Raw genomic sequence first — 72,089 nt, forward strand, 5'->3', positions numbered from 1 at the left:
AAAATTGTTTTTAAAAAAAGTTTAAAGTAGTAATATTGTATTATTTATTATAAATGATGTATCCACTTTTGATCTTTAATCAAAATAACTTCCACTCCCTCTTGCAAGGACATCTCTTTTCTGATGACGTGTTTACTGGTGTGAGGGCGGGGCAACCTGTCACTCACATGACATCACAGCAATAGCAAACCACAACCGTCCAATCAATCACAATGGACAAAATCAAGTCCCGCCCAACATTTTTTTCTTGCTTGAGAAGCCTTCACTCGAAACTTCCGTTTCCGGAGAAGCCTTCACTCGAAACTTCCGTTTCCGCCGGGCGGCGCGAATGACGCGAATTGGGCGACGCGTTTGCCGCGAAAGCTCGATAATCGCCTCAATCGCGTCTTCCGCGCAAGTTGAAAAATTTCAACTCGAGCAGAAAATTCGCGTGAAGACGGTGACATTCACCGAGTTGAGTGCGCCTCTGGATGGTGCTGTGAACCCATGCAGGCACGTCGGCGTTTGGCTTTCCTCAGTATTTGGGACTTCCACAACAAGTACAGAGCAGCAATATCATTTATTTCAGACATGACGGAAAAATTATGGCAGAAATAAATTGTGTTGTTGATGATGATGACACACTCCTTTTCGCGGGATGTTTTTATTCGCGAGTGACGCGAAAAACAAGAAAAACATCCCGCGAGTAGCCTAATCTAGAGCGAGTAACGCGATGCGACACTTCGCGTTTGGTTTGAGGGGAGTGGTTAAGCGTTTTGAACCCAAGCCGTCAAACTGACGTCATCAGAAAATGAACGCCATTCCAGACCGGAAGTAACTTTTCAGATTTCGGTTAAAGATTACCACGGCAAACAATTTGTTTCTGTGTATTAACTTGCACGGATTAATTGTTCACCACAAGACTATGCGCTAACAAAGTAAATAGGGTCAATTTGGATTTCATGTCGACTTTAATAGTAATGTTTAAGAATAAACGATTTTCTTACTAAATTTAGTGCAAGAAAATGTCATTGGGTCATTATTTGTTTGGTCCTCCATATCGGAATACAGAATATGTTACAAGAAATACGAAATGTTCTCTCCCAGTCTTTACTACGAGATTTCTTCTTTCGCTCACTTTCCACCCCCATCTCATAATCAAAGGTCCCGACTGCATTCGTTGTGAGAGGTGGGTTGAACATGTGCAGCCCTGAAGAAGACCCTCAGTCGTCATGTTTCAGTTCTACAGACGTCATGGGGGCGTGACCAGGACCTCACCTCCAGCGCTGGCCAATCAGAGCGCAGCCGGCTTCTCTTGAAAGCCTCTCGTGCTGCGGATATAAAACCTCCTCGGCGGGCTGATGCAATACTGGAAGATACTGAAAGAAGCGTCAGTGACGGAAAACCAAATAAAGAAAGCTGCTCGCGTAGACCAGAAAAACACGTTTTTTTTGCCAAATCTCTGAATCTTATTTGTCAATAGGTGAGTGAATTCTTTTACTGAAATCTATTGCGTTTTGCTTTTAAAATGATTGAAATTAGAACCTTATATGTAAGGCTTGACTAGAAAGATAAAATGCATTGGCCATTGTTTATTTTACACTATCTGTTGAATCGCTTTTACCTTTCAATGCAATTACTTTGTCTTTGATCTCTGCAAATATCTTATATGTGATTGTAGTAGGCCTATAATGAAGCTCAAGAGGTGATTGTCCTCTATGTCTTTATTCATCATCTCATCGCAAGACTCCCCTTTAGCTAGTGTTTGACAAAATACGATTGTTCATGTGAAACAGAATATCCAAATCCTGATGTGCTCGTTATTTTAAGATGTTCATTCATAGGGTGTCGTCGTCGTGAGTTTGCTCACGTTCTTCACGCACAGAGCCGCTAGTCTGTGTTAGATAACAGCGAGTTGTTTAGCAACAGACAACCAATCATGAACTTCCTCAGTGCTTATTTCTTGAAATATTCACGCGCAGAGTAGTCTCCATGTCTGAGTGAAACGGATAAAAATGTCGAAACAGAAACAGTGAGTTATGAAGTGAGCGTATTATATTGGCTGTATGATATGTGAATACTTAAAGAGACCAGAGCGGGTCTACGTGGCGACTTTTGGGTACAGATGGGCAAGCATTTATTAATACGAGCCGCGTGCTGTATTAGCCTAATAAATATGCAAACAAGAACTCCAATACGGGGTTTACAATCTCTAAGCATGTCTACCAAGGATTTATTACTAACCCAGGATAAAGTATTAACAGTGTGAACATGTAACAAGACAACCCAGAATTGCGTTCCAGGGTTGACTGGAAAAGCCAGTCTAAACAAGTCTTTTACAACCTAAACTGATCTAAATTCCCTGAAGGCTGACTGACCTTTCCGTTCAAGATCAAACCGGCTCGGATTGTGTGTCATGAATGATATTGTTCGGCAAAACGGGGAACACGAGCAGAACTTGGCACAATGAAGTCTTTAGAGGTTGAATTGAAGGATGTGTTCGGCATCTTGCCCCCCGTTTTCGGCGTGGTGCCAGAGCAGCGCTCGCGCACAGGTCTTGCGTGCTGATTGGCTGCCGCCGAAGGCGGGGCCCTATAAATACGCTCAAATTACATTCTTCGTTCCTTTAGTTCTTTTCACATTTGCAAGGTAAGAAATTCGACGATGACAACTTGGAAATGTACTGTTTTCTAAAGTTTACTGTATGAATTTTTAAAAGGATGAACTTTGAGATGCATTACACTAGGGTTCATTAAATTTTGTTTGGATACCGGTGTATTTTGCGTGGGTAAATCGGCTATTCTCAGCCTCATGTGATTAAGTTGGAAAAAGCTCTGAAGTAAGAAACATATGTTCAATGTTTGACCCGAAATGTTAATACAAATATAGCACACGCTTTTATATTTAGATGTCCAGTATCTACCAAACCTGAATGACTTGCTTCTATGGAACAAGAAAGAAAGAAGTTAGGCAAAATGACAGTTACCTTTCACTTCCATTGTATGGAGGGGGGGAAAATGCACTGAAAGTGAATGGTGACTGAGGCTGTCATCATTGTTCCACAGAAGAAAGAAAGTCATTCAGGTTTGGAAGGACACGATGGTGAGCAAATGATGACCGTTCACGTTTTAGGGTGAACTATTCTTTTAATACTCATTCATTTGGTTATGTGATGTCTCAACGCCTGTCTATCCTCTTGTTTTTGCAGGTAACCGAGTATGCCAGTCTTCAGAGCCCTTAGTAAGGTGGCAAAGCAGGCCCTGCTGACCCCTGCGTGTGGATGTCAGTCTCTGACTGTGGCGATACGCAACATCAGCTTTTCCCCACGTCAGGTCACCTCTGGATCTGATGCCAGCTTTCATTCTGTGTCCTTCTCTGAGACGGACCACCCCAAAGTTCTTATCACAGGTATAAAAACGACTAGATTAATGCATTTTTTTTATTTAAAAAGTTGGGACTTGTGTAATTCTCACATGTTGATCTCCATGTTTTAGCTTATTTTTAAGAAAGGTGGTTCCTGACTCCCCTACTGTGTTTTTTGCATAATATTTGATTATTAAAAAAAAAATTCTCTCCGTCAGGTGGCCTCGGGCAACTAGGGGTTGGGCTTGCTAAACTCTTAAGGTATGTGTGTTACAGTACATGGGGAAATGTGTTCAGTTTTGCATTATAGATGCATTTGTAAGTGTAACACTTAATTTTAAGTTTTACATGAAAAAACTTATATAAAACAATTATTCCTGTTTCATAGGAAGCGATTTGGAAAAAACAATGTGATCCTCTCAGATATCAGGAAACCACCAAGCAACGTATTTCACAGTGGTACGTCTTTTGTTCATCTCAAATGAAAGGCTGTGATTTCTTAATATATAATTTAATTAGACTAGAGAAGTAATTGTGTTTGTACTCTATTAGTGGGTTCTGTCTTATTATTATTATTACATTACATAAACCATATTCATTTAAACCAGATGTTTGCCAAATGTAGTTTAGAGTTGTTGTAAGATTTCATTTATAATTTCCATGTTAAGGTAATTTAAATCAGTAAAGAAATGCTCATTAAGTTAATTGTGGTGTTAATGACCTGTTCTGTACAATCTCTTATAATTAGTAGCTTAGAGAATTGATTTGCATTCCTAGCATTTATTTTAATAGTTTATTAACGTGAATAAAGTTTTTCCCTTATCAGTCCGTTAAACTTTTTAAATAAACAATACTCATAGCATAGAGCTTAACAAATCACGCAAGTGCTGATGTGTCGATTAACAGTTCTCAACCTCTTCCACACAGGACCCTTTATCTACTCTGACATTCTGGACTATAAGAACTTGCGAGAGATTGTAGTAAATAACAGGATCACCTGGTTAGTGCATTACAGTGCTCTTCTAAGTGCTGTCGGGGAAGCTAATGTGGCACTGGCACGAGCAGTCAACATCACAGGTAAGACTTTAGAAAACTTGAACTCAATGTAGTGCCTTACCATGTTTTGTTAGTGGCTGATAGTCATTTAGTCCCCCCTCCCCCCTCTGCTATCAAACAGAAATGTATTCTCAACTACTTTGATCTTACTATTACAATAGCTTAACTTTTGATTCCTTTTGGGCAGAAAATGTAAATCATCTTCTTTTTTTTTCTGTAGGACTACACAACATCCTCGACATTGCAGCAGAACACGGGCTTAGGCTCTTTGTGCCCAGCACCATTGGTGCCTTTGGACCAACTTCACCTCGAAACCCCACTCCTGACCTCTGTGTGCAGAGACCACGTACCATATATGGCGTCTCTAAAGTCCACGCGGAGCTTATGGGAGAGGTAAGACACAGGTCATCCTTATTTCAGTATTTTCAGTACTGTTCTGGGCCTTATGTCACTCAGAATGTTATTTTCTGCAGTACTACCACCACCGCTATGGCCTCGACTTCCGCTGTCTGAGGTACCCCGGTATCATCTCTGCAGACTCGCAGCCCGGCGGTGGCACAACAGGTACACTCTGCTCCATCTGTGTTTTTGCCACATGACCTTGCTCGTGTTCGTAATTGAAGTTATGCAATGGGCACATGCTCAGAACGGGGGTGTTGCCCACTTTGAGTATTTTTAGATATACTGATAGCCTGCACCAATGCCAGCCAGCCATTTGAACCACACCTCCTGCTGCCTAAAGTCACATGTTAAATCCTGAAAAGTTGTTTTACAGCTGTTACTGTTTTACTGTTACAGCTAGCTGCGACTGCTGGCCAAAAAAAAAAAAAAGCAAAGAGTCATGAAAGTCTGTTTCTTTTGGCTTTTCCAGACTATGCCGTGCAGATTTTCCACGACGCCATCAAGAACGGCAAGTTTGAGTGCAACCTAAAGCCAGATACACGGCTTCCCATGATGTACATTGATGACTGTTTGCGGGCCACGCTGGAGGTGATGGAGGCGCCAACGGAAACGCTCAGTATGCGCACCTACAACATCAACGCCATGAGCTTCACTCCAGAGGAACTCGCAAATGAGGTCCAGAAACAGCTTCCTGACCTTCAGGTCACATATGAGATTGACTCTGTACGACAGGCTATAGGTATGAGCCAATAAATCTACTCTCAGACGCATCATCAAACATTTTTAAATGTAATGTAATGTAAAATAAATGGTGCAAAATATCGTGTGATCTTGTTTTTGTCTACATAGCTGACAGCTGGCCCATGAACTTTGATGACTCCAACGCCCGCAATGACTGGGGCTGGAAGCACGACTACGACCTGCCAGAGTTGGTCCAGACGATGCTCAACTTCATCGGCTCAGACTCCCGCATCGCTCAGGCCAACTGAGTCTGCTCACGGACAATGAAAATATGTACATATTATAAAGATTTATAGTGATGCAGAAGAGAGATCCATGGTCTGTAAATAGTCATATTCCTGTTCTCTTTTGTGTCATCTGTATAGACTAGCACAGGCTATGTATGTGTAATTGCAGATTATACAAAGAGGTCAGGTCTCTTTTCTAGTCAGAGGGGAAAACCATCAGAGACGCAAAGGTATTTTAAAAGCTAAATGTTGGGAAAGGAATGGGTTTAAACCCGACGTGTCCTTAAGTGCTTTGCATTTAGTGAGAACGGATCAATTATGTCTCCTGGCAAAATAAACCAAACAGACATGAAAATCCAAAAATGAATGTTGCAGCTCCTAAAACATAGCTTTGTTCAGAGTAATGGGAATAAAAGGAATAGGAATTGTAACTACAGTTGCAGCCCATTCTAAAATAAACAGACAAAGATTCTGTGGTTTTAACAGGGTGGGACTCAAATGAAGGTCCTCAGGGAAAGTGGGGGTTGTCTTGATAAATGATGTTATCATTGCCCTCTTGGTTGCTTTCCCTCTCTTGTGCACTATCTATTTATTCAGACTGCTCACAAGGAAATTGCAAGTTTCGGTCTTGCTCCACTCTAATAAAGTTGCTTTTTGTTAAATGCAATTTCTCTCATATCTTGCATTTGCTCATAATTGTTTTCCCACAGCGAATATATTATCCCGTAAGAAGGGGAGAATGGGAAACGAAATTAAATTATTATTTTTTAGTAAAGCTTTGCATCCACATTTTTTGTTCTTATGATCACAAAACTTGTGTCAATAAAGCTTTTTTATCTTTAACGTTGTCTTTCATGAGTTGTGTATAATTTTTTTTTCATTTTCCTGGAGTTCATCTGTGCTTGTTAAGTATTACTCGGCTGACTATCCTGCCAGTCATATTAAACATTTTATTTATAACTTTGTGGGAAATATGATCCAACTTTTTGATGGCATGTCTCTCGCAGCGATACTGACTGCACAAGACGAGACCTGTACATTAATGCACATCCGCATTGCATGTCTTGTCACTTCTGATCAAGGTGATTAGCACATAATGCATTGACTTAAGACTATAATCTCCCTAAGTTATCTCTGAACCATTTGAGTTATGTTCCTTATCCGCGGCCTGTTGCCTTTGCATGTTTTGATTGAGTCGTGCCACATAAATATTTTAGTGCCTTTAGACTAAGTCTCCTTTCTATTTAGATTGCAAGTGCACACTTTGAAAGCAAGTTATGTAATGTCTGTTTGTACAGTATATGCAGTAACAAAAGATTTACCATTCTTTCATAAAGTGGGGCAATAATAGGGCGGTAGTTATATGATAAACAGGGTTATGTAAGTACTTGTCAATGTTGACTGTCAAAAGATTATTTTAAGTTTGTCTCTAGCATGAACACTGCAAAAATGTAAAAAAAAAAAAGATTGCATTGTGTCGTTTTGTGGCGAGTTGCTTGGCAAAGAACTTTGCCGTCTGTAATATGAGAGTTATGCTCTAGCTGAGTTTCAGTTGAGGACCATTTTAACTGTCAGCAGTTCTTCCAAATGAAATTGTATCTCATGTAAAGTATGATCATGTGAAATGTTAACACATAATGTTGTTTGTCTGCACTGTTGCACAATGTGAGCGATGGTGTGACATAAAGTAATGTCCACAGACAGGTTTACACTTACACTGATTTAATTTCTAATCATGTTGTAACAAAAGTAGGCTATTAATTTACTGTAAGTGGTTGCAACAGGTTTATTTGACTTCTTTCTGTATCTGATAGAATTATAAATCCTTTGTTCAATAACAATGTTGCAAAATGTTGTTTATACGTATTTCCATCATTTCATAACTTTCCATAATTTCATAACATTGTAGAATGTAGAGGTTGTCACACATCACATTGTCTGGAATCCTCACTGGTATGAGGTATGTCTTAAAACAAATATGACCTCTACTTGACCACCAAACTGGGGAAATGCAAAGCCCAGCCAATGGAAAAAGTGAAAATGTAGTTGTTACATTTAAGATAACTGATATAGTTATAACTGATAGTTACTTTTGTTGTTTTCAAACATAAGATAATAAATGTATAAAGTTAAAAACATAATACATTTAGCTTATATTAAGCTGTAAAACTGGATATAGTTTAGGAACAAGTAAATTCAAATCTCATTTGATCTTTTTTCTTAATTTTGTCTTACAATAATTTGGGTAACAGAATTAAATGTCTGAGCTCGATAAATGCAGCCAAGAGACAAATTGTGTAGCAATGTCTAGCCTATTACATTTTTTTTATAAATAAATAATTCTAATAAACAATAAAACATTTTATAACAAGGCGCTTTTAATTCTAAGTTATGTGCATTTATTTTAAATAATGTAATTTAAATAAGTCATCAATCCTTCTTCCAAAATATGTCCGGGTGGTTTTCGCGGGAAATTGCGTACGTTACCAAATAAATTGTCTCTGACGTGGCGAGTCTCGTCATATCCGTAAAAAGGGAAAAGTTTTTATTGCTCAACAGGTTATTTATTGAACAGATCAATTGTCATCTAGCTATGACAGAATGTCACAATCATGTGCTCAGTCACGCAGAGCAGTAGCACAACCTGAACAATGTTATTCCGCAAAATGCAGTTAGGCATGATGTAAGACTTTTTTACAGGCAGTTTCTTGGAATGGGTTTGCACTGTATAACCTTCCGACTTTCACATCCTATTATTGCTGTAAACATCCAGCTATCCATTTCATTTTAGATTATTAACAGCAGTGTTTAATCTAAATGTCATGCAAACATCACATAACACTCATTTGCATGGCACCATATGACAGCATAAGCTCCTCCCACTCGTTCTCTCAGGTATTCTGGCACACCTAATTCAAGAAACCCTCGTCGTGTTTCCCAGAACTGAGCAATGAAATTAAAATGTCTGGTGGAGGAAGAGCACAGTCAGAGATGTTAAAGAGTTAGTCAATTCTGTCAGTAATTACACGCCCTCATGTTGTTCCAACCCCATAAGACTTTCGTTCATCTTCAAAACACAAATTAAGATATTTTTGATTAAATCTGAGAGCTGTCTCACTCCTCCAGGCTTATGGAGGCTTCTATTTTAGACATTTAAACAATGTTTAAAATAGTCCAAGTGACTACAGTGGCTCAACCATAAGTTTATCAAGCGACGAGAATACTTTTTATACTTTTTTTGTGTGTGTGTGTGTGTGTGTGTCCTGAAGATGAACGAAAGTATTATGGGGTTGGAACAACATGAGGGTGAGTAATTACTGACATAATTTTCATTTTTGGGTGAACTAACCCTTTAATGTGTGTCATGTTGTGTAACCATTGATCGTGTCGACACACCTCCTCATGTCTCCTGTCAACCAATGCGAGAGTCTGTCAACATGCTGGATGAATATTGAATATCAGAGCTGGCAATCTGTCAGTGCTAAATGAAGATCAGTATATAAACATTCCTGGTTGGTTCCTTAAACAGGGGAGTGCCAAAAAACTCTGTCACAGGGTAACCGGTTGCTATGGAAACGGACAACAACCATATAAGGACTTCCTGTGGTCTGATGAATGAAAAAACAAACTGGTCAACAAAATGTTTTACTGGTCTTCACTGACACTTTCCACGAATAGGGGATTGTTGCTAAACCTTGTCAAACATCCAAAATTAAATAGACAAAATGTAAAAATTGACTTCCAGTCAAGTTACAATCTGTGTAAAAATGTAAAAAATGGAAGATTATTAACTAAGATACTAATATAGATTATTTACTTGATTATTTTTTTTTTAAATAAATAATTGTTAAAAAATAGCTACTTTTAATAATAGGTTAATTGTATGTTAGATAATATTTTATCTAACTAGTTAGATAAAAAAAAAAAAAAAAACATGATTTGTGCCACTAATTTTAAAAAGTATTTTCAGATGAATATTGAAATATTCTCCAGTACATCCATTTTTGCCACAGTTCTGAGTGATTACTGATGGCAATTCGATCTGTGACTTGCACCTCTGCGGTTGTGCAGTGTACCGAGATGGGAATTCAATAAGACATCAGCAGTAGCAGGTTACATTAATCACCCAGACTCTTCTTCTTTCACTGTATATCACCACAGACAGCGGATGAACTCTTCAACCTCAAGATAAAGATCACCTCCCTAATCACATGCTTCCCATTGCAGGGAAATTACCGTTTGTGTTGTCCTAAATGGATCAAGAAATTTCAGCCTTGTAAGGATGTATTTGTTTAAAGAGTTTTACCTTTAACAGCTATGATTTCCTTACTATATCCAACTATATTTCAATCTGTCATTAAATGAATAATTTCAGAAACAATGCCCATCTGCAGTCATTCTTGTCTTTTTCTTTCTGAAAACAGACAAAAGGATTATCTGGTAGTTATTATATCTTGTGTCTAAAACTGAAACAAACCCAATAGAGACCACAACCACAATACATTTGGAGGTAATTACAGGCTCATGACATTATATTTATGGCGGATTATATATTGTATCTCTAACAAATAGATAATGTATAAAAAGTCTAGTTATGCAAAGCACAAATAATTGGGGTCTTGCCCAGAAACAGCAACTGGACTCTGATTTTCATCACTGTGAAACAGAAAAACACTTTTAGCACCAGAGTGGAGAAAAACAAAGACATTACGGATCTTGGACCGTTTTAGTTTTAATGAATAAACATTCTTTAAATTCATTTTTTATTTTGATTAAATTTGACTAAACAGCTCATAAAGCAGCTCCTTCTATATACAATGTTAAAAAAATGAAAAGTTATGACAACACATGTTGTTACGTTACGATCCTTTAACTCATCAAAATTAGTTATAGCCTACAAAGTTATACAAGATTGCAGTTATTTTTTTAAAAGTCAGTTTAATGTAATTTAAGTTGAAATTACTTAAACATCCAAGCTGATTGTACAAGGCAGCATTTTTTTTTTTTTTTTTACAGCGAAGAACCTTTTTGGCAAGGGTTCTTTAAAATTAAGCCAAGATAAACCCATTGAACATTTTTATGCTATCTTTAAGTGGCCTTTTATGTAATATTATCCTATCTCCACATTTTTATCTTAAGTACAGGTAAAAAAAAAAAAAAAACTTTTTAAGATATGGAGTACAAGTGCAAGATACTTTGCTAACATTGCACATACATTTGATTTAGTTTTTAAATCTGATCTTTGGGACTGATTGTCCACAGTGTAATTCTGTAAGTAACGAAATTTTATCTGTTTGTTATTCAGACAGTGTCCTCAAAATCTGATATACCTGCATTGGCTGCTATGGTAATCACTTAATCTTCAGCTCAATGCTTAGAGACATTAGAGAGTGACAGTCATTGTGGGAAAGCTCAGTAAAAAACATTTAGGACCACATTAACACAGTACATGCTGTATATGGGGATTTTCATTTATAGGCTCTTACTTAATTTTACATTGATATTACTGTCATAATCATAATTAGCTTTAAAAACAGCATATCATCTAAGCAACTTTGACCAGGCCTTGCAATGATGTACCAGTGAGTTTACCAGGTGCAGTTACTACAGTAAAAATGTTTATTTTAAGATCTTGACATTAGCTACCATTGTTATAAAAATACACTATCATCAAAGAAACGCAAATAAATGAGTAAAAGCTCAAATGAGTTCCTTAAGCAGTTACTGTAATTAAATGTTTTTTAAGCAGAGCAGTTAACCCACTTACGCCATCTACTGTTACAAAAGTGTTAAAATGCGATGATATGAAGGCAACTAATTTCGTAAATAATCTAAATGCACGTGCATGATATAGTTTGTTGTGTTTTTTTGAATAATTATACATCATATAATAATATTGTAATGTTTGAGACGACAGATTATGAGCTTTTTTAAATCAGGCACAAATAGGGCAACCTGCCTGTTCCTCCATGTGTTCAAGGACCCCTCAAGATGTCCATGCTTGCCGAACGTGAGTTTACAATTTGGAATGTATTTTAGGATAGTTGTATGTGTTTTTGAAAATATTAGCTGTCGGTTTTGTAAAATTGAATTAGGGATGTGCTTTTGATTTGGATGAATATCGTATATTAAAGTCATTCTTGCATTCTTCCACGTTGTTCGGTATGTTTGCTAGCAGGCTAGCCACCTTGGCCCTATAATATCACAGGGCGAATCATGAGTTGTCAAAAATAATTCCGCTTTATACTGTAGGCCTACCTCATAGACACAAAACCCTTTGACATTCTTAAAAAAAAAAGATTGAAACATTAACATATTTCTGATAGAACATGAAACGAAATCTGCTATTATTGTAGTCGCTTATTTTTTGTACACTTATATCATAATTTTTGTATTTTATTAGCACGTCGTAAACAGAAATGGGCAGCGGACCCCCAAAACACCACTTGGAGCAACGATGAGTCTAAATTTGGACAGAAGATGCTGGAACGTATGGGCTGGGCCAAAGGAAAGGTATAAATTATGGGCTGAACTTAACTAACACACTAATACAACCATACGTCAAATGTCTGTAATGAACATTAAGTTTAACTTAAAAATATTTCTAAACTCAAAATCGAAAGGTGTAAGAACGCCGCAGAGAGTTTGGGCCAATTGACTTCTCTGTCACTCAATGACTGCTGCCACAACCACATTGTCTACGTCTTAAATTGACTTATTAAACTTGTTACTTATATTATATTTTTAGATGTGTAGGTCTATATCAATAAAAACATACTTTTAAAACACAATAAACATACAAACTTTTGTTCCGGTAATTTCAAAAATGTGAGGAATGCCTTCCATCCCTTAATGTAAGAACATTTAAGGCCATAATCATTTTATATTAATCAACCCACAAATCCTACATGTGTTATGACTACTTGTGTTCTTGAACACCTTTCAATTTTGTATACAAACATGTTGCTTGCCATGGCAACATTATCTAGCTCGCTGACATAGATGAAGAGTTACATTTCCACAGAAATGTATGATAGTCTTTAAAGTACCAAATAAACTAATAAAAAAGTTAAATTTGAATTATTCATTTATTTATATTTGTGATGGGGCCAGTGAAAGCATTGTGGGCTGGCATTGTATAAAATATAGTATTAAAAAAAAAATTAATTCACACTATAAAGACAATTGCTTAATGTGTTTTAAATGTAAATTTTAATCCAGATTTGTTAAATTGTTTCAAAGTATAACTTTTCCCTTTTTACACTAATAAAAATAAATAGTAAATAGAATAAAATAACGGTAGAAATAGTAACTATGCACATCCAGGGAGAGAACGTGTGGCCTAATTAAATTCCATCTGAAATAAACTCAAGCAACTTTCATTGAAGTCATTATTTTGAAAATGAACATGCATCTATCAAAGAAAATAACTCAACCAGGGGTGCATTTGGCACACACTAACAAAACTATGGGTGCTCCAGTGGAGGAACAAAATATCAAAAATAGTAGGTGGGGTCCTGTTGTAGAACAAGAAAATCCACATTCAGGCACTTGCATAGTTAGACAGGTAAAAAGTGTTTATTGTAAGACAGGGCTACATCTTAAAAACCACCAACACGTATCAGCCCAAACAGGCCTTTTTTTTTTCTTTTTTTTTGCAGTAGGTGTATCAAAGTGCTTGCATGCTTCTGATTATAATTTTGTGAAGGCCACATTTGTGTAAAACCTTATAGAGATGGGTCCATTTCAGCATCTAAACTTAAAATCATTGTTTTTGGTTTATTTCTACTTTATCTTAAAAGGGTGGTTGATTATGATTTCACTTTTCTAACTTTAGTTAGTCTGTAATGTTGCTGATTGAGCATAAACAACATCTGCAAATTTACGATGCTCAAAGTTCAAAGCAAAGGGAAATATTTTATTTTAAAGAAATCGCTTTTTAAGGATTACAACAAGCGGCTGGTAGGGACTACACGACATTCCTTCGGGATTAGTGACATCACAGACCCTCAAATTTACATAAACTCCGCCCCCCGGAACATGATTTATAGATTATCAAGACAGAATATGCTAATCAATGACTAGACGATAACTACACATAAGCTACATAAATTCATCAACAAACCATTCAGAAATGTTGTCACTTCTTCTCGAGCCTCTCCATCTTTGTCTGACTCCGGTTTGAAAATAAAAGGCTAAAAGTTTTTGAAATTTTCAGTGCAGAGGTAAAAGGACACAAGTTGTTGTAGCTCCGCCCCCTGTGCCGGGAGCAGCAGCTCATTTGCATTTAAAGGGACCGACAAAAAAACGGTGCGTTTTTGCTCACCCTCTAAAAGTGGCAACTTTAACATGCTATATAAAAATATCTGTGGGGTATTTTGAGCTAAACCTTAACATACACTCAGATATTTTACATCTTGTGAAAAGGGCCTTATACCACCCCTTTAAAGTACCCCCCCCACACACACATTTCCATTTCAGAATGGAATGTGATCAGCTGAAATGACTTTGCTCTTGTTTTACTTGTGGAGATTGTTGGATGAGCTGGAATTCATGGAGAAAATCAGTGAACAGAAAAAAAAGAAGAAAAAAAAACTCCATCGCTGCGTCAGAATATGCCTATTTCCATTCTATATAATAGGTGTAAAATAGTATGTGAGATGAGTAGTATGTCTGTATTCATAAAAAGGTACCCGGATCACTTACTACTTGCGGCAAGATTCTGAAGTGCGCATCTAATGGTGACTTTTCTATACCTGAAGCCATGGGAGAGGATTTGTGAATGGCAGTACTTAGCCGTAGGCCACATGACAATGACAACATTTTAGTATTTACAGATGTAGTAAGTCCGAATTTCATTCATACACGCGTTCATACTATATAGGACATACTTTATAGAACATACTTTTTTTAATGGTTGTGAAGTAAGTTTCAAACCAAATGTAGTACCTACTGTATAGTATGTGATTTCAGATACAACGCATGTCTTGCTTGTGTGGAAATGGAAATGTAATGGTTCTTCTAACAGTCTCTTATTTGTGTGTGCTCACGGTTTTCCTGGTTTGTTTGCATGGCAGGGTCTTGGCAGGAGTGAACAGGGGTCTACAGAAAACATTAAGGTTAAAGCCAAGAACAACAAACTGGGCCTGGGCACTTCTGTAAACAACGAGGTGAGAAACCATTCCTATTTCTTTCTCTTTGAGCTACTGTATTTTGCGTTGTGTTTTTTTTTTTTTTTTTTTAGTCACATCAATCTTCCTTTGTGTTGTTAGGACAACTGGATTGCCCACCAGGACGATTTTAATCAACTCCTTGCTGAGCTTAACAACTGCCATGGACAGAACCACACTGACAGTAAGCAGAATTTTGAACATCAAAGACAAAACACCACTTGTGTAAAAGTAGTTTTGAAATGCTTTAATTCTCCTTAACGTCCAATAGGTGGTGCTATTGTGATGTTGAAATGACCTGGACTATGTTATATGGTTTTCATGTGTTACATTTTAGTTGCGTGAATCAGTCTTATGTTAAAAACATTGTGTGATGCAATTTTTATTTTATTTGAACCTTTCTGTGTACTTTCAGATCCCACACAGGAGCAAGGATTTAGTTTGGAAGAGAAATCAAAGACCTCAAAGAAAAGGGTCCATTACATGAAATTCACTAAAGGTGAGCCATTCAGTGTCGTCTTGCAAATCTGACATTATGCAACAGGACTTTATTTTGAGCGAACTTTGCTCTACAACAGTGGTTCTCAACCTTTTTGACTCCAAGGCCAATTATCCACAGCAATATTCAAAGGCCCCATTACTTTTCCAGTTACTTTGTGATGTTCTGATTTTTTTAAGAATAATAATAATAATAATAATAAAAAATAATTGAAAGTTTTTTTTAAGCATGTAAGCATTACAGGATTTTTCAGGGATAAAAAAAATCACACTTAAATGTTGGTTTCCTTATATAACCAGGGTATCAAGTAGGGCTGCACGATATTTAAGAAAAATGCGAAATGCGATGATAATGCTTAAAGTGTGTAAAATAAACTTAAATTATCTTTAAAATATATTTAAAATGATATAACCTACATGTGTTTCACATTCTTTTTGACAAGAAAACATCCCTACAACTTCTGAAAGTGAACAGCAGTGTTTTACAGTAGAAATGTTATTTTAACATCAGTGTAAACCACAGGGTTTAGGGTTTCAGGTAGGCCTACATTAGGTTTATTTAACAACAGAAACTGAATAATCAGATGTAAAAAAAAAAGACACTGCTTACTCTTCACTGTATGAATTAAATATATATTGATTTTTATTAAAGCTGCAAAAGTTATTCAGCCAAGAGCAGCGAGTGATTTTCTCTTTGTCTTTTGTTCATGACCCCAGTTACTACAAGCTGTTGCGATATGCATATCGTGATGTATACATTTGCGATACTATTCTGGTTCTTTAAATAATTTATATTAATATTAATGCTTGTTTTGTCTTAAAATTATTAAGTCATCTTGAGATAAGGCCCCCTAGTTGAGAACCACTGCTGTAGAATCAATAGTTTTATTCATACAATTTTATTTAAAAAAAAAAGAAGTTCTGTATTTAATTGTGTTGTTATTTATCTGTTTTATTTGCGGGGCTATATTTGGTGATTGATCCGTTTGTAAAGAGATGACTTGAGTCTCTATAATAGTCAGGTTTGTCTATTTAAGTCTGGTGGTGAAAGGTGGTTTTTAAATAACCTACATAACGTGTTAATTTGAAAAACATTCATGCAGCCGAGCCAGTTTTCTTTTTTTTGGTATTATTTTTCAATTTCCTTTATAAATAAAGCCCCCCTTCCATCACTTCCTGTGTTCAGTAGCTGAACTTTGTATGCTTTGGCATGTGTAGTACAAGCTCACGGGTCACTGCTGCAGTAGATCAGCATGATCGAGTTGGCGGTCAGCTTAACCAGCTGCCTGTGCCGCCCCTAGTACAGGGAGTCACTTCATGAAGCTCCATGTTTTCTGACAATCATGTAGACAAACAAGTATCCTGAGTTTGATCAGGCAGCTGAACAATCTCCCTGAATGTTTTGTCACGTAGTGTTGACCTCTGCTGAATGGCTCACATCCTTCCCAGCATGGAGAGCAAGGCAGCCTGGTGTTTGTTGGTGGTCTCTATGAGTGGGAAATTTATTTGGCCTCGGGTCTAAATATTCATGATGCTGTGACACTTTTAAGGGTGGTATTTTTAGACCTTGTCTCATTTTCCATGATGGATGTTTATAAAAGATGTCAGGAATGTTGGGGAAAAACTCGACGTCTCTTATCACCTGAGAGGACACCGTAGCATACCGCTCCTAAGCTTGACTTCCTGTTTCCTGTGAGGAGCACAGGCCAGTGCACTTACTACTCAAAATGGCCTCAATCAGCACCTGATGAGTCCCACAGATAACACCGCATCCAGAACAATGTTGTTGTTGCCGCCGTTGTCTCTGTTTAAAGCCTTTGTTTAACTACAAGGAGGAAGATCGTACTTTCAGTGGACGGGTCTCATGTCTCATGAGACAGAATGAGACTTCTCACACACAACCTCATCACGACACCCCGAGGCAATTGGGCTACCTCACTAACCTCATGTCCGTGACCTCAGCTCTACTCTGATTGGTGGTGTTGACCTCTGCCTCCATAAGTCTCATTTTGTGTCTTCCTGAAGTGAAAAAGCATCACTCAAGCTCATTAGTAAAAAAATATTTTTTCCTATTCTTGGTGTGATTGACATCCTATTGTAAAAGCATCACCATTCAGAGGTTAAAGAGATAGCCCACCCAAAAATAAACATTCTGTCAGTATTTCCTTACCCTCATGTCATTCCAAACCTGTTTATTTGTAAAAGAAAAATACAATGTAAGCCAATGGGAACCGAAGCTGTTTTTGTTTTACATTTTTTCAAAATATACTTTTTTGTGTTTTGCAGAAGAAAGAAATGCATACAGGTTTGGAACTTATTTTTGGGTGGACTATCCCTTAGTAAAAATATTGCAATGGGATTCTGCTTGAATGTATTTATTGATAAATTAATTCTCAGGTGAAGACTCTGTTCTCTGAATGTGTGATGTCAGTAATTTGATCCGTAACAGTCTGTTTGAGATTTAAGTTGCTGTACCTGAAAGTGGAACTAGGACGTCTAACTGTCTTTGAAATGACAAACATGACACTGGTTGTTACAACTGCTAATGGATTTGTGGTTTGTTGTCATGGCAATTGTCTCGTTGTGCCAGCGTGTCGGGGTTCCGCCCATGTCCCCTGTGGAGGCTTTGGATCACCTTTTGCGGATATTAGTTGATCTGGAACCCACAGAAGACCTCACCCTTTGTACGTTTCCCGGGTACGCCCCACCAAAGCCACTGCCAGGTTAAGGCCTTTAATGGATTTAACAGAGATAAGTTATGTCTAATGTTTAAATGTTTACACTCTTTTTTTATTTTATTTCTAAATAAAGTAAATGTAATACTTCAGTTAGTCTGGAGACCATTAAACTCTAAAATACCACAGTACCATCATGATAAAAAGTGGACAAAATCTTTTGACCTAGATGCTTAAAGGGTTAGTTCACCCAAAAATGAAAATTCTGTCAGTAATTACTCACCCTCATGTTGTTCCAACCCCGTAAGACTTTCGTTCATCTTCGGAACACAAATTAAGATATTTTTGATGAAATCTGAGAGCTGGATCACTCCTCCTGCAGGCTTATGGACACTATAACTTGCTGGCCCAGAAAATGAATTAAAGACATTGTTAATATAGTCCAAGTGACTCCAGTGGCTCAATCTTAAGTTTATAAAGCAATGAGAATACTTTTTGTGCACAAAAAACAAACGAAAATAACGACTTTATTCCACTTTTCATTTCCTTCTCTCTGGACCTCGAGTTTTTTTTTACGTAGTGTAATAGCGTAGCGCGTCTGTGTTTCACGTCACCACGTATCACACATGACCAGAGTCGCCCAATAGTGAGCCTACGTGGTGACGTGCAACACAGACGCGCTACGCTTAAACACTACGTAAAAAGACGAGGTCCAGAGAGAAGGAAATGAAAAGTGGAATAAAGTTGTTATTTGTGTTTGTTTTTGCACACAAAAAGTATTCTCGTCGCTTTATAAACTTAAGATTGAGTCACTTGGACTATATTAACAATGTCTTTAATACATTTTCGGGGCCAGCAAGTTATAGTGTCCATAAGCCTGCAGGAGTAGTGATCCAGCACTCAGATTTCATCAAAAATATCTTAATTTGTGTTCCGAAGATGAACGAAATTCCTGTGATCAAAGCTGAATTTTTAGCATCATTACTCCAATCTTCAGTGTCACATCATCCTTCAGAAATCATTTTAATATGCTGATTTGATGCTCAAGAAACATTTATTATCAATGTTGAAAACCGCTAATATTGAAAACATAATATTTGTATGGAAACAATGAAAAAAATTTTCAGGGTTCTTTGATGAATAGAAAGTTCAAAAGTACAGCATTCATTTGAATTAATATAAATCTTTTATAACATTATAAGTGTCTTTACTGTCACTTTTGATCAAATAAATGTGTCCCAAAAAATATATATTTCGTTATTCTTACTGTCCCCAAACTTTTGAATGGTAAGTTATCTTCTTTTGAAGATTTTATCACTTTTAATTCAAATAAATAATTCCAATACTTAAAATTCATAGTTTACAGTAATCAACATTTGAAGTGGATCAAAACCTTTCATCAAAGTTAAACATGATTTTTGAACAATAGCCGTTCTTGTCTTAGGACAACTTTGAACTTTTTTGATCAACTTCAAATGTTGACTACTGCAGATTACTTCACTATTATTAAAAAAAAAGTAATAATGAGAAATTGTCCAAGTGTTTGACTGTAATATTAGCAACCTTAAATGTATTATGTAGTGGTCTCTTATTGTATTGTGGTGCTGATTATCTCTTGTCAGGATATTAATGTGTACTGTGTAATTATGGTAAAACTGCATATATTTCTTTCAATGTCATTTTTATTTTGGTTTTGGACTGATCCTTTAGTATGGAATCAAGCTGAGCCCCACTCTAGACAGGATGGAGGTAGCTTGTTTCAAAGATTGATGGCTTTCAGAACAGGAGAAAGGCACCAGCGTCTCCAGCGCCCATCTCAGACACAAGCAGCGTAAACCAGTAACCCAGATTTAATTTGCTGCCCATTTATCAACTGATCCAGCATTTTTTGATGGGAGCTGAACTGCAAGCACTTCATCATCTGAGTGGGTCAAGCTGTTACACAGATGAACGAAACAATTTGGGACCCCTTCGTTAACAATTAACCTGATTTCGTTTGAGAAACAAACCATTGCATATAATATTTTCATCATTACTATTTCCTGCTCAAGCAGTTCAAAGAACACCCCCAATCTTTTTTTGTCACCTTCACTTCCTGTTCCAGAAAAGCCTCTGTCTTTGTTCTTTTATTTGCAACTGACAAGCTTAGAACTTATGTAGGTGTCTTATGAGGCAGTCAATTAGTATCTTGCTTGTCAGATTAGCAAGTCGATCCAAAAAAGCCTCTGTGATTGCTAATCTGGTTTGGCCAGAGTTCCGTCACATTCGTTGCCATCTCAACAGTGACCTTGCTCCCAACAGGATTTCACAACCTCATGTGCACTTGTAGACTATACTGCCTCTCGTCGATGGCTCTCCGACACTTTAAAGCATTTTGTTTTTAAATAAAAATGTATATTTTATTTTATACTGCTTTCAGTATAATCGCAGTAAATGAATGGCTGTCAATCTCTAAAATGACACAAAAAGTGCACCATACGCCTTGTGAGGTCCAGGACCTGGAACTCGAACTCTGGTCACCCGGGCTGCCCACAAGGCTATTAGCACGGACATTATTTTCAACTTGACGACAATGTTTTATTCTCCATCATTCATTTTGCCTGTACATGAATTAACCTTTTATGTCATTTCATCATAGATTAAACTCTATAAATTAAAACATTTATTGCATTTATGAAGAAAAGGCTCAGCACCCAAGGATCTATCGCTTATTGGCTCAAAGGTTTACTGTGTCTTTGGGCGGATTGTTTAGGCGAATTGCCTGCAACAGCCATTTTTTAAATGTTTTGTGAAATACTCTTAGAGCAAAAATAGGAGTCCTAAAATTAGGACTGACACGCCCATTTTTTTTTAAGAGTTTCTACTAAATCGGCGAGTTGGGAGCTACTTTTAGCCTTAAGATGTTTTGTGTATATGTCCCCAGATTTACAATGAGAATAAGGAGTGAAGAATCAAGAAGAATTAGTTGATTCAGTTCAGAAAACCAACTTGAATGATTCATGAATGCCAGATATCTGTTCTTTCATTTAACTCACTGATTTAGTGATTCATTACGAATCAAACTGATCAGTTTTTTTTAGTTTAACTCATCTGATTCAATGATTTGGTCACAGCGGTTTACAGCTCACTGGAGGGGAAGATTTTCAGTGAATAATGGCTTGAATTTCAGTTTGTTTCTCACTCAAAGCTATCGTATGATTTATGAAAACCTGGAATAACGCACATGTTGTCATGAACTGGTTTTATGAAGCTTGAAATCTCCAGTTTCTCATTCATTTAAATTGAATGGGGGAAGAAAAATCAGTACATGATTGAAATGTTCATTTTTGGTTGCGTTAATCCTTTTAAGGTTTTCTGTGGCACTTGTAGTTACACCCAAAACTAACCTTTGTTAGTTGATAGATCTCTTTTCCAAAAGTAAAAAGGTCATTTTTGGGCTCCACTTGATGTCCACTGTGATCAGTGGAAAGCTTGTTCGGCCTGGCCTTTTGTTTAGACTGCTTACAGGATACCTTGGTTACTTGAAGGCAAGGTCTCCCCTTTGAAAGCCACGCTGAAAAAGACCCTAGAGCAATAAATAAGCGAGTGTTATCAGGAGCTGCTTGGAGGAAGAGGATGCAGCTGTACGAACAGGACTCGCGGCTGAGACGGGCGCCCAGGCACTCCTGGAGCCTTTGAGCTGCTGGAAAACGGGAGGTGTGAGGTGGGGTCGGTCCTGCACCGTTTGTTTTTCCTCAGCCGTTTCATCCCCTGCGACCATGCAACGTGCCCTTTTTTTACCTCTAAACCTTTCCTCTCGGCAGGAGTTCAAAACTGTCCTGTGACCCTTATCCATTTAAATCAATAGTTTACACAGTTGAACGGCACTAGAAAAATATCCATTTGTCAACAAGTTGCGAGCGGAAACATTTCCTTTTCATCTCTCCAGACGTTCGTGAAATGCATTAACACGTTTCTCTTTCTAAATCGGAAAGTAATGTTTGATAATGCCTTTTTAAAATGTGTTTAGTAGCGGATGATAGTTTGACAGAAGCGCAGGTTGAAAGGAACTCCTCTGCCCTCACAATAAAACAGAACTCTCATGCTCTATTGTGTGGAATAATGTCAAAGATCTATAAAAAGTCTTCATGTTTTTAACCTTTTCTCGCAGGAAAGGACCTGTCCAGTCGCAGCAAAACAGACCTGGCTTGTATTTTTGGGAAACGATCGAAACAAGAAACAAGAGGCCAAGATGAGGTAAGCTGTGTAACTTGGCGACGCATCTCTTTTTAAATTTTTTTTAATTATTATTCTTTAAAATGTCGTACAACAATATTTCAGGTTCAATACAACTATAAGCATAATCTTGATTTAACCCTTGATTTAACAAGAGGCCAAGATGAGGTAAGCAGTGTAACTTTGCGACACATGTTTTTTTTTTATTCTTTAAAATGTCGTAAAAAAATATTTCAGGTTCAATACAAGTATAAGCATAATCTTGATTTAACCCCCAACCCCCCCCCCCCAATCGTATTTGTCACAAAATCTATGCTATTGTGAATTTCATGTAAGAGCGGAAGATTTTTCCATGCAGATTTCATTGGGTTCAAGTTTTTACTGATTTGCTGCGTTGACCAAAAGAAAGCTGTTTAATTTGAAAGTGAATTCTGTGTGAGCTGCCCATATGAACAGTATGATCTCCCTTTTACAGTGAAACGCTTACAATTGAAGTGTATGGGACCATTTTTTAAAATACTAACTTTTCTTTGTAAAGTTATATCCCATTTTACTATGTTGCCATGACAATGCAAAGCCAGAAACCTTAAAACCAGGGCCTAAAAGTAACTTTGTCACACCTGACAAAGGCCAGTGAAATCTACCGGCCATAGATATTTTTTTACCAGCCATGAAACGTAGATTAATCCTTAAGTACAAATGTTATTCAGTCAAGAGCATTGAGTGGTTCTTCTTTGTCTTTTGTTGTTTAACATTAAAAGGACAGCAGCAGTAATTTAAGGCTGCTGTCACTTTGACGCACAGATCCAATATACTGATATACGTTTTATTTCTCAACGGTTTACGCTCACTTAAGCCATAACCAATTATGTTGTAAGACGGACATTTTGACAATTTGTTTGAATGTCTATATGAATTCAAACCAAGGTCCATGCACAGCCTGGTAGGTGCAGGTAGATAGCAGACACGGATTTAAATGACAAAAATAAGACCACTCTAACGCACACTGTTGACTTTACTCTTTTATTTTATTCAAAGCGAACAATGCGTTTCGCATACAGCGTCCTCAGGTTCGCTCAGTGAAGGACGCTATATGCGAAACGCGTTGTTCGCTTTGAATAAAATAAGAGTAAAGTCAACAATGTCTGTATGAAGAGCTTAGTTCAGTAATCGTGCACTGATTTCTGGACGCTTCGGATGTTTGCACACAGAATACTTCCTACACAGCACTTCCTCCCTGTCGCGTCTTCTTGAGCATGTCATCAATATGAAAAAATTTGAGGCTTAAACTTTTGTGAAAATGCAGCACTGGCCTGTCATCTGTCCTGAGCATCGTTCATGTTCTCACAATTTTGCATTGTTAGAATTGGTAAAAATGTTACCGGCCAACTGGCGATTAACACCTTTTCATATACTCGCCAACGCCGATTTTTGCTCTCATTTGGCGCATGGAGTGTTCATTTTAAGGCCCTGCCTAAAATGGAATCCTCAAAAAATGGAACATGAAATGGTGTATTGATCAACATGATATGACGCTAAAACTTAAAACTACTTAGCCCAAACTCAATTTGCAAAATTGGCATGCCTAGTTGGCCTCTTTTCCCTAGCCATGACCTCGTCCATATTCTCCTCTTTCACTTCCTTTTTTTACATTTTTTTTTTTTTATCCACAATTGCTAAAGTGCGATTCATCTCGCTCTATTTGTTTACCACTAGCGCATGCAGATGTTTTATTCTTCTATTCTAACTTGCGTCGTAGCCTATGATTCAAAAGGTGTCATCATCGTAGTCTACATACATGTCATACCAAGTTTATAAGATCCATGTGTACAGTGTTATTTGTAATGATCTTATAGGATTGCAGAAATCGCACAGTCTGTAGCAGACATTACAAAAACAAGAGAAGGAAAACAAGGTTACTACTCTCTATTTAAGTGTATGTATATATACATATATGTCTATGTTGAGCCATTTGAAGTGTTACATAAAACATGAGAAGAATATTGAGATGTGGCAAAGCTGTTGCAGCAGGTTGCATGTCACCTTACGGTCCAGCCCACCTGTAAGCACCGCTGACCTCTGCTTTCACGTGACCCGCTTGCAGCAAGCTGCAGGCTGATAATGAGCCGTGTCATAGTGTGCAGTCTGACTCCACACGCGAGCCACTGTAGGCAGGGATCCCGCTGAAATCCCCTTAAAGGATTTGCACCCGCTCGCTCCTCTTTCACCCCATAGTCCTGTCAGCCACCTCTGTGGTCAAATCACAGGTAGCGTATTTCTGATGATGTGCTGGTGGGCACGATCAAACCGCATTTCCCCATCATCTCCCAGGTACAGGAGGCAGTGATAGAAGTAAAAAACAGAATTACTGATGATCCCTTCAAACCCTCGAAACTTGGTTTGACGAAGTTTGGTTGAAGGGATTATTGAGTAGACTTTTTGGCTTACACGGCTCTAATAGTTTGGATTCAGTTTGAAGGTGGCTCCACCAGCCCTTTTTGTGTTTGTATTTCCTTTGGACGTCCACCTTAAATTTTTTGGAATTGTAATTATTTCGACGCTTATTATTTTGCAAGTGGTCACGTCTTTTGCTCATTTTTGTTGTGATGTAAATACTACACTGAATTTTTTGTGGTTTTAGTTCTTACTGGGATTTGTATTTCCACAAAGAAACACCAGCGCTCGCAAGGCAGCAGAAGAATAGTTTTAGGTAATCTTAGGTTTTAAGCTTTGGCTCGTAAATGAAATGTCGCATCAGAGCAGCTTTGCTGTTGTCATGACACTCTGCACGTGTCTCGTTTTCTGGCTGCTGTGCAAAGACAGAGTTGTTATATGTTGATTCGCACACAGTGTAAAACATTTGGTGGTTTTGGTGTTTTCTCATTCCACAATTCAGAATGCGAATAAACGATGAAAGTTAATTTGCCCGTTTCTAATTAAAACAATTCTAGCAATGTCAATGGGAGATTTTCAAATGCAATTTAATCTTAAACATCTTAAGTACACAAATTATATGATCAATAATTTATGACAACATATGACAAAAGTTGAATAAGTTCATTTATTTTAATATACAAGATTCAACTCCTCTTTATTAAAGTCAGTTTAATGTAATTTAAGTTGAAATGAATTAAACATCCAAGTTGTTAGTACTTTATTTAAGGCAGCAGCTTTTTTACAGTGTAGAAAGTTTACAAACAAAGTTCAAATGTACAATAAGCTGTTCCAGTTAAATTAATTGAGAGCGAGAAGGAAAAACAATGTTGCCTTGAAGGAAGTGCAAGTAAATTTATTCCTGTGTAACAAACTGATCAAACAGGTAATTGCTCAAATTATAAATGTCTTTCATAAAGAGTTGGTTACGTTGTTTTGTTTAGTTTTTAGTGATCTAGTTGCTAAGTGCCAGTTGTGTATGGAATTACACAATCTTGCGACATACTTAGGTTGATGAGGGAGTCTGAACAGAGGTCATTTTGACTTTCTTTTTTTTTTTAAGTAATATATTGTACTTTTACAGTAATATATTGGTTATTGGAAAAAATATATAGTAAATTAAGCGATTTTATATCTATCAGGTGCCATTTTAGGTTTTCACATTAAATCCCAGTTGTTTTTTTCCACTTTTTTTTTTTTCTTGACATTTCCCTCTTGGTTGTCAATGTTTACCTCAGTGTTCGTGACATAGCAATTCCAAGTGCATCTAATGTATGTGCTGCAGGTCTGAAGCCCCCGCCGAACTGCCTCTTTACTGAGAAAGCAACACAATAGCAGCAGCTCATGCTTTGCTTGAATTTGGAAGTGTTATTATTATTATTTTTTTTTTTTTTTTCATTTTTTCTTCCGCTAATCGTTTTGTTGCAGTTTGTTATTGTCCTAGTCTGGAGGGACTTCATTGACCGGATTGAAAACCAATCTGAACAGGCTCACAATGGCATCCCAGGAGGCCGTGTGGCGAAGGGCTGGTGGCGAGCCCTGTAAACGAGGGGCAGTTAGGCCTGCATAGGAAGCCAATGAGGGGGTGTTGTTTGTGTGCATTGTGTGCTTGTGCAGTGATACAGCCTGTGGAAGATTTTTGCCTCAGTTCATAGATGCATCCTGGGTTCACAATGGGACCGTGAAGGTGATTATAAACCTGTTTAATACAGTTTTCGTGACCGAGCGGTGTCATCCTGCAGGTTTTAAGTGCATCACAGTTAGTGTCCATGCAAAGGTCCGATCTCACTGCTTCTGTGTCTTGGCAGCCCTCACTCCCACCTCTTGCACCAGGGGTTTTCCTTCCCTCTCTCAGAGCTTCCTGTCAGTCCCTTATCTCTTGTCACAGTGTTCTCTGACACACACATTGGAGGTCGTTCCAATTCGCCTCATGATCTCATTACCTTGATTTAAGAAACTGTTACGCAGTTGTATTTTGTTATAGTGGTTTTTTTTTTTTTTATATATATATATATATATATATATATATATATATATATATATATATATATATATATATATATATATATATATATATATATATATATATGAATTAGGCACTTCTTAATGTCTCAAGGTCTTGGAAACATCACATCTCTGAGAAAGTTCAACAAAAATGGATAGCAACCAAATTGCTCAAGTTGCCAACTTTTTGACAGATTGTGATGGACACTATACTTTTAAAATTTCCTCCTATATCCAGGTTTTCCAAGACAGTGGGAATCCTTTTTCATAATTAAAAAGGAATTAATCAACAGTTGTTTAAGTTGTTTAACTAATTAAAGTAGGAATCATGTGGTATAATCTTGTTTGGTCTTATTTCAAAATAATTTCAACTCATCTTGCCGCCTCCTTGGAAATTTGCTGAGGCCCCCTGGTTGAGAACCACTGCTATAACGGACGGCCGTCACGAGCATGTTGGAGAACAGGCAGTGTCCGAACAGACTGCTGTCTGGAGGCCGCGCTGCCATCCATCACTGCCTTTTGCTCTGAATGATGTGGGAAAGTCTCAGTGGCAGGGAGAGCAATGTTCACGACTAGTGCTTTTGGCTTTTTTTTTTTTTTTTCACTTTTGTGCCTTTCTCACAACCGTTGTCTTTACTTGATCACATTTATTTTCGTATTTTTAGCCTTCAGTATTTATTCTTGATGTCTCTCTTATTTCGTTCCCTCCCCATCCCTTTATCTGTCGTTGGCTCGTTCTCTTCTCGGGGGCCTTAGTTAGGCTGTAGGCTAGTGTGTACTAGTCATGAGGAGTGGGTGTGATTTATCTCCCTCGGCCCCTGTGTAGCCCCCTCCACTCCGGCAGGCCCAAAGGAAAGAGCCGAGTTTGCTTGAACGTGGCTCGGTTTGCGAGGCCCCAGCATTAGCTGAAATAAACCCTCCTGCTGCTGGTGAAAAATGTCCTGTGATTGGCTAATTAATCAGTCAAAAGGGGAGCGTCGCGGCCTGTGACTTGAGGGACCCGAGCAGGCGACCGCTGAGGGCCCGCTGATAAATGGACTCCCTCCTGCTTCATACATCAGTGAAACTTAGTCATTTTTTACCACTGCTCTTTGCGTCAATGGTGGATCGCTAAGGCCTACACTTATATATTTCGTGTGAAACTCCATCTGTGTGTGTGTGGAATGCATTTCAGACAATCGTCTGATTTGGTCTGCGCCCTTTAAATTACTCAATAAATATTGTCTATTCAGCATAATGTCCACATTGAAGTTTTAGTTTCAATATTATCGTGCCCCAGATTTTTCAGTTTGAAGCTGCAAACAATAGACTTTCAGTTTGAAAATCCAATGATAAATTTGATATTTCTTGTTTTTTTTTTTGTTTTTTTTAAATCAATTATTTGTGCCTGTGCTATTTAATTTAGCCTAAAATAGATGCATTGCTACCTGTTGCTGCAAGTCCCTTTCTTAAAAATCAAAACATTTTAGAATATATACATTTACGGTTGAAAAGTTTGTGCTCAGTAAGATTTTTTTTTTTTTAAAGAAATTACTTCTAAAATTTTAATTGATCAGAAGAGACAGTAAAGAAGACATTTACAATGTTTTCAAAATATTTCCAGTTCAAAGGAATGCTGTTCTTTTGAACTTTCTATTCATCAAATAATCTTGAAATAAATGTAGCAGTTTCCACACAATTATGAAAATTCAGCTTTGCCATCACAGGAATAAATTATATTTTGAATATATTAAAATAGAAAATTATTTTAAAATGTATTTCACAATAAAAAATAAAAAAAAAACCCATTAAAATATCTTCCCAATTTATTATTATTATTGTTGCTTTAGTTTGTTGTTGATTTTTTTATTATTATTATTATTATTATTATTAGGAATTGGTTATGCATAACTTTAAGCAAATATTACATCTATACCTTTTTTACTACACTCTTCCTACATAAATGTAAATATACTACATACATAAGTACACAAACATTTTATTTTATTTTTTTTAAATGATGACTAATGAACTGGGATTTCTTTTAAGTAAGCGGCAAGACGGTTCGCGTCTGTGGTTGTCTCCATGGTTCCGGTCAGGCATCTCCTCGCTCTGTGTTTCCAGCGGTTGGCGTGACCCCCCTGTGGCCTCTCCCACTCCCACGGCAGCTCTAACACAAAGCCCTCAGACTAGAGGGTGGTACCTGTAGCTGTTCTGAATCAGCCCACGCCCGTCCTCATGAAGGATCGCCAGCCAGTTGACTCGCCCGTTCCCCCGATGCCGCCACCTCACCAAATGAGGAGGAGAGGCTGCACCATTTGGCAGATGTGGTGAAGGGGCGAGAGGCAGCGATGTCATTGGCCGCATGGGAGTCGACTGGTGGGTGGAGTTGAATACTGAAATGCTGCTGAGGATGCAAACGTTGAGATCCAAATATGCCAGCAGGCTGATGGAGCTCCCATAACAAAACCGCTGAGTTTTATCCACATTTAATATCTGATTACACAAATGATAACTTGAATGATGTTTTGGAAATTATACGAAATTGATGAGAGCTTTGGAGAGGTCACTACTGACTATAAAGTCCCATTCAACATTTATTTGCTAGCAAATGTAATATTTGTATACAGATGTAATGTTTGCTAAAAGTTATGCATAACCAATTAATAATAATAAACATCAGCAATAACAATAATAGTTTCTATACATATATTTTTGAAAACATTCAAATCATTACATTTTTTAAATATTCAAGTACAATTTATATATTAGAATTTATAAAAATTCTAAAAAAGTTTGCGGTTGGAAATATTTTTAAATTGGTTTGAAAGAAGTGTCAATCTCCAAGGCTGCATTTATTTGATCAGAAACTACAGTAAATATTGTGAAATATTTAAATGAACTATTTCTTTATTTTAATATATTTTAAAATGTAATTTATCCTTTTGGTCAAAGCTGAGTCTTCAGTGTCACGTGATCCTTCAGAAATCATTCTAATATGCTGATTTGCTGCTCAAGAAACATTTCTTATCAATATGGAAAACATTTGTGCTGCCTAATATTTGTGGAAACTGGCACATTTCTCATGCTTTGATGAACAAAGTTCAAAAGAGATCCCTATAATTTTCTGTCCTCTGTCTTTCCTCTCATTAAAGTAGCAAAAAAAAGTGAAAAGCATGAAAACAAGCTTTTTCACATTATTGCACAATAAATTGCACAAGCCCACAATAGGACTGCATATTATGACTAGAAGATTTGTGCTCAGTCAGGACCAGACAGCAGTGCAAACTGGCACGTTGCAACCATGTGGTCCAGCATGTTTAACTTCTCAACTAATGCGTTAACCGACGCCGGTGTTCAAAGGCATGTTTGTTTGGAAGCAGGAGAGCCCTAATATGTTCTCAGATAACATCTAATTGCCTCAAACAAAAGCGCAGCCTCCCTTACGCTGTTGACAGGGCTACAGAATAATAAAGAAACGGACCGAAATGACTGCTTGCAACATACCCTCCGGCAACTGGCTTTACGCCCATGCCAACCCACGGACATGTACAAATTAGTGTGAAAATAAAAACGGCATTAACTAAAAAGGGTAACTGAAGTGTCCAACTTTAGCAGTCATTGTTGGCCCAGGCAGGGCTGCCCTGGCATGGTGATTACAGTACGAACAGAGGAAGCTAACCACCCGACGCTCCTGAGAGCCACCACCACTGCTGTTTTCATGGGTCTCGGCTTGCATTTAATCACCGCCAGTTTAATCTAATAAATCACTGCAGGGCAGAGAATAAATGGTGTGTCCTCCATCTTGGGGCTGACACATCAGCTCCTTGGAGGGCACGGAAAGGCAAGCACTTTACATTGTAAAGCAAGCAGAGTTTAGTGATGATGCCCTATGCAGTGTGTTGTCGCCATTTGTTACTCATAAGTAATGAAGTCTAGGGTTGGTGGAGAGGTCTGCATCACGCTGGCTTACTGTTTGCATTAGGTCTGCGTCTTTATTCAAATACCTCTTCATCACTTACACCTTCATTTACCCTATTTTATTCATTCCGTTTCAGGGTTTTGTTTTTATTTTATTTACATTGTTTTATGTTGCCTATTGTACATTTTAATTGTATTATTATAGAATTTACAATATTATTATCAATAATAATAATAATAATAATAATAATATTTAAAGAATTTAATTCTTGTTGCCTGTTGTAAATTAAAATTGTATTAAGTAATTATTATGTTATTTATAATATTAATAATTATATTATTGTTATTATAACAATGTAACGCATCATGCAACCTACAAAAAATTGTGTATGTGTAGTAATAATAATAGTAATGGCAATATCAATATTAATACAACTGTATTTATTATTATACCAAATTAACACGCATCATGCAATCTAAAAAAATGCCTTTGGTGTATATCTGGTTTTATAATATCAATATTAATACAATTATTATTATTATTATAAGCAACAATGTGCTTGTTTGTATCCATCAATTTGTATTTCAACTTTTCATCCACTGCTATGAAGCCATTTTATGCAACACTTAAATTTTTTTTTTTTAATTAGCAAGTTGTCTAAAGTTTTGTATGTACGATTTATAGTGCTGCCTTGTTAAAGAATAGCATTATGCCAAGCATACATTTAAAGTACTTAAACATGAATCAAAAGATGGCTTGTAATTGAACTATTTGCTTTGTTCTACTTCGTTACATTACATTCACATAATGTATTAAATCATGATACATGTTAAAATGCTCATTAAACCATGCAAAGCACTGTATTGCGTGGGTGCCACCTGTTTTTCTGTCCGCCTACGTGAATGGTATGAAGGATGGCGTGGCGGGTCCTTTCCCCTCATCAGGGAGGGACAGCTGGGTAATCTGGGTCCCGATCCATAAGCCCAGGCCACCACCAAATTTATAATAGTGGCAGGACAATGAGAACATACTCGCACAATCAGCCCTCTTCCCAATATCGTCTCGATATTATCCATCGGCCTGCGAGCGTAATGGGCTGTGATCCATTTTGTTTAGAATATAGTTTAACTTGGAGCCCTCAAAGGGGAGTAAATTATCCTCAAATGCTTCCATCCTCAAAAATTGGGGGGATAAGAGAAAAAACAGTGCTGATGTCTTTTGGGGGGGAAATAAATCCCCTGAATGAAGATTGATTGATCATTCAACTCCAGCTTTTCACCATGCTTAAATTTAATGCTGTTTTCTACAGTTGATGCTACACCAAGAGCTGAATCAGTTATTCATTTAGTCAGGCACAATCATGTACTTTTTAAAAAGTTTTCAAAGATTATCTAAATAAGCAAAACGGTGATTATAATTGCAAAAATATGAAATAATTTTAAGTTTGGTTTGCAAGATAGAATCAAAGCAAGAGATACCAAAAGCACACATTATTTTCATTTTTTTTTATATATATATTGCTTATTTATTTCATCATTTTTATAATGTTAGCATATTAACAAATACTAACAAATTGTGAACTTGCCTATACCCTGCTTGTACTGCATGTCCACTCTATTTATTGTTTGATGGTTTAACATCCTCAGCTGGGATTATTGTAAGAGAATTACAAAATATCTGTTCTACAAATAATCATAACTTTATATATAGCACAGTATTATTGTACCATATTGCAGTCTTTAATCCCTGGACACTAGAAGTTCTCATTGCTGACGCAGCATTTGCAGTGCTAAACTAGCGTAGTCAGAGTGCCGTGTCTCTATGCTAGGAGGAATATTACTTTTGTATTATAAATTAGGGACTCTCTGACATAGCACAGAGTGGGACAAATTAGTTGCAGTTTTCAGCAGCAAATCCAAGAGTGTGTCACGATTTGGGTTTGTGAAACACATTCCGGAGGCATTTTGACAACGTTTTTTTTTTTCTTTTCACCGTCCCTGGCTGCTATAGACTGTCTGCTGCAATGTGTTGGCGTCAGCGGCGATGTCTTGTTCTACGGTTTCCTCATCGCGGCCTTTTGAATGTCCCGACGCCCCCTTCCAAGTCCAGCCCCACTGCCGCACCGCCCCCACCCCTCCAGCCAGAGCAGGAAAGAGCCCGTAGCTCCTGCTGCAGGGCCCTTATCTGAACGCTGCATACAGTTCGGGGAACGCATCCTCTTCCTGGGGCCTCCCATCTGCCAGGAGGAGAGAAAGAACGAGGGAATGTGGAGGCAGAATAAGCCAGAGAGTGTCTGAGAACATACGGGGGCCATTTTTGTTGTTTACACCCTCATTAGGACGTCCAAGCAGAGTCATGAAACCTGGACTTGCGTTATCTCCATGTCAGCCTTCCTGCTGGCTTGTTTGTTTGTGTGCGTCTGCACGTATGTGCTTGCATGTGTGTGGTATAACCCAATCCGTGCTCAGCACTGTTGAGGGAATGCTACCAGCAGCACTTCTCTCGGCACATTAGAGAGATAAGCCTAATGGAGGTCCCCAGGCGGTGAGACGTCGCACCACACACACACACACACACACACACACACACACTCTCGCCACCTCTCCGATGAAGAGGATTTCCCCACTCGCTCCATCTCTCTTCCTCTTCTCCTTCTCCTTCTCCTCCCTCGTTCTTTCTCTCCGGAGAGTAATTTCACAGTTCGCTCCAAAATGCCCCCCAGTTGTTTCTCTAAGTCCCTGCTACATGCTGTCAGCCACATCTCCTCTGATGACCACTTTTGGTCCCCTTAAACCAGAAATATAGATTTTATTTGATTTTTTTTTTTTTGGGAGGGAAAAGTGAGACTTCTGTTTTAATGAGCCTACATCTGCAGTTCTCCAGTCTCCCTCTGGGTGACTTCCAACTTTTGAAGGGCCTGTGGTAGCGACTTGTAGTCACGATGACCACTGTCCTGCAGAGTTTAGCTCCAACCCGGATGAAAACTCATCTACCTGTACCTTTCTAGTAATCCTGAACTTTTTTTTAATGAAAATGTAAAAATAAATAGGCAATCATAAAATGCATTTTGCAAAAAGCAACATTTTAACTGCATTTTAAAGGGGTGGTTGACTATGATTTCACTTTTCTAACTTTAGTTAGTCTGTAAAGTTGCTGTTTGAGCATAAACAACATCTGCAAAGTTTCAATGCTCAAAGTTCAAAGCAAAGGGAGATTTTAAAGAAATCACTTTTTAAGGACTATAACAAACGGCTGGTAGAGACTACACGACATTCCTTCAGGTTAGTAACGTCACCAACCCTAAAATTTACATTAACCCCGCCCCCTTAACACGATTTGTAGATTATCAAGACAGAATATGCTAATCAATGACTAGAAGATAACTACACATAAGCTACATAAATTCATCAACTAACCATTCAGAAACGTCCTGTTGCATTCTACATGTTGTCACTTCTTGAGTCTCGTCTCCATTGTCTGAATCTGATTTGAACATAAAAGGCTAAAAGTTTTTGAAAAAAATTTTCAGTGCATGTCTGTGTGAGTGAAAGCTCTTGTAGCTCCGCCCCCTGTGCTGGGAGCAGCAGCTCATTTGCATTTAAAGGAACAGACACAAAACGGTGCGTTTTTGCTCACTCTCAAAAATGGACAATTTTAACATGCTATATAAAAATATCTGTATTTTTAATATCTGTATAAATATAGGTATTTTGAGCTAAAACTTCACATACACACTCTGGGGATAACAGAGACTTATTTTACATCTTGTGAAAAGGGCATTATACCACCCCTTTAATAATTACATAACTGAAATTAATTCAATCGCATGATTTCATAAAAATAGTAATATAATAATAATAATAATAATAATAATTTTCCCAATTACGATGAGTGCTGTATTTATTTTGAACCATAGAGAGATTTGTGGGCATTCTGTAGGTTGACGCTTGAATTTAAGATGAACTACGATTTTATACGGAGAGATGCATTTATGAACATTTTTGTGCATACAGATGTTTTATAAATCATTCATAGGCAAGGCAAGTTTATTTATATAGCACATTTCATACACTATGGCAATTCAAAGTCCTTTACACAGAAATTAATTAAAATAATCACAAAATAAAAGCAAGGAAAATTAAAACAGTTATGAAAGGCAGTTTTACTCTGAGATTTTCCCATGGTGATTACACACTGTCTTCATAAGGAACATTTCCAAAACTATCTTATTTTTGTTGACATTATATCCACATATTTATAAATTAGGCCCCTAAAATGGATGTTTTAGATAAGGGAGTTTTGATGATGTCTGTCTTGGCTAGTATCTTAGTAAACATAGTCGGTTATGTCTTAAGTAAACGTAACCAGTCGAGAAAGACAACAAATGTGCAACATTATCAGTATATTGGATCATATTGTCTTGAAATGACAGCCTAATATTCCTGCTGCTGTCCTTGTTTTTAATGTTAATCAAACAACAAAAGAATCACTTGCTCTTGACTAAATAACTTTTGTAAATTTAATAAGGATTAATCTATTTTTAATTCATACAGTGAAGATTACGCAGTGTTATTTACATTTGTTTACTTTATTAAATTGTTGTACCTAATCTGTATCGAACTACTGTCAGATCTACCTGAAAGGACTTTAATATCTTTGTTCTAGTTATTACTTGTTTCTTCATTTGTTCCTTATTTTATTACAGACTTTTTAATTGTCTTTAATGTTTTAAGGTTATATTTTATATATTTGTATATTTTATTTATATTGAATTTTTCATTTGCATTTTACATGGAATGCAAGAACAAAGTCTGGTGAGTGAAATAAAATAATTACCAGCCAATGGCGACGGTTGCATTACTTCTGTTACGTCTTGTATTTTAAATTCATATTACAATATGATAATAACAATAGTTATAATTATTATTTTAATGTTTAGCCATTTTTCACTCTTTGTATATCGAATGCTTTTAACCTCTTTAGAATTGTAGGTAGTCGTCCATATGTATTTCGTTGTTTCTTTGCTATACAAAACCTTTGCAAACAGTTTTTCTTTTTTTATCCGGTCCCTCAATACATCTTTTGAAAAATGCCGTTTTCACCACCGTCTCTGGCGTAATGTACAGCACCGGCGTGGTTTAGCGCAGGCTTCAGAGCGGGTATTCTTCACTGCAAATCATTATGCATTGAGGAGGCCATTAGCAAAATGAAGACGAATGGGAGAGAGAGTCACCGTGATAAAGTATTGGAGGACGACAGTTTAATCTAAAATGTTCCTCTGTGGTCTTTCAACATAGTCACTATGTCTTGCTATCGTTTGCCTATCGTATGCTAGAAAATTCGTTCTCTCTCTTAATGCTTATGATAACTGTCTTAGTTTGGCCAATGCGAGCACTGACTCTCACTCATCAGACAAGTTTTTCAAGAATCATTTCTTTAATCCAGCCATTTACACAGTGACCTGGAGATACGCCTTCTTTTAAACTGTTTCCTCTTTATAGATGTGCTGATATTATACAACATACAAAATATGAAGAAATTAACAGAATGGAATTCTTGATAGATTAAGACATTTACATTTTTTTTCTCTAAAAATGAAGCTAAGAGTGTTTTGTAAATGTCTCTAAGCTGATACTTCATACACAGTTCTGTGATGTCATGAGATACCTGGGCAAGTCTCAGCATGACAGGAATTTGATTGACAACAGTTAATGTGACACGTACATGGGTCTGTACATCATGTTACTTTGAATTGACGTGGGGTTTGTCCTGTTCCTTCCTGACTGACAAGTCACCCCCTCGCTGCTTGATGCGATCATTTCATCAGTTTGTTCCACTTGCACATTGCATTCTTTGTCTGATCTTTGGAATATTACTGTTATTTTTACTAAATGTAATAACTCTCGTGCCACGAGATCTCGCGACATATATTGCCATGATGGGGTTTGAGGGTGAAATTAGCATAGATTCACAATCACTGATCACATGACCAGAGTAAGGTGAGATGAATGACAAGACCATGGTGGAGGATTCGTTGTGCAACAGAGCCTAGCCTAGGTCAGAGAGCTGCTTCTGAAACGTGCTGTGGCCTGGATGGTATAAACACAAGCATTGACTAGAGTGGCCGCGATCAGCTCTGGTAGCTGTGTCAGAGCCGTAATGCTCCGAAGATGAGTGCAGTGTTAATAATGGGTAAGCGTCTGATAAATGTACCACCGCTCCCTATACACAGAGTATGTGCGATCACGAAAGTAAAACGCAAGTTCTCTGATGCGCGCAAAAATAGGCTACATACAGTAGTCTTTCTCCCAATATCAAACCTATCTTAGGCTGGGCTTTGCACACTGTGCAGTGTGCACCTCTTAACTCTGGTCTCTCTTTTGGTCTCTGTTTGCACTTTGAATATTGAGAGAGTACTTTGATTATGGTTGCACTTATTGTTTGCACTTAAGACTAAGAAAAAAACCTGTTATTTTTATTTATGCTGTATTACAATTTGTAGAAAGGAGGTCACACACAGCCTCAGTCAGAAGTTTTGGAAGCTCATAATTCATGTACAGTAAGGTCTGAAGAGACTCGTGTGAAATCATACAGGAGAGAAGCCAGTCAGTTGAGTTTGTGGCAAAACCTTTTACAGTGCTTGTTTATTGTTGTCTTTCAATGCATTTGATAATTCATACTCCAAGTAGAACGGAAATGACATTCATTACAAGATCATTAGTTAAAACATTTCAAAATGCACCTGCAGATAATTTTTCTAGTCATGAATTTTCTCAGAGGATTTCTTAAATACTGTTCAAAAATATTGCCTTGTTCTCGTGAAACCAATCTTGTGTTTTGTCTCGTGAGCCAAGTGTCTCGTCACGCCTAAATAACAATATACATTATAATTGTATTATACAGTAAAAATATCATATACTATATTATATATATATATATATGATAATATAGTATATATTTTTACTGTATAATACAATTATAATGTATTATATATATGATAATATAATATGTATATATATGTGTGTATATATATATATATATATATATATATATATATATATATATATATATATATATATATATATATATATATATATATATATATATATATATATATGTGATAATTATAATGTGTGTGTATATATATATATATATATATATATATATATATATATATATGATATTTTTACTGTATAAAACAATAATTATGTATTTATTATAATTATTATAATAATGTATATGTGTTTATATTTAGAAAAAAAATCCTGTTAAGGCTTTATATTAGGAAAAAAAACCTGTTATTTTTGTGTTTTGTATTAGGCATTAAGTCATTTTTCATTACAATAAATTATTATAATAATTTGTGTACAGTTTGTTTAAATAATTTTAATATTTTATTAATATTTGAAAAATATACCATATCACTTAATAATAGTTATATAGTTATTTAAAGTAATACTTTTTGGGGGGAATATGCATGTATGTGTTTATTATTATTATTATTATTATATATATATATATATATATATAATAAAAATATATATATATATATATATAATATATTATTTTTTCCTCTCATATCTCTCATATTTGCCCATTTCTTTCATTCAGGGAAGCAGTGGACCTGACTCTCAGGAAGAGCGAGAAGAGGATAGTGACACAGTAGTACCTAATCCAAACCCAGAGGAGCAACTAAATACAGTGACCAGCACACTGACCATGCAAGAGTACTTTGCCCAGCGGATGGCCAAGATCAAGAAGGCTCACGGAACATGTGACCCAGCCGTCAGCAGCAACACACCGTCTCCACTGGCTACATCTGCCTCCATGGAGGACTCCCCAAACACCAGTGATATGGAACAGTCCAAAAAGAAGAAAAGGAAGAAAAAGGACAGAGAGAGTGATCAAGATGGCACAGTGGAAAAGATAGAGGAAGATGCTCTGACCTCAGTAACAGGAGGGAGTGTTGAAGAGCCTAGTTACCCACAGAAAAAGAAAAAGAACAAGAGCAAGAGGAAACGAGAGGACAGGGAGGAGGATGGGGCTGAAATGTGCAGCGCCCCTACAGTAACGGATGGTGCCACTGAAGAAGAGGCGCCCAAAAAAACGAAGAAAAAAACATCTCTAGAAGTTCATACAGATGAACATAAAACGGTAGAAATTGAGAATACGGACTCTAAAGTTTCAGATAAAAAGAAAAGGAGAGAACAGGATGAAGAGGAGGGAGTGATTGACAATGTAATGCCCAAAAAGAACAAGAAAAAACAGAAAAAATGATTTTGTACAACTGACTGCTGTTGAAACTATTGGCTTTTTGATATCATGATTTTAATATTGAGATCATCAAAATTAATGGCAATGAAGCCCATGAATTTAAATTCATAATTGGTTTGTATCTTCATACTTAAACTAAATTAAAACATGAAAGTCAACTGAAAGTGAAGTTGTGTGTTTATATGTAACAGATGTTTTGTTGTTGTCAGGTTTCCAGAAAGTAGCATTATGCTTTCTACAAGACCAATATGGGCCATAGGAATATGCCGTAGTATTTATACTATATATCTGTTATATGGAAAGAAAATGAAGCTCAAATGCATAACTGCGTAACACACGAGAATGAACCTCATTGGTTCTTGCTGAAGTTCAAACGTGCTGCGTAACACGAGAATGAACCTCATTGGTTCTTGTTGAAGCTCAAACGTGCTGCGTAACACGAGAATGAACCTCATTGGTTCTTGTTGAAGCTCAAACGTGCTTCGTAACACGAGAATGAACCTCATTGGTTCTTGCTGAAGCTCAAACGTGCTTCGTAACACGAGAATGAACCTCATTGGTTCTTGCTGAAGTTCAAACGTGCTTCGTAACACGAGAATGAACCTCATTGGTTCTTGTTGAAGCTCAAACGTGCTTCGTAACACGAGAATGAACCTCATTGGTTCTTGCTGAAGCTCAAACGTGCTGCGTAACACGAGAATGAACCTCATTGGTTCTTGCTGAAGCTCAAACGTGCTGCGTAACACGAGAATGAACCTCATTGGTTCTTGCTGAAGCTCAAACGTGCTGCGTAACACGAGAATGAACCTCATTGGTTCTTGTTGAAGCTCAAACGTGCTTCGTAACACGAGAATGAACCTCATTGGTTCTTGCTGAAGTTCAAACGTGCTTCGTAACACGAGAATGAACCTCATTGGTTCTTGCTGAAGCTCAAACGTGCTGCGTAACACGAGAATGAACCTCATTGGTTCTTGCTGAAGCTCAAACGTGCTGCGTAACACGAGAATGAACCTCATTGGTTCTTGCTGAAGCTCAAACGTGCTGCGTAACACGAGAATGAACCTCATTGGTTCTTGTTGAAGCTCAAACGTGCTTCGTAACACGAGAATGAACCTCATTGGTTCTTGCTGAAGTTCAAACGTGCTTCGTAACACGAGAATGAACCTCATTGGTTCTTGCTGAAGTTCAAACGTGCTTCGTAACACGAGAATGAACCTCATTGGTTCTTGCTGAAGCTCAAACGTGCTGCGTAACACGAGAATGAACCTCATTGGTTCTTGTTGAAGCTCAAACGTGCTGCGTAACACGAGAATGAACCTCATTGGTTCTTGTTGAAGCTCAAACGTGCTGCGTAACACGAGAATGAACCTCATTGGTTCTTGCTGAAGCTCAAACGTACTGCGTAACACGAGAATGAACCTCATTGGTTCTTGCTGAAGCTCAAACGTGCTGCATAACACGAGAATGAACCTCATTGGTTCTTGTTGAAGCTCAAACGTGCTTCGTAACACGAGAATGAACCTCATTGGTTCTTGCTGAAGCTCAAACGTGCTGCGTAACACGAGAATGAACCTCATTGGTTCTTGTTGAAGCTCAAACGTGCTTCGTAACACGAGAATGAACCTCATTGGTTCTTGCTGAAGTTCAAACGTGCTTCGTAACACGAGAATGAACCTCATTGGTTCTTGCTGAAGTTCAAACGTGCTTCGTAACACGAGAATGAACCTCATTGGTTCTTGCTGAAGCTCAAACGTGCTGCGTAACACGAGAATGAACCTCATTGGTTCTTGTTGAAGCTCAAACGTGCTGCGTAACACGAGAATGAACCTCATTGGTTCTTGCTGAAGTTCAAACGTGCTGCGTAACACGAGAATGAACCTCATTGGTTCTTGTTGAAGCTCAAACGTGCTGCGTAACACGAGAATGAACCTCATTGGTTCTTGCTGAAGCTCAAACGTGCTGCGTAACACGAGAATGAACCTCATTGGTTCTTGCTGAAGCTCAAACGTGCTGCGTAACACGAGAATGAACCTCATTGGTTCTTGTTGAAGCTCAAACGTGCTTCGTAACACGAGAATGAACCTCATTGGTTCTTGCTGAAGTTCAAACGTGCTTCGTAACACGAGAATGAACCTCATTGGTTCTTGCTGAAGTTCAAACGTGCTTCGTAACACGAGAATGAACCTCATTGGTTCTTGCTGAAGTTCAAACGTGCTTCGTAACACGAGAATGAACCTCATTGGTTCTTGCTGAAGCTCAAACGTGCTGCGTAACACGAGAATGAACCTCATTGGTTCTTGCTGAAGCTCAAACGTGCTGCGTAACACGAGAATGAACCTCATTGGTTCACACGTCAAGTGAACATGCTTTAGCTTCTGTTTACCACAAGTGATGAGTGAGTTGATGAATGTTTATATGTGAAAAGCCTAAATTCAGTCTGTTACGCCATCATATAAAGGGATCGAGTCTCTTCAGAAAATTTGGACTAAACCACTCAATTCATATGGGTTAGTTTTATGAACTTTTTGAAGCTTCAAAATGGTAGTTGTGTAGGTTGTCAATGGAGGGACAAAGATATAAAAAATATCTTCATTAGATCTTCATTCTTCAACTATCCCTTTAAGTTTTGAATACTTTTTCTTGTAAGTATGGTTAATTGTTTCTCTTTCAGTATGAGTTAATGGACATTATGCAGACTTTTTGTAATGTTTTGAGAAACATATATTTCTTAATAATGTTCCAAATGCCACCTATATAAGTTAATTCATATAATTTTTGTTCGATTTAAAGGGTTTTTTTAGGGCTGTCAAACGATTAATCGCATCCAAAATAAAAGTTTGTTTTTACATAATACATGTGTGTACGGTGTATAATTATTTTCTATATATAAATACACACACATGCATGTATATATTTAAGAAATATTTGCATGTATATAATGTGTATATATATATATATTTATATTATATATAATTTATATTATATATAAATATTTTATATATAAATAACACATTTTCTTAAATATATATATGCATGTGTGTGTATTTATATATAGAAAATAATTATACTCCGTACACAAGACATAAATTATGTAAACACAAACTTTTATTTTGGATGCGATTAATCGTTTGACAGCCCTGTGGTCCAAGGTTGAAGAATGCGTAATTTCCCAGAAATAGTTGAAAATGGAAACAAGTATGTATAATCAAAAGATTAAAAAATGTAGACAAATATTTCTTTGGAAACAATGTTGTTGTTTTGTCAATGGGTTTTATATTTGACTGTTAATCATTATGCAAGTTTTTGACTAAACGTGACAAAATGGAAAAAAAGTATTCTACATTATGGGATAAATACGGGCATAATTTGCCAATATCAATGATGTAGTTAGGCTTTGTCGTCATTTATGTTGGACTAATTGAATTCCTGTGAAATAGGGAAAATCCAAATTCTGACCCATGTCCTAAATTCTGAGTTCCACTCAACTAGTTAATACTGATCATAAATAGTATGACATTAATACTTATGTGAGCTGGGCACATGTACATTGAAATGACTAAAAATGGTCAAAACAAATGTTATTTTTATTTTGCAACATCCTTGTAAAGATTTTCCACGCATCATCATGTGTGGTATTCAAGGTTACTTTTGTTTTAAATGGCTTATTTATAGTGTATTGTGAAATTTGTGACAGGTGGTGACAGTCCTCGAGTCTCCATTACACTTGAAAAATCATTTCTTCACATGCATAACTTATGCAATGTTGACAAACCAGCTCTGTGAATATTGCTTGTACAAATTGCGTAAAGTTGTCTGCCCGTTCCCTCCTTTTCCCCCCTTTAAAACATTTGCATATGATGACGGCTGAAGAGCGATTTATTGTGACGAAATAAGTCATTCCCATTAAATTAATCAGTTCAGTTGTTCTTAATCAGTTTTTTTCTTTAGATAAAAAATATTTTGTTAATTATTGTCTTGATTCGAATCTAGCCTACCATTTTGCCAGATTCATCATTGTCTTCTCTGAAATAACTTGACCAGCCCAACATGTCAGCAGTGTTTACTGTCAGTGTGATTAATGCAAATAGACAGTTTTGGGACATGGATCATGGGACTTAATTTTAATCTCACCTATTTTGCACGTATCCTTAATGATGACGCTAAACAAACACTTCTTCCTTTTTTGAGAAGCGCATGATTAATTGTACGACCCTGCTTTTCTTTGTCACGCTAATGTGTGGTTTTGAGGTCTTTTCATAATGATAATGTTGTCTATTGTGCTGAGCTTATCCAATGTATGTTAAGTATATATGATTGAAGTCTTGAGCTGGTGCGGAGTAACTGGCAACAAATACGATGCTTTTGTTTAAAATCCTAATGACCTTGTCACACGGTCAATATTGATCCTCTGAAAATCTGCCATACCAAAGGATGTCCTGTTTTACCAGATTAATCAGATCCAATGGAACTGACGTTTTCGTGCGCTGTTTGTTCACCTGTGTGGGCATCTGTCAAGAATGAATTAAAGAGAGTTGAACAAAAAGTAAAATTTTCAAAAATACGCCGTTTTGAGAGAATAGCAGAAACCCCAACAAGATAATCTTGTTTGGAGTCTGAGTGGGCGTATGGAGCAAAAAGAGGGAAAAGGAAACAGACAGCTTATGTTACTCCGAACAATAATTGTAGAATCTGCCGAAAAGCAATGGCTTAGTTTGTTTACATGTCTTGACTGCTGCTATAAATGGCATCTGCTCCTGAGGTAAATCTGAAAGCATATCGCCAAACCCGTTTATGATGATCAAATAATAGAGCTACATCCTACCTATTCCCACGGTCCATGTCCAGAATCTTTTGAGGCGCTTGTCAAAAGGAGAGGGATAAGAAGATGGACATTGTTTCAATTGTTCTTTAAAAAAAAACATATAAAGGGCAGATTAAATCCTTAAATTGGAATAGGAGGATCATCACATTTTGCTTATTTTGCCTTCTAGCAAAGGATAAATGAGCTTTTAAATATACATATTTAAATAAAGTGGTCCAGTGACATAACTTGTCCCACAATAGGGGTAAGCTGTGTCACGTTAAATTTATAAGGGGGGCCAGCGACCGAAATTAAATCTTGTTCCATGAGTGCTTACTATTGATAATATTGTGATATTGTATTTGATCCTGATTTAATTATAGGTAACAACAATAATTGTTGAAAATATTTCAGTTAACTGAATGAAAATGTTTGCCATGCATAATTTTGCAAAACATTAATATTTTGCAAACCAAGTTAATAAATAGTAAATTGTAGGCCTGGTCCGTTACTGATTACAAATTACATGACGAAAATTGTAGTTCGTAACGGAATCTAGATTTCTCGTTTTAGGTAATGTATTCTGACTCATTTTTGATTTCTTTTAGATACCATTTGACCTAACTCGTTTATCACATTGATTTGAATGGGATTATCGAGATTAAAGGGGAAAGAATGTTTTTTTCCATTCTTTGTTTTCAACAACATGAAATGCTTTAAGCATTACATTGTGCCAGGGTTTCCCCAAACTGGGGTTAATGAAAGAACTGCAGGGGGGTACAAATGTAGAATTAAAATGAATAAAATATTTGAAAAAATCAAACAATTGAACAATATAAATATTAATATTTTAATTGTTTACCTGCATGTCAATGTAACCATTATTCGATATGTGAACTGTGAACATGCAAATGTGCTGTTCAATTATTGAAAAATTGAAAAACCTCGGGTCTCCAAGTAAATATTTTAGGTCAAAGAGGTTTGTCTGACAAAAAAGTTTGTGAATCCCTGCATTACATGAACAAACAATAATAAATATGAAAATGGCAATGATATTACACATTTAAAGTTTTGTTTGAAATATTTTTGTCCAGAATTTTGTCCAGATCAATAATTATCGAAGGTCACTGTATATGATGAAGACAGTGTTTCACAGCTATATATCAAGTAACTTGCATAATTATTCATCACATATTTTAAAGGTGCGTTTGTCCCCAAATTTAGAAGCATCACAAATTTATTTACATGACATTTACATTGCCATTCTGTGAATATATTCAAAGCTAAACAGCATGAAATGTAAAGTGTGGATAGAAGAATTAAGAAAAATCAATAAATTATAGTTTACTGCCATTGTGTGAAAGATGCAATAATGTAATCCGTAAAAAAGTTACTAATTTGATAATCAGCATTTTAAAATAGAATAAGGTCTAAATACAAGTAATACATTTTTGGAATCTGATTACGTTATCCAGATTACATGTAATCAGTTACTACCACCACTGTTAGCTGATTGACTGACACACTTTACCCCATGATTACCATTTAGAAAAAACTGCTTCATTTAATATTGTATGGCCAAAAAAAGAACATGGATTTACAAAGAAGGATCATGTAACTGAAGACTAAAGTAATGAGTATTGCCATTACAGGAATAAATTACTTTTCCAAATATATTAAAAAAAGAAAAACTTGTTTTTAATTGGATCAATATTTCAGAATTTTACTGGATTTTTGATCAAATTGGTGAGCAGCCGCAGTGAGATGTTCAAAAATATTAAATTCTACTGACCCCACATTTTTACATGGCCCTTTGAAAATATGGTAATGTGAAAAAAATGAAGGACAGTTTTTTAGATTAAGGGGGCATTACAGTTTAGCCTCTAAAACATCTTATCCATAAGATCTTTCCTTCATGCTGTGGAAATACAAATCGGAAGACTGAACACAAAAAGCTCATTGATGAAAAGGGGCGGAGCTACATCAGGTTCCAAATATATTGGTCCAAACCCTGCACTCATCATAGACAGATACACTCGACACAAAGCAGACACAACTGCGTTTCCCCAAACGTTAAGCAAATGAAACATGAAATAATGCCTCAAAATCCAAAACTGTAAAGATTTTTAGTGATCGGCACAAATGAGTGAACAGTTTGCACCTCACACCCAGACATGCAAGTATGACGAAGAGAGCAGTAAGTGTGGTGTCATATTCTGTCCTAAAGTTTGTTTTTTTGCAATCTGGGGCATCAAGCTCCTCTTCCTGTTCCTGCAAGGAATGAGTCCCACATTTTAATGGTGTTCATCCTCTGCTTGTCCGCTGCACTGGAACCTACCACGAGCTCTCAAACACTGGAGCAAATTCAAAGGTCAGTCACAAAATTATTCTTCAAACATTCACTGAAGTCAAACATGGGATCGGTTTCTCTGTTCAGATTCTCTTAAGTAGAGCATTGGTTTATTCTGAACTATTCCTGTGTTTCCGGCAGCTTTCATGAACTACCTGTCAACAGGATTCCCACCGTCTGACCTTGACAATCTACCCAGCAGCCATCAAGCTAGAAGTATGAGGATCTGAACTACCTTGAGGTGTGAATCATTGAAAACAACGACCGGTTTTGATGAGTAAGATGATGTTGATCCAGTACAGGGAAATCTGTTGTGTCACACTTGTGACACTGTTAAATAACAGTTTCCTTCAGCAGAAATGAATAATGAGACTAGCTGTAAAACACATCATGATTTCTGAAGAATGGCTTCATGGATGTATGCAGACAGCCCCATCAAAACAGGTTTTATCATCTTTCAACTAAATATAGCAATCTATTTAAATCAACATTTAAACACCACCATTGCGATCTTTTAAAATCTATGCACAATTGACGACATAATCTTATAAATAGTCCTTTGTAGCAAAGGGGAAACCAGTGTTGGTTACCACACTTTTTATTTGCTTAATGTCTCTAGTGGAACAAACGGTAAGATAAGCTTTAATTCGCACCTAGTTGGTGAAAACATTCACGACAAAATGTGTCTTTAAAAAAAATCTGTGCCAGCCAACCCCAACATGAATTTGTTAATTATTCAAATTTTATATCTAAATGCCAAATAACCCCACTCACACTCTCTCGAGCCTGGCATCATCATTTATTGCATGCTTCCAAATTTGAAATCAAAATACATAAAATGGATAATCCCGGTCCTGGCCTCTGATTGCTATTTTTTAATGCAGGTTGTGCCTAATAACACCATTTAGCCGCGACCATTTACAATATAGCATGGCCTCTTGTGCCTCATTGGTTAAATAACTTCTTTTTTAAATAGCTTCCTATATCCACATTTTATAACAACTTCAGCTGGATGGGTGAATTTTCAATTTGACATTGAAAAATTAAGGAATTGTCCTTACTTTATTTTACAGTGTCCTTACATGTACTTTACCATAGTAATAAATTATGCATAATTGCATGCGACTAACCCTCAACCAAACCCTAATCCTACCTTAACCCATATAGTAAGTGGTGTTAATTAATATTACTCAGTACTTAATAATTACACTGTAACAATGACAACTTAAAATGTCTTGATAAAATCATAGTGGATCAAGACAACAAACATTCAGATATAACAACACGCAATTATGAACTAGAAATTATCCCTGACATAACCAAGTCCTACACATAAATGTTTCAAATTGAACCAAAATGTTATATAATATATATATATATATATATATATATATGTATGTATGTATTGAGTGAATGCTCTCTGCACATAGTCAGGGCCGGATCTAGACATTTGGAGGCCCTAGGCAAAATTCATGTTGGAGGCCCCCCCACCCCCAATAAAACACACTTGAAACAAATATGATTCCTAACCTTTTTATTTATAAAACATTTAATTTTAAATTTAGTATATTTTTACTTACACAGTACATAAGTTTGGACAAATTATTTGTAATGTTTTTGAAAGAAGTCTCTTATGCTCATCAAGCCTGGATTTATTTGTTCAAAAATACAGAAAAATAATATAGTGAAATATTATTACAATTTAAAATAATGGTTTTCTATTTTACTAGGCTATACTTTAAAATATATTTCTGTGATGCAAAGCTAAATTTAGAGTCACGTGATCCTTCAGAAAACTTTATAATATTCTGATTTATTATCAAATGTTAGAAATGGTGCTTAATATTTATTTTATAACATGTGATACTTTTTTTCATGATTCTTTGATTATTAAAAAGTTGTTTTAAAAAAGTCTTCAATATCACTTTTATAAATTTAACACATCCTTGCTGAATATTCCTGTTTTTTTCTGTATTTTTGATCAAATAAATGCAGGCTTGTAGCATAATAATAAACTTCTTTCAAAAACATTAAAAATAGTAATGGGTCCAGACTTGTTACTGGTAGCCTATCAAACTTTATCTAAGCTAATCTCTTTTTTGTTTAATGAAGATGTTATTGTTCTTGTTGTTATTTTGCTGTTTTATTCAGTTTATTCACAGTTCCAGAATACCACTTCAGTAGATGAACATGAACGTGCTTTTATAATTTTTCTGCGTTATGGGCAGGATTTTTCCCTCCCATTTAATCAATATTGACTGCAGATATTGTCATATTATTAATATCAGTAATATGTTATTATGTATTGCATTGCTACCTTAAATATGCTATACACAAATCAAGTGGAAGAGAAAGACACGATCGCTACTGAGCAGGAAAAAAAAATCTAAACTGATATTCGTATAGGCTATGATGTCAGGGTATTATCTAATCATCAGCATCAGCATATAGAAGATAGACCCATAGATATGAGATCCTTTATTTGAAACATTTAAAAATGTTGCAGTGTGTTGGTTTTTTAACTTTGAATACAAACGTCTTGTCTTTTACTTTTGTAGCTTTTTTACTAGTTAGCTTTGGACGCGATGTTATTCATTGATTGTACGCGCAAATTCAAAGCGTCGCGTCTGGGCACGTTAATGACGCTCGCGCGCTCTTTTAAATTCACAAAGCGGTGAATGATTTTTCCAGAAATGACGCTGATCTACAGTATCCCACAAGTTTATATTTAAAATACATTGCAATCACACCAAAATCGATGACCTGCATTACGAGCTGTGCTTCTTTGCGTGCCTATTTCTGCTTTTGCTTCGCACTCGCAGCACCTGATGGATGCGTTCGTTGACCGCCTCTGATCGCCTCTGACGTCCCCTCGGACTAAACTGGCTGGCGCCTCTATACAGTCATGGGCTGGCGTTAATGTGACGTAATGTAACAGTCTATGGTTAAGATAAACATTGTCACTATTTTTAGTTGATTAATAGGCTACATTTTGAAATAAATTGTAGATAGGACATTTAATTTTTTTTATTTTTTTTGTCCCTCTGTCTGGGCCCCATCCCGCCAATCGGGCCCTAGGCACGTGCCTAGTTTGCCTTTGCGTTAATCCGGCTCTGCACATAGTATACGTTCATCAAATACTTTAACTTCAAACTCACTAAATCCCAGCCTCAGCCCATTCAGAAATGCCGGTACTTGAAACCTATACATAGGAGCCTGATAAAAATGTTAATATTAAACAAAAACTTTAGACGGACTTAGAGGTTTTTGCATCTGAAGTCGTCATATAGATAACGGACTGTGTAAAAAAATAAAAACATATAGGCTACAGTAGGCCTATATGTAGCCTACTGGTGCTTTGAAGAATCTAGAAACCAATACCTTGATCTGAAGAACCTATAATGTGACATCAGGAACTTTTTTAATCTCCAAAGGACCAGTAAAATTGTTCTTGATATTGAAAAAGTGATTTGTTAAACTTAAGAACCATTGAAGAACCTGCAATTAGTAGGGTTTACCCAACCAAACAGGCCCCTTATCTTGTAAGATAAACCAGAAGAAAAGAAATAAAAACTTTATTAGTGTTAGTTAGTAGTCAATAGCCATCAGTCAGATTTGCAACCTCCATTTCTCAAAGCAGTGATTTGCCTTCTCAGCTCTTATGACATATTCCGTAACACTCTCACTGGGCCCATATAACCTGTTAGCAGAGCACACAGATAACTCACGAAATACGCTATCTTTCACAACATCCAGTCGCTCTGACTGGGACATTTTCTTTAAACAAAACAGGCGCCATCACTTATTAGGTCACATGACATAGGGGTATACCTTGCTGTCTCACGAGATTGCCTTTCTCACGAACATAACAAAACTGGGAAAACTAATACAGCATAATAGTATTCTTTTTATACGTTTTAACAATTATATTCTCTTATTTGTGTGTTTAATAATTGTTATGAAGTGTCTACTACATTGACTGAAAACGAGCAACAGCCTTATCCATCACTACCATCAAAATAACGTGTCATGAAAACAAACCCAACCAACGGCTAATGACGTGATTTAGTAGTAAAGCTGTTGAAATATTTTTGTCACCTCGTTTTTTCCTCACCGTCGTTGGTCTCAGGTTGCAGTCAAGGAGGAGCTGAGATCCTCCCGTGGGCCTGTGCTGGAAGCTGCTCCTCACATATAAAGCGCTTCCCAATGCCGGAGGAAACAGTGAATCACAGTTTCAGAGGAGGGAGTCGATCTCTCTCACAGTGCTCTTCAACCACCAGCTGCTCAGTCAAATTCATCTCTTACTGCGCCTTTGCTTTGATTTAGATTCAAAACGGAGAGAAAATCTCTAGGTCACATTCGCGCCAGAGAAACAAAGTTTGAATTAAAGGGGAAGGTGAAGTTTTGAGAGCGCACATGGCTGCTTTGATAAGCGCGTATTCGTCCTGGCCGGAGAGCTTTGAGTGCTCTGCGGGAAACGCGGACGTACCTGACGGACACACCTCTCACAGAGCTCCCGCGGACAAGGTGTCGGAGCCGCGCATCAGGAGACCCATGAACGCCTTCATGGTGTGGGCCAAAGACGAGCGCAAGAGACTCGCAGTGCAGAACCCAGACCTCCACAACGCCGAGCTCAGCAAGATGCTGGGTAAGACATTATCATTATTATTTGTCTAATAATGACTATTAATATCAACATCTCATTATTATTATTATTATTATTATTGTTAAAGGAGATTGTCATTGGCAAGTTTTCGAGACTTCATTGTGAGACTTCATTCTCTGTTGCACAGTTGTTTTATGCATTTATTACATAAAGTGTGATGTTTTATCCCTTCTAATTGTATCTAATAATTGTAAACTAATTGTAGACATAAGTTAAAATACTTTTTGGTAGCGGAAAGCACAGAGAAAGCGTTGATCTGTCCGAAACGGACCTGAATTGAAAATAAACTGAAACAAAACCGAAATAAATTAAGCAGTCACAGTGAAATGCGGCACATTTTTAGATTGTATTTAATTGAATTTAGATCAAGGGCACATTTATCATTTCACAAGTGTGGGAGATTCTTTTTCAAACATAAATAGCCTACTAGGCCTTTATAAATCTGTAAAAATAATTTGTTTGTAAAAAAAAAAAGATATGTAGAGAGAGAGTAGGCCTATATAAAATTATGAATTATGAAAAGTTATAACAATTATGTCAATACTTAAACCATTAAAGTAATGGTAACAATAATTAGTAAAATCATATAGAATAATTAAATATATAAATAACATACAAATAATTTTAAATTCATTCATTTGAAATCAATCTGATCTTCAGGTTTGCATAAGAAATTAAACAAAAATGAAAAACCTCATTGGATAATTAATAAGAAGGTTTGGAACTATAATTTGCATGTGTGAGTCATTTCTGTTTTTTACTACTACACATTTTTTTGTCTATACTGCTCTGGTTTTAAAACACTTTCAAGTATTTTTAAAAACTAAAAATGATGAACTCAATATAATTACTGCTAATATTGGAATTCAAACATTATAAAATTAATGCCAAGCAACAAATAATGTACCGTTAAAAAGTAAGTTAAATACCGTGGTGTAAATGGAATGTTTTTTGTAACTGACATTTTAAACAATTGAACATTTTTATTATTTCTTTTGAAATATTCAAAAATACATATAAAGAAGTTAAACTAGCTTTGTCTGCTGCAGAATATAAGCAGACAAACTAAATGTGGCTGTAAAAGACCATGCTCATAATGAACCATGTAATTATGTTGTGTTGGTGCTAATGTGATTGTCAAGCTATTAGTTTGAAATTGGTCAATCTCAAAAACTCCAAATAGATGCTTTAAAAAAGCATTATTGAGTCTAATGTGTCCGTTCTTTTTTTTTTCTCCAACAGGAAAGTCATGGAAAGCTTTAACTCCACCGCAGAAGAGACCGTACGTGGAGGAAGCGGAGCGTCTGAGGGTTCAGCACATGCAGGACTACCCCAATTATAAGTACCGTCCCCGTAGGAAGAAGCAACTGAAGCGCATTTGTAAACGCGTGGACCCCGGCTTCCTCCTGACCACCCTCGGTCCGGAAAACTCCCTCCCGGATCCTCGCTGCTGTCACCCCCTGGATAAAGACGACGAGAGCGGTGTGAGTGGCGGCTTCGGTTCTCCAAGCGCAGCTCTACCCGGCGTCAGGGTCTTCAGAGACCCCGCCAGTTCCAACAGCAGCTTCGATACGTACCCGTACGGCTTGCCTACGCCACCTGAGATGTCGCCTCTGGACGCCGTGGATCATGAACACCAGTCCTACTATTCGTCCTCCAGCTCAGTCTCCACCAGCTCCTGCTCGTCTTCCGCCTCTTGCCCAGACGACAGGCGTCCCACGCCGGCGCACATGAGCAGTCCACCCCCTTACCATCCCGATTACTCCCAGCAGGCACCTCTGCACTGTGGTCACATCCAGATGTCCCACCAGGGAAGTGGGGCGACCTTTATCCCAGCACATCCACTGTCCTATTACAGCCCTTCGTTCCCACAGGTTCAGATCCATCATGGGCACCAGGGGCACCTCGGCCAGCTTTCACCTCCTCCAGAACAGGGGCACCTGGAGGGTCTTGACCAGCTAAGCCAGGCTGAATTGCTGGGTGAGGTCGACCGAGATGAGTTCGACCAGTACCTAAATTCCACCAGTTATCACCCTGAGCAGGGTGGGATGACAGTCACGGGACACATCCAGGTAACGCCGGCTTCCGTTTGCTCGAGCAGCGCTACGGAAACCAGTCTCATCTCCGTATTGGCCGACGCCACGGCAGCCTACTATAACAACTACAGCATTTCATAAACGCCAAAACAGGGACAATTGACACAGACAGAGACTGTGGGCTCGACGTGGGTCAGCAATATGACTGGCAGGTGAAAGGGGGGCTGTGGAGGGAGCGGAAAAGAGAAGCTACAGGAAGTCAAAGGACACCTCAGGGATGCATAGATTAAAAAATAAACTGAAGTTCATTCCCATCTTTGTTTCCAAAAGGAGAACGGAAGTAAAAAAAAAAAAAAAAATTGGACAAACATAGAAATGCTCTCATATCTTGCCACAAAAGCATGTACATATGCGATGAAGCTTATTTATATATCGAATTGCTTTGCATTAAAGCTTATTGTATTGTTTTTTGTTTTGTTTTTCAGTCCAGATATATTCAGTTGTTTTGTTTTTTTAAACCTCAATTGTTTTACCTCAAGAATTATTTAAGTGAGGCTGGTCTCTTCCTTCATAAGACATCATTTTGAAGGAAATGTTGCCTTTTCTTTTCCCTTTACATTCATTAAAAAAAAATTATATGTATACTCATAAACAGTTCAAAGAATAATAATAATAATGAATACTATTGTATGCCGATTTAGGTTTGCCATATTAATTTAATTCAAATAAAATTTTGAGTTTATACATTTAGCGTTCTCATTTGATATCCACACAGATGTCAATAACAAGCGGAGTAACGTAGCTCATTATTGATGTTTGTTGAACACCATTCTTGATGATGAGGTCTTTTGATGAATTGCATTGTGTTTGCCCATATAAGTACAACACGGTGATTCTGTCTGTAGGTCTGGATTTGAGAAAAAATGTTGCAGATGCTCATCATTTTGTGATATATTAAGTGAATGTTCTGAGGTCCCATCTGAATTAGATGCGGCTAAATAAAAACACAATATAAATACAGGAGAAAAGACTCTTGCTTTTGTAATTACAGGTAGATCAAGGTTGTTTTTTCGGGGGGGAAGGGGTCTCTGCTAGTAGTAGTAAGTAAACTGCTTATTACTGTTTTTTTAGTGTAACTATTATTATTCAGATCTTTTTTAGTTTAATTAGTACGATAGTTACATATTTTTTTCATTTATAATTATTATTTATCATTAGTGAGTATAGAAACTGATGGAAAGTTAAATAATACTAATAACTGTTCATGGATATTTATCCACAATATTTTATTTATAGCTCAACATTTATGTTTTCAGTATTCTTGGAGCTTTTTTCCATGCGTTTTTTAGGACCGTTTGAGGTCCTTTCAAGAAGCTAACCTGTAATTTCGCGGTGTTGTGCGTGGCCGGCCGTCGCCATAACCACTGGCGGTGTCCACCCTACGTTCCTAGTTTGCTATCAGCAACACCCATTATGCACTCAGTTTCACTCCTCCGCGGATCAGAGGATTAGTGTAAAACAGGCTCTGCTGTTTTTCTCTCCGCCTCCATCTCCACAGGCCTTTTGTTTCCCTTATTCTGGGTGCGTGTCTTAAGCAGAACGCTGGAACTCCCCTCCTACCCTACCTTCGCCCCCCTCTGCTGCCCGTCCTATCTTGCTGATGCAGACTTTCATAATCTCTGCGAAATAAATAAATACACCTCGTCCCCGTCAACTGTTTTACACGTTCAGTTTTTTTTACATTTTTGCTCCCTCTGTCTCTCTCCCTCTCTTTTCAAATTCCTCCTCGTTTTTGATAAAAGGAATCTGAAGTGGGGGAAAGAGGGAGGCGGTGGCGGGCGTTTGACAAATCCTGGAGTCTGGCTTGGTCTTCCTGCGTTTTTTGGGAACGGTTGAGTCGTGTTTCTTGTAAAGAGGATGTGGCGGAGAAGCAGTGTTTCCTGCCTGATAAGAGTAAAGCCTCTCTCCGTCAGGATGTTTGGGCCCCGGCCGGTCCCCGCATTAAAAGAGCCCATGGCGAGGGAAAGGGAACCTGCTGTTCATTTTAGCTGGGAGGAAACATGGCTCTCGTTGATTAATATCTCACACTGTGGTTTTTTTAGGGCTTCGATTTGACCCTCCTCTGGTTTGGCCACACACCGGGCTCAGCACAGATTTTCTTAATCTGTCTCTGTCACTGGCTCCAAAGACAAGTGCTAGTAGCTCGTGGTTATGATGTGAGTTGAGGCATCGTATGCGTAGTTATGAAATGTTTCGGTCAAGGCACATTCATCATGCGACTCCAATTTCTTTTCACAACTGAGGTTGTTATTAACAGCCTGTGACTGAATGCTTAAGGTTTGGGAGAAAGGGGGTGATCGGGGCCACCAGCCGCAGGCCGAGACCTGAACTGTGGCTTATGACACTTAATGAACTTTTAGGGTCAGAGTAAGTGGGCCCAATACAACCTATTCCACTGGCCTTGGGGAAGGGCATTGTGCCATGGTTGGTAACCATGCACTCAGGGCCGGATCTAGACATTTGGAGGCCCTAGGCAAAATTCATGTTGGAGGCCCCCCCACCCCCAATAAAACACACTTGAAACAAATATGATTCCTAACCTTTTTATTTATAAAACATTTAATTTTAAATTTAGTATATTTTTACTTACACAGTACATAAGTTTGGACAAATTATTTGTAATGTTTTTGAAAGAAGTCTCTTATGCTCATCAAGCCTGGATTTATTTGTTCAAAAATACAGAAAAATAATATAGTGAAATATTATTACAATTTAAAATAATGGTTTTCTATTTTACTAGGCTATACTTTAAAATATATTTCTGTGATGCAAAGCTAAATTTAGAGTCACGTGATCCTTCAGAAAACTTTATAATATTCTGATTTATTATCAAATGTTAGAAATGGTGCTTAATATTTATTTTATAACATGTGATACTTTTTTTCATGATTCTTTGATTATTAAAAAGTTGTTTTAAAAAAGTCTTCAATATCACTTTTATAAATTTAACACATCCTTGCTGAATATTCCTGTTTTTTTCTGTATTTTTGATCAAATAAATGCAGGCTTGTAGCATAATAATAAACTTCTTTCAAAAACATTAAAAATAGTAATGGGTCCAGACTTGTTACTGGTAGCCTATCAAACTTTATCTAAGCTAATCTCTTTTTTGTTTAATGAAGATGTTATTGTTCTTGTTGTTATTTTGCTGTTTTATTCAGTTTATTCACAGTTCCAGAATACCACTTCAGTAGATGAACATGAACGTGCTTTTATAATTTTTCTGCGTTATGGGCAGGATTTTTCCCTCCCATTTAATCAATATTGACTGCAGATATTGTCATATTATTAATATCAGTAATATGTTATTATGTATTGCATTGCTACCTTAAATATGCTATACACAAATCAAGTGGAAGAGAAAGACACGATCGCTACTGAGCAGGAAAAAAAAATCTAAACTGATATTCGTATAGGCTATGATGTCAGGGTATTATCTAATCATCAGCATCAGCATATAGAAGATAGACCCATAGATATGAGATCCTTTATTTGAAACATTTAAAAATGTTGCAGTGTGTTGGTTTTTTAACTTTGAATACAAACGTCTTGTCTTTTACTTTTGTAGCTTTTTTACTAGTTAGCTTTGGACGCGATGTTATTCATTGATTGTACGCGCAAATTCAAAGCGTCGCGTCTGGGCACGTTAATGACGCTCGCGCGCTCTTTTAAATTCACAAAGCGGTGAATGATTTTTCCAGAAATGACGCTGATCTACAGTATCCCACAAGTTTATATTTAAAATACATTGCAATCACACCAAAATCGATGACCTGCATTACGAGCTGTGCTTCTTTGCGTGCCTATTTCTGCTTTTGCTTCGCACTCGCAGCACCTGATGGATGCGTTCGTTGACCGCCTCTGATCGCCTCTGACGTCCCCTCGGACTAAACTGGCTGGCGCCTCTATACAGTCATGGGCTGGCGTTAATGTGACGTAATGTAACAGTCTATGGTTAAGATAAACATTGTCACTATTTTTAGTTGATTAATAGGCTACATTTTGAAATAAATTGTAGATAGGACATTTAATTTTTTTTATTTTTTTTGTCCCTCTGTCTGGGCCCCATCCCGCCAATCGGGCCCTAGGCACGTGCCTAGTTTGCCTTTGCGTTAATCCGGCTCTGCATGCACTACAACATCAATAAGTATGTTACTGTACATTTTAATAGTTTGATTTCAGTTACACTCACACTGTAATTTGTCTTCAACTGACCTCGCCATTGTGTGCTTGCTCCAAAAGACAGAGGTAATGTGCAATGTGTATTTAAATTCGGCATGAAATGGAATTTGCAATATATCCGAATAAAATGGCTCCTTGAACAAGAACAAATGTTTGGTGGAAATTGATTTTGTCCATTGAGAATTAATGGTTGTGGTTTGCTATTGGTCGATCTCATGTGAGTGACAGGTTGCCCCGCCCTCACTCCAGTAAACACGTAATCAGAGAAGAAATGTCACTGCGATTACGAGGGCACATTAATAAAAAAAAAAAAAAAAAAATATATATATATATATATATATATATATATATATATATATATATATATATATATATATATATATATATATATATATATATATATATATATATATATATATATATATATATATATATATATATACAGTGCAATGCATAAGTGAATACACCCATGCTAAAGTTGACTAAAAAGAGGAATAAAAAAATCATATTTTGGAAATTGAACTTAATCCCTTAATTAAAAAAATTAGGAAAAATCCGACCTTTAAGGACACCAATTTTCTTTGTGAACGAATAATGTATCGTAAATAAATAAATGTTCTTCCTTAAAATACATGGTGCATAAGTGAGTACACCCCTATGTTAAATTCCCATAGAGGCAGGCAGATTTTTATTTTTAAGTATTTTTTTTACACTTTTTTAGGATACTATGCATCCTGATAAAGTTCCCTTGGCCTTTGGAATTAAAATAGCCCCACATCATCACATAGCCTTCACCATACCTAGAGATTGGCATGGAGTACTTTCCATAAGATCATCTCTCAATGCAAATCAAACTAGCTATAGGCTAACTGAAATAAAACCATGCCAATCTCTAGGTATGGTGAAGGCTATGTGATGATGTGGGGCTATTTTAATTCCAGAGGCCAAGGGAACTTTATCAGGATGCATAGTATCCTAAAAAAAAAAAAAAAATTGGTGTCCTTAAAGGTTGGATTTTTCCTATTTTTTTAAATTAAGGCATTAAGTTCAATTTCCAAAATATGATTTTTATTCCTCTTTTTAGTCAACTTTAGCATGGGTGTATTCACTTATGCATAGCACTGTATATATATATACTGTATGTGCACAAATAAATCATTTATAATAAATACTGCAATATATAAAAAATAAGAGTTGTCTATTTTGATTTCATGCACAGTGACTTTAATCTACCATTAGGTACCATTAGGTGAATTCAGGTAAATTGGGCAGTTTAAGCTTGCCTGCATACAAAATCGCATACTTCCCTATATACCGTAGTAGGCAAAAAACAGTATGTGACAAAATATGTATGTCTGAATTCACAGTACTAATAAAAGAGTAGGCAAAAAGTACCCAAATGACCTACTACTACTGTCGAGATTCTGAAGTGTGCATATGATGGACACTACTATCCCATGAGGCCAGGCCACAGGAGAGGATCTGTGAATTTATTTTAAGTCAAGTGATAATGATTGATAGACATGTGTATTCTACATGCCAGACGACTCATTTATTGAAAAAAGACAAAAAGGCCTACTATAACTCGATGGTTAAGGGAAATATCTTCATGCATTGTAATGGAAAAGATAACCTATATTCTTAAGGGTAAAGAAGACCAATTTAAAGACCCTTCAAAAAGTCCCTTTTTATTATTTATTGAACATGGGGATATTAACAATATAATAGAGGAGGAACAGAGTGCTTGATTAGGTATTATATTCATATGAAAATATATTTTAATTTGCACTACATTAATGTAGTACGTCCAGATTACATGCACACTTATTCAAAAGTAGGCCTATGCAATTTCGGACGCAACCCTTGGTTGTACTTTGTTCAATGGGTTTACACCAGGGGTGCCCAATGCTGAATCATGTTCCTGGAGATCTACCTTCCTGGGGCCAGTACCATAATGCTAGATGAACAAACTCAGGGTTATAGGATTAGCTTCAAGTTGACAAAACCAAACCATTTCAATCAATCAGGCTTTGTCGGTTCCATAACACTGATCATCAACTTTCACTGTCAACTCAAGCTTTGATCCTGAGTTCATGAATTATAATAAATAATAGCAAAAGGCCAGACAAGTTTGTATTTAAAAATATTTTAATATAAGTCTAGTGACCTTTAATCTGGAGCAAGAGAAACTGGGGGGATGATTTTATTGTGTCAGATATCACAGTTTGCTCACAGCTGATTGGTCCAATTTCGGTTTGAGACATATGCCTGAACACACCGTTTTTCACAGCCATCTCCTGCCCTTCTACTGTTTTCCTATTTCTCCCGGGAAACTCTCGTAATTTGTATGGTATTGTTATACTGTTTGAGCTTTCCTGTAGCTCAAACAGTAAAGCGTTGGCGCTTGTAACTCTAAGGTCATGGGTTTGATTCCCATGCAAAGCAAGAACTGATAAGAATGTAAAAGTTTACCTTGAAATGCAATGTAAGTTGCTTTGGATAAAAGTGTCTGCCAAATGCATAAATGTAAAATGTATGGCCCAAACCTCATTATATGAATAATCACATCAATATAATAATAATATGTTGCATTTATATAGTGCTTTTCTTGGTACTCAAAGCACTTTTAAATATGGAAGGGGGGAATCTCCTCAACCACCACCGGAGTTCAGCATCCACCTGGATGAAGCGACGGCAGCCATATTACGCCAGAACTCCCACCACACACCAGCTTATTGATGGAGAGGAGACAGAGTGATAGAGGCAATCCGTATATATATATGGGGATGATTAGGAGGCCATGATGGACAGAGGCCAATGGGCAAATTTGGTCAGGATGCATATATAATATATTCAATAATATATTATTTAAGGTTGTCCAGTTGCCAGATCTTGTATGAAACGCATAGCCTACTCACACAATCAACAAATCATAGCCTACAAATCAACCCATTTGAGATCTCTTACCGGTTAGAGACATACCTAGATAAACATATTACAGAATTGTTGCTGTTTTTATTGGTCTGGATTGACAGAGTTTTCAAGATTTGATTCTGTTTTTGATTCATAAACCTGTGATTCGATTCCGATCTTGATTCAATTCGATTCAATATGGATTCATTTTGGATATCAGAAAGGCTACATGTATTTTTTCCCCAAAAATATCTCTAAATACGTAACATGGAACCTTGTCAGCTGGTACATTGTTATTATTGGTTCAAATGGACTGATTCTATTTTTAAAAGAGTAAAATATAGCATGAACCGGTAATACAGTCAGTGCATACATATTTTTTAAATTCTCTTCACTAGAGTTATTCCAGCTAACTAAATGATGGTCATTGAATTGCAGGCTAGGCCTAAATGTAACTTTACATGTCATGTTTGCAAGCTGTTTTGTTGACTTAATGCATGAGAGTTGGCAGTGTTTTATCAGTTGTTTTTAATTTTACTCATAAAACCGATTCAATACAAGGGAATCATTAACTTTCCAACGCTGCATAAATGAGAAAAGCACCGTTTAGGATTAAGTTCATTCAAATTCGTACGGCGCATGCGAGAGAAAAGACCGTTCAGGGGTGCGTTTCCCGAAAGCATCGTTGGCCAACTATGGTCGCAAGTTCCGTCGTTACCAATAGAGTTCAATGGACATTGCGATGAACTTGCGACCATAGTTGGCCAACGATGCTTTCGGGAAACGCACCCCAGGGGTGCTTCTCAATATCCCTCCTCGTCTCCTCTCTCCTCTGTCCTCCATCCTATGACCCGGAAACCGATCGAGCACAGCCATCTTGAAGGACATCTCAATTCTCTAATTGCACCGCGAGGAGTCGAGGATCGAGGAGTGAGGAGGCTTCCAGAGGAGTCATGAGCGAGGATACACAGGTGCATCCTATGCGGAAGAGTTTTATCGACTAAAACGTGACGCACGTATAAATTCTCCTCCCCCTTCACATCGGTCACAATAATTTTGATTTATACTTTACTTTTGCAGTTTATATAAACCACACACCTCACATATTTCAACAGGGTATCTTTCTTTATTATTATTTATTATGAATTTCTTAAATAAACAAATTTCAACAACATGAGGGCAGATCCTCTGAGCGCTGCTGATGACGCGATGAAGTGACGCTCGAGTGATCAAGTATTCCAATGTATAAAAAAAGCTTTCATTCGATCCCTCCGTCCTCGCGTCTTTTCCTTGCAGCCTTCCCTCGCATCCTACAGGGGGCGGAGCTGAGACGCGAGGAAAGGAAGCGAGGAGAGGAAACGAGGATGCACAAATAAGAATTGAGAAGCACCCCTGGTCAGGTGAGCGCGTTAGATTCTCTCAGATAAAACAACGATGTAGTGTTGCTTTTAGTCGCGTTAGTACGCTCGTGCATATTATATTTCAAATAGATTAGCACTATTTTAATCATATTTCACTGAACACATTACCCTAATTAAAAATAAGACAAAATAAGAGTGTGTGAACCGTTTAGGTGAGTGTGTTTTTTTTTTTGTTTGTTTTTTTGTTTTTTTGAGCTAAGCGATGTAGCGTGTCACGCAGATGAAGTAGCTCGTTACTGGACATATTTCAAGATATACTATATTTTAATGATTTCTCTTGACAAATTAACTGCATTAAAATAAGAGGTGTTCTGCAGTTAAAAGCTAAAAAGCCTTTAGATTTTTCACCACTTCTCTTAAACACCCCGGCCCATTGTAGTCTCTGTGGAGACTGCTGACTTTCAGGAAACCAGGGCAAACAATCAACTCATCTGCTACAATCTTTTCCTGTGTGAAACTTGAATAATTCTCCATGCAACATACTAAGAATACACTGCACTCAATGTCACCCACAGAATGGCCTCTATTTCCATGTTCCTCAAATAGGCCAGAGTGTTGGCTAGCACTACAGTGCCTGAGAATTACATTAATGTGCAGAATGTTTTTTCTTTTTATGTGTAAAATGAAGTTATGCATTCTTTATTCAATTAAAAAAATGAAAACAACCAACTTGTCTATTTTAACAACTAATTCATGTCTATATTTGATGTACAATGTCCATAAAACACTTTCACACTGTATGAATTTGCGCCCATCTTACTACAACCCTTTAAGAAAATCCCCCTTTTAATGGGTTCTTGTTGTTTTTTCTCTCTGATTGCTCCCTGGATCAGCTCCATTCTCAGGTCAGTTCTGTGGAACGTGGATGTCAGGTAGTCCCAACTGTTTCCTGTTTCCTCAGCAGTGACGTCACATCGCTGGGCAAATATGCAAGAGAGCAGTCCAGCACGCGCCATCTTTCTCACAACGGGTATCTGATGGTGTGACGACCTTGCTGAGCACATCTGGGTAAAGTATTAAGTGTCCTGAGGGAGAGGAGGTCATGCATATTGACGCCCCTGTCGGAGACATACTGGCTCGAGCTCTGACTGGGTGTGGACAAAACCCACCTGATAACGTCAGCCCATATTCTAAAATAAGTTAGACAGCACATACTGTACACTGTAAAATTAATTCTATTGATTCAACAATAGAATACTGTGATTTTTACTTTGAAATTAATGCAGGCAGATGCAAATTGTTCTGGGGGGAAAAAAATCCTGGACCTTGGACCAAAATAAACCAGCAAATGCAACTCTATTTATTTATAGCCAGTATAGTACTCATACAGTAACAGTTATGAGATGACTAATGCAGAAGCAGATAATCATTAAGATTTTACAGCACATGCCGCTACATCACATTCATTTCCTGCTGTTCTTCACACTATACAGTCAAATTAGATTGTATTAAATTATAGTGCTACAGTAAAAATACTGTATGGAAACTACTAGTAAAAATATACAAAAACCACCCACACTACATTATTTTTTTTTTTTTACAGTGTTGGGCTGGTCTGGACTTTTGTGTCATGATAGTATTATTTGTGTCACGGGTAAGTGTGCAGTAAAAAACTAGATGTGTGACGCAGAATGAACGATATAACAACTTTTAACTAGATGTACCGCATGGCGGTACAAAATATGACTGCCGCTCAGGCCTGCACTGGCTTTCCACAAAAATAAAGGACGTGGAGCAATTTGGCTGTATTGCGTGTTTATGTATATAAGTTGTATATTTTAAAAGACTGTCTGGAGTATTCCTGTGGATCATGGATAATTTAGAGTTTTGTAATTATTTGCCTTTACAATTTAAGTTTTATATCAAAAGTCATTAGTTTAGACACTCAACATCATTAATGTGAAAACGTCATCTGACTTTGGCATGGGTTTGTTGTGTTTTACTGAAATAAAAAACATTTTTTCCCCAAAAAAGTGGTTTTATCTTGTAGCCCTGGTCCCAGAGTTTAAAAAAACAAACAATGTTAACAAAATTAAACTCATTCCCACTGTACCTAGTAGAACACTTAAGTAAATGTCCCATTGAAAATAATGGGATTTTATGGATTTAGGTGAAGAAAGTGTACACATAATACATTTTGGTCTGTACCATGAAGAGAAAACTGATTCAACTATATAAACTATGTATTTTCTGAAAGCGTAGACTCTCAGGATGTGATCTAACATGGCATGAAACATGTCCCACCCACCTCATTAGTATACTGCCCAAGCATAACACATTGGGTATTGGTAAATCGGGTATATGGCTGATACCTAAAAAAAGTAGTAGTATGTGCATGTCTGTCTGTGTGTGTGTATGTGTGTGTGTTTGTGTATGTGTGTGTGTTTGTGTATGTGTGTGTCTGTGTGTGTGTGTGTCTGTGCGTGTATGTGTGCGTGCGTACATGTGTGTGCGCGTGTGTGTTTGTGTGTGTGTTTGTGCATGTGGATTTGTATGTGTATGTATGGGTGTTTGTCTGTGCGTGTGGATGTCAGTGTGTGTGCATGCTTGCGTTTGTTTGTATTCCTGCATGTGTGTGTGTGACAGTATCATCCTAAACCAGCAACCCTTCGCTCAACACCACCATCTATAGGCCGATGAGTGTACAGTCACTAAATGTGCACATAAATTAATTTATTTTATACCCCCCCATGGATGAAATTATACGAAACTTAGCATACCCCCAGAGGATGTCAAGTTAATCATACACATGAAATATGGTGCAGTTCTGAACATCACAACTGAAGATAGGGGCGATTAAAGCAGAATAATATTGCATTTTAATTTTTTATGGGAGGGGCGCAAATCACAAATGAGTGATTATGGGCTAGGTTGATGTGGGCCCTTAAGACCAACATACCATAAAAATTTCTTCATCCTCGGTGCCACGGTTCAGGTAGTTATTTAGGAAAAACTGCATTTTTTTGGGTTTGGGGGGGCCCAGCGCGGGGGGGGGGAGTGGCCCCCGGGGACCAAACGAAATTTTTCCGTAAAAGTCTAGTGGGGCTACATGCCCACCAAATTTCATGTTCCCCGGTGTTTCGGTGTCCCTGGTATCGTTGACGAAAAAATCAGTTAGATGACGGGAAAAAAAAAAAAACTTTGACAATCCCTATATGACCGCTTTCGCTAGCTTCGCTAGCGGCGGTCATAATAAACACCAAGAATGATAATCACTGATAATGGCAATCAAAGAGACAGGGAACAGCTGTGCACTAATTAGAAACCATGGAAACAAACTAAGAACTCGAACTCAGGCAAAACAGTGACAAAGAAAGCCATGACCTAAAAATTAAACAGAACATGATTCAGAAACAAAACAAGACATGAATGTGACTATATCAGCGGAGATTATAATGATAAAGTATAGTCATAATTGTGAAATATAAAGACAATTTTCTGAAATAAATTCACATTAAGGCAGTTATGATAAATAAAGTTGTAATTTTGAGATATAATCACTATTATGAGATATAAATTAAAAATAGTTTGATATAAATGCTTTTACCATCAAGTGAATTATGAGAAATAAATTCACATTGTGAAATATTAAGTCACAAGTATGAGAATTGTGAGATATAAAAAAGTTGCAATTGTAAGATAGTTATAAAATCGCTATAACCTTTTTATTTTTTACCCATTTTGAAGCAGAAACAGTCTTCAATAATAACCTAACCACCCTCATAAATTGAAATCAACATTTGATGTCCCATACAACTCTTCTTAAAACAACTGTGAAGTTATGGGGGAACAGTGACAGCGACCCTGTAATTTTACAGAACTATTGTCTTAAAGTATGACAACAGTTTATACCTAATCCCTCTACTATGTCACAGCAAACTTTCCAAACGGAACAGGAGTCTGTGTCTGTCAATATGGTCACTGCACATACCAGCATGTGGATTGAGAATAATAATAACCTGCTTACTATTCATATTTGGCATCCATTACTGGTGGCTGGGGATTATAGGTCTAGCTGTTCTCCTGCATTCCTGCTCATTGTGGTAGAACAACAGACTCGGCAGGCAGACGTGGTGCAGGCGTGGTGCAAGGCCAGCTAAAGAATGGACCAGACCCGGCCCAGGGCCCTGTGCCATGTGGTGGAGCCAGCGCATGGATACAGATGGGAACCCCTGGAAAACTTGAGGGATGCTGCAAGCAGCCAACGGCCACCCACCTGTACCTGCGTGTGAATACGCCAGCCCTGTTGAGTCCAGCACCTGTTTACCGCAGATACTGAAAGGTGCCATTAACTGAGAAAATGAGGCTGGAGTTCCACTGCCAACCACGGGAGAGGGAATACAGCTCCTCATTTTCCTGCTCAGCGGTAAGCGATTCCAATATCAACATTTTACCGCCTTGTCTCCTCCTGCTCAGCATTGTCAGGATACTTTCGCCATGCATACTAATTGTGAAATGTAATGTTTTAAATATGAAACAGCTCAACAAATGCACCTGCATGTCATGGAAATATTAGAAAAGCCTTTAGACAACTTATCAGAACATGGTGGAAAAACACCTTATGCACACCTGATACTAAAATTAGATTTGTAGCATTATACATGTTATTACTGTCAATTTTGATCTTTTGAATGCATTTTACTCACCCCAAACTTTTGGGAAAAAAGACCTTGGTTAAGTTAAGTTAAGTTTTACAAATCTTTCTGTATTTTCAAAAATATATATATTTCTAATAAGGGACAAGCATTCATTTTAAATTGTTTATATTATAAATTAATATAAATGTAATATGAAGTAGTGTAGGGGTCAATGGGTTTTTCAGGCATTCGACAATTTTAAATTTAACATTTAAATTCATTATAGTCAAACTATTTCATATCATTTGAAAGACTGTAAAATGAAGCCCTTTATGTGGAGTTTCTTGACTATTTTAAATCTTTTTATGCCGCAAGTCTGAGAAAACACAAAGCTATAAGAATAGTTTCAGCAGTCAATCTGTGCCAGGATCTTCCACACTTTTGACCCACAATCCCCATAAGGAGCTGACATTTACTGTAGGTGTAATCAGTGTGTCGGACCCTTTGCCGATGCAGATCATGATTCTGTGAACATCCTAGCAGGGTCAGCTTGAGTAGGCTGCAAACTCTACAGGCTTGTTTTTGTAAAGCACAGGAGCTCCCAAGAGTGTCATAACTCTTAACCCCAATGTGGAGGAGGATGTTCCTATTGTGCTTCCTAATTGCAATGTGGATCTTTCATTTAGTCTGTGTAAAAAATCACGTCATTTCCTGTCCTGCCGCTGGCAAGAGTTTTGGTGACAGCCCAACACTCTGGAATTTTTTGTTCCAGTAATCTATGACCTACATGAACTGCAAAAACTCATTAAGCCATATATTTAATATTCTTATGAATCGTGAATTACAAAAGAGCAGTCCTTTCAGAGATGCTAAACATTAGAGGTTTAGCATGAGAATGCTACCGTGTTTGTAAATATATAGGTTTGAAAGCTCGCAGAGTGACAAAAAGAAACGTCTTGAGTTTAGCACGACGTGATGCTTGTGACCAATCATAGCCGACCACTAACATCTTGTTTGAAGTCACTAACTATTGTGTCTGTGTTTACTCAACCAATTTCCTGAAACCACAGTAATGATTATGATGAGAGATGTTTTAATCTGTTTCGTCCTGTTACGTCTGGCGTGGACTTTATACAGTACCTGCTTTCTAGACAAATCACACGGGCAAAAAAGAAAAGTGCTCAGCGTCATTATTCAAGCATTTTGCCTGTGAATCACATCTGAACCCTTCAGCACAATCAACATAACAGCAATATCAAAAACCATTGCGTTTATCCTCAAATATGTTATTCTGACAAAAGAGAGTTTCCGGTGCCTTGATCCCATGTGTTTACAATGTGACAACAGGAGGAGGATCAGTAGCAGCTGACCTTGGCCACTGCACAAAATAATATCATTTCCCCTCATGTGCGCAAACATTTGAACATCATGAGTGATGTTGTTTATGAGTTCGCAAGGCATCTTTTCCTGGTGGATAGTCAGATCTGTTTCCTTAAGACTTCACTTCAAATGAAAATCATGGAAATGAGTCATAGTGCCCCATAAGCTGGACAGTTCGTCTTGACAGGTGCATAACAGGATATTCATTATAGTGTTCATGTATCATCATATAGTAGAAGGAACGATGCTGATTTAATAGATAATATAAAATATTAAAATAAATCCCTTATAGTGTGTTGATTGGTTTAGGATAATTGACAGGAGAGTAGGCAGTCCGTTGAAGTTGTCCAGGACGTGTGATGATAGATTAGCGTTTACAGTGTGTTTCTTACTAAACAAAGACAAATCAGACACTGGTAAAACAGCTATTAAAATGTATTTAAATATTGCTTGAAAACATTTGAATGGCTGTCAATGGAGAAAGGTGCTTTTGCTGATGCTGAATTGGAGAGGTGAGTATATACAGTGCTATGCATAAGTTTAGACACCCATGCTAAAGTTGACTAAAAAGAGGAATAAAAAATCATCTTTTGGAAATTGAACTTAATGCCTTAATTAATTTTTTTTGGAAAAATCCAACCTTTAAGGACACCAATTTTCTTTGTGAATGAATAATGTATCGTAAATAAATAAATGTTCTTCCTTAAAATACAGGGTGCATAAGTTTGGACAACCCTATGTTACATTCCCATAGAGGCCGGCAGATTTTTATTTTTAAAGGCCAGTTACTTCATGGATCCAGGATACTATGCATCCTGATAAAGTTCCCTTGGCCTTTGGAATTAAAATAGCCCCACATCATCACATAGCCTTCACCATACCTAGAGATTGGCATGGAGTACTTTCCATAAGATCATCTCTCAATGCAAATCAAACCAGCTATTAGGCTAACTGAAATAAAACCATGCCAATCGCTATGTGATGATGTGGGGCTATTTTAATTCCAAAGACCAAGGGAACTTTATCAGTAGTAATTTTTTACTTTAGCATTGGTGTCTAAACTTATGCATAGCACTGTATAGTCTCAGGGTACGTTTACACATCAACATTGTACTAAAAACGGACACTTTTTTAATGCGTTTTTCACGCACAGACAATAACGTCAAAATGATCTGATCTGTGAAAACGACTAAAAACGCTGTATTATGGTGTAGTTGGCGCTGTCACTTTGTAAAGAAAAACTACGCACTATAGACTGAACATGTGATGCGTCACCGTTTTCACAAATTCACGTTTTCGTAGTTTACACGGAGACAATACCGGTATCGTTTCAAAAACTTGCACTTAGAAACACGTTTTCAAAAGTTTGCGTTTTCAGGCCCACCCCAAAAAAGTTTTCCTTTTTCGGTTGAAAATGATGTTGTGTAAACGGCCCCTTACAGTGCAACATTGACTGATAACAGGTGAGTTCAATTAGTCATTTGGCGAGGGTGAGTGAGGGAGTGGAACGATGACGGAGGACCGGTGCATTCGTGACATAAATGACCTCAAAGAGACGTGTGGCATGTTAATGTACTGCAGGTAAAGATGTGCTCTTTAGCAGGTATGTGTGAATGCAACCTTGCATATGTGTCAGAATTAATTCAGCTGCTTATTTATGCAAGAGGTTGATTATGGAAAAACAGTAAAATTTGCATTTGATAAAGTGTCTCATGTTCACACAGTCCTTTTTTTGTGATGCTCACATTTCTCTTTGCCCTCCTCCCACTCAGTCTCCTCCTCCTTTTTCTCTCACTTTCCATCTCTATCTCTCTCTCTCGTTTTACAAACAGACCTACAGCTCCGAATTTTGTCGTACCTTATGAGATTTATTGCTGTTTTCAAGTTTAGCATATCAGATTTGCAATTGTAAAACATATTACAGATATATATAGTAATTCAAATGGCTGAATCAAGTGAATGTTACCTATTTCATAACTGTTCATCTCCACAACTGCTCGTCATTTTGTTATTGATACATTGACTGCCTGACTATAAAAATGTGTGTTAATTGAACTTGGGTGTGCTAAACATAGATATCATATAAAGGCTAGATGTCTTAAGGCGGAGTCACTTCCGGCATCACCGGCGGCCATCTTACCACAGGGCTCTGTGAATTAAGGTGAGTGAGCAGCACGCACACAAATCCTCTTATCTCGCTGAAATCTGGACGGATTTACAAACGGTTTGGTTTCTTACAAACTTTATTAACGTGGCTATAATTCTGAATGCTTAAACATTTTGAACATAATTATTCATATGTATGCAGTATAATAGCTACATCTCTGACGTTTATAACAAACCAAACCGTTTGAAAATCGGTAGAAAATTGAGCAAGTTATGGTTATTTAAAAGTAGCCTACATGCACCATGTTATGAGTGAGCGAGCACCCTGTGGTAAGATGGCCGCCGTGTGCGGATGTCGAGCTCCATTGGCCAGCAGCGCGGACGAGACATCTAGCCTTTATATGATATCTATGGTGCTAAATACAGGGATGAGAGGGGTCAGTAGCTTCTGGGGTTTGTTGTGATGTTTGGATTGATGCCCCTAGTGGCTAATATCTCTACCACAAGCACTGTAATACGAATGTGCCCATACTCGTATAACTCATACTTATTGTAAGTAGTGATCTTTTCTTCTGTATTGTGTAGTTTCACCGTAAAATAATGTTTAAAAGAAACATACATGGCTGAATCTTTCAAAATAATATCAATAACAAGCATTTAAAAATAGATTGGGTGAATTTTTAATTCATGCCAAGTTTAATGCTATTTTGTGTTGTTGTACACACACAAAATATAGACTGAAAAAAAAAAATTACTTACTTTATTTACTTACCTTCATGTTGTCCCAAATCTGTATGACTTTCTTTCTTCTTTGCAACACATAAGGAAAAATTGTTACAGATGGTTGCTCCTTTCAATGCAATATCAATAAATGTCGTCGACTGCAGCATCAGAAATTATACAAATCATAAAGATAGTCTGTATGATTTGCTATATATATATATATATACAGAGCCGGATTAACGCAAAGGCAAACTAGGCACGTGCCTAGGGCCCGATTGGTTGGATGGGGCCCAGACAGAGAAAAAAAAAAAAAAAAAAAAAAGTACAAATGTCCTATCTACAATTTATTTCAATATTTATTAATTAACTAAAAATAGTGACGATGTTTATCTTAACCATAGACTGTTACATTACTGCAGTTAAACCAATTAATGTGTCCGTTACAAAGCGGGTGCCGGCTTCTGAAAGTATGTGTAACGAACGCATCCATCAGGTGCGCGAGGCAAAAGCCTAATAAGCAAACAAAGAAGCACAGCTCATAATGCAGGTGTGTGAGTTGTCGTCATCTATTTTGGAGTGATTGCAATGTATTCTAAATATAAACTTGTACTGTAGATCAGCGTCATTTCTGGAAAAATCATTCACCGCTTTATTACGAGTTTAAAAGAGCGCGAGCGTCATTAACGTGCCCAGACGCGACGCTTTGAATTTGCGCGTACAATGAATAACATCGCGTCGGGAGCTGACTAGTAAAAAAGCTATAAAATTAAAAGACAAGACGTCTGTATTCTAAGTTAAAAAGCCAATACACTACAACATTTTTAAATGTTTCAAATAGTCTAAAGGATCTCATATCTATGGGTCTATCTTCTAAATTCTGCTGATGATTAGATTCCTGACATTACGCCAATAATATCACTTTATATATTTTTTTCTGCTCAGTAGCGATCGTGTCTTTCTCTTCCACTTGATTTGTGTATAGCATATTTAAGGTGGCAATGCAATATAAAAGCACTTATGCTCATCTACTGAAGTGTGATTCTGGAACTGTGAATAAATTGAATAAAACAGCAAAAAAACAACAACAACAATAACATCTTCATTAAACAAAAAAGAGATTATCTTAGATAAAGTTTGATTAATATGTACATAGAGTACCGGTAAAAGTCTGGACCCATTACTATTTTTAATGTTTTTGAAAGAAGTTTATTATTATGCTCTACAAGCCAGCATTTATTTGATAAAAAAAACAGAAAAAAAAAACAGGAATATTCAGCAAGGATGTGTTAAATATATAAAAAGTGATAGTGAAGACTTTTTTAAAACAACTTTTTAATAATCAAAAATCCTGAAAAAAAGTATCACAGGTTATAAAATAAATATTAAGCACCATTTCTAACATTTGATAATAAATCAGAATGATCACGTGGCACTAAATTCAGCTTTGCATCACAGAAATATAAAGTATAGTAAAATAGAAAACCATTATTTTAAATTTTAATAATATTTCACTATATTATTTTTCTGTATTTTTGATCAAATAAATCCAGGCTTGATGAGCATAAGAGACTTCTTTCAAAAACATTAAAAATAGTAATGTGTCCAAACTTATGTACTGTGTAAGTAAAAATATACTGATTTTAAAATTAAATGTTGTATAAATAAAAAGGTTAGGAATCATATTTGTTTCAAGTGTTTTTTTATTGGGGGTGGGGGGCCTCCAACATGAGTTTTGCCTAGGGCCTCCTAATGTCTAGAACCGGCTCTGTATATATATATATATTAGTGATGTCAATCAATTAAAATAATTAATTCAAAATAATCTATAATTAATCGCGATTAATCTCACCTAACATTAAAGTTTTATATATATTTTTATATTGTAATAATTTCACATTTAATCTCCAAATTAATGTAGAAACAACATAAAGACAGT

General features: G+C 37.0%; 3 protein-coding genes across 5 annotated transcripts; all 3 read left to right on the forward strand.

The window, feature by feature from the left end:
* Nucleotides 1-395: 395 nt before the first annotated feature.
* On the forward strand, nt 396-7,601 carry tdh (L-threonine dehydrogenase). 2 transcript variants are annotated; one of them, XM_081379091.1, is made up of 10 exons: nt 396-492; nt 1,144-1,462; nt 3,188-3,387; nt 3,561-3,603; nt 3,731-3,801; nt 4,270-4,419; nt 4,619-4,791; nt 4,872-4,962; nt 5,270-5,539; nt 5,650-7,601. In XM_081379091.1, the coding sequence occupies exons 3-10, from the start codon at nt 3,198-3,200 to the stop codon at nt 5,787-5,789; spliced, it is 1,128 nt and encodes a 375-aa protein (XP_081235217.1). In that variant the 5' UTR covers nt 396-492; nt 1,144-1,462; nt 3,188-3,197; the 3' UTR covers nt 5,790-7,601. The 2 variants fall into 2 exon arrangements, with proteins under 2 accessions (XP_081235217.1, XP_081235218.1); XM_081379092.1 differs by lacking the exons at nt 396-492; nt 1,144-1,462 and adding an exon at nt 2,603-2,628.
* A 3,968-nt stretch (nt 7,602-11,569) lies between these two features.
* Nucleotides 11,570-41,306, forward strand: pinx1 (PIN2 (TERF1) interacting telomerase inhibitor 1). Of its 2 annotated transcripts, none has more exons than XM_081378081.1 (7): nt 11,570-11,778; nt 12,172-12,281; nt 14,846-14,938; nt 15,041-15,122; nt 15,354-15,437; nt 22,262-22,347; nt 38,276-41,306. In XM_081378081.1, exons 1-7 carry the CDS (start codon nt 11,760-11,762, stop codon nt 38,939-38,941), a joined length of 1,140 nt encoding a protein of 379 aa, XP_081234207.1. In that variant the 5' UTR covers nt 11,570-11,759; the 3' UTR covers nt 38,942-41,306. The 2 variants fall into 2 exon arrangements, with proteins under 2 accessions (XP_081234207.1, XP_081234208.1); XM_081378082.1 differs by having other exon boundaries at nt 11,748-11,930.
* Nucleotides 41,307-50,307: 9,001 nt separating this feature from the next.
* On the forward strand, nt 50,308-53,815 carry sox7 (SRY-box transcription factor 7). Its single transcript, XM_081378592.1, has 2 exons — nt 50,308-50,737; nt 51,998-53,815. The coding sequence occupies exons 1-2, from the start codon at nt 50,506-50,508 to the stop codon at nt 52,930-52,932; spliced, it is 1,167 nt and encodes a 388-aa protein (XP_081234718.1). The 5' UTR covers nt 50,308-50,505; the 3' UTR covers nt 52,933-53,815.
* The last annotated feature ends 18,274 nt before the right edge of the window (nt 53,816-72,089 follow it).

The sequence above is a fragment of the Scardinius erythrophthalmus genome, assembly GCF_964197995.2.
Source record: "Scardinius erythrophthalmus genome assembly, chromosome: 11".
Classification (NCBI taxonomy): domain Eukaryota; kingdom Metazoa; phylum Chordata; class Actinopteri; order Cypriniformes; family Leuciscidae; genus Scardinius; species Scardinius erythrophthalmus.

Coding starts and splice junctions, on each gene's coding strand:
- pinx1 (XM_081378081.1), top strand. Junction 12,282..14,845: donor TGGGCTGGGCCAAAGGAAAG/GTATAAATTATG, acceptor TTTGCATGGCAG/GGTCTTGGCAGGAGTGAACA. Junction 15,438..22,261: donor TTACATGAAATTCACTAAAG/GTGAGCCATTCA, acceptor CTTTTCTCGCAG/GAAAGGACCTGTCCAGTCGC.
- sox7 (XM_081378592.1), top strand. CDS start 50,506: ATGGCTGCTTTGATAAGCGCGTATTCGTCCTGGCCGGAGAGCTTTGAG. Junction 50,738..51,997: donor CGAGCTCAGCAAGATGCTGG/GTAAGACATTAT, acceptor TTTCTCCAACAG/GAAAGTCATGGAAAGCTTTA.
- tdh (XM_081379091.1), top strand. CDS start 3,198: ATGCCAGTCTTCAGAGCCCTTAGTAAGGTGGCAAAGCAGGCCCTGCTG. Junction 3,604..3,730: donor GGGCTTGCTAAACTCTTAAG/GTATGTGTGTTA, acceptor CCTGTTTCATAG/GAAGCGATTTGGAAAAAACA. Junction 4,420..4,618: donor ACGAGCAGTCAACATCACAG/GTAAGACTTTAG, acceptor TTTTTTCTGTAG/GACTACACAACATCCTCGAC.